Source organism: Centruroides sculpturatus, unplaced genomic scaffold, assembly GCF_000671375.1.
Source record: "Centruroides sculpturatus isolate CEXI.00-Female unplaced genomic scaffold, Cexi_2.0 scaffold2160, whole genome shotgun sequence".
Lineage (NCBI taxonomy): Eukaryota > Metazoa > Arthropoda > Arachnida > Scorpiones > Buthidae > Centruroides > Centruroides sculpturatus.
The window spans coordinates 1-68,592 of NW_019386466.1; the positions used below are offsets into that span (position 1 = coordinate 1).

Here is a 68,592-nt window from a genome sequence, read left to right on the forward strand (position 1 = left end):
CACCACATGGCAAGCGGAGGTTCTGGGTTCAAGCCCTGTCCCAGGCCAGTTCTTTTATTCCAGAAGGTTCTAAATTTATTTAATAATTTATTTATTTAATTATAATTATCAATTTACTTAAGAGATGGCGCCTAACGTCTACCTCTAGTTTCAAATTACTTTATACCAATCATTTAATTACCCTTATTATAGCTCAATATTTAGGCAATCATTTGGTGATTTATTGTATACTACTCGGGCTTTGAAATGTTTTTTCAATTTTGTTTCAACAATAATTAATTATGTTCCCTTTTCACTTGTTCAAGGCTAACATTTTTCAAATTAATAAAATTTGAAAAACAAAACTTAATAACAAAAATATGTAAACACATATTGTGACACACACACACACCCCTTGCTGACTTTTTCAGCAGACCATTGTACAAGTTACAAACATTTTTGACTTTTTTGTGAAGGTATGTATATCACAATAGCTACTTTGGTTCCAGTATCAATAACTCATTTAGTAAACAGAGTTGCTGTGATCCAAATGGCACAGATAGCAAAGACTAACTGAAATGAAAATTTATAGGAATTACAGTGCACTGTACTCATTCCCTAAGTAGACAATGAAAGTTTGATTTGAAGAGAAAATTTCAACAAAAATTTGAGTAGTTAAAGTGAGACCAGATAGGAGGGAGTGTACTATATATAAAATTGAATATTTTTAATAAAAATGTATTAATTATCTTACTGATAAATTTGTTACTTTTGTTGTTAAGTTTGTTTTTTATTTTCATACATATAAATACATGATTTCGTAAATTTATAGGTGGTAGCTTTAGAAGATAAATTAGAAAAACTGGATGATTCTGAAATAAAACCTTTAGTTGATGAAAGAGAGATAGATGTTTCACTAAAGAAAAATGATTCCATAGAAGAGAGAAAGGATATAGGTAAGAAATATTTTAATTTTATGAATTTAAATTATAGTTGTATTTACTTTTTTTGTTGTATTAATTAAGATGATGTACAATAATATGATATATACAACAAAACTTCAATATAGTGCAATCCTAAATAGTACCATTTTCTTAAAGTGTCAATGAATACTTTTGAATGGATCTTTCCCATAAATATTAAGTAGACAATGTTACATACTGTGAAATATTAAATGTACAGTTTTTGCAATTAGTATCACTGTTATCATCAAATCATGACTTACAAACTCTCAAACTCAAATTTGAATGTTAACTTTCTTATTATATTGTAGTAATAAGTGTAAAATGAGAGTTACAAAGATACATTATTAAATAATAATACAGTAGAGCATCGTTTATCCGAAAGCCAGTTATCCGAAACGTCGGTTATCCGAAAGCATTCCAGTCAGCAAATTTAAATTTTCGCTAGTGCTGTGGCGCTGCAATCTTTGGCTACGTCTTGGGCTAATCCAATATTATTTTTTGTTTGTGTACGTGTTTTAGCTGGCAGCACTATCACTTTTGTGTGGTGTTTTTCTGAGGACTGTGTGTCATGCTGAATCGAACGTTTTTAATACTATATTAACTTCTAAAGTATAATTTTTTTTGTTTTTATATTTTTTAATATATTTATTTTGTTTGTAAAAAATAAAAAAATAACTTTTAACGATACAATAGCCACGATTATTATTTTAAAAAGTTTATGTTAGGCTTAACATCGACGAAAATTTAACACGAAGCGACACGCAATGGAAAAATATTTCAACATGGGATAGGTTAATATATTTTTTCGTACATAATTGGTTATCCGAAAAATAAGTTATTCGAACAACCTCAGTCCCCAATTGATTCGGATAAACGACGCTCTACTGTATCTTTATTTCACATAAAGTATAACAGTTCTTTGGAATACCAGCTCTTCTCAGTCCCAGTATACAAGTTGAGAGAATGAGCAGTTATTAACACTACTCTCATGACACCAATAATTATCAAATGTTTCTACAACAAATATAAAACGAACTATAACTAAACGCTTACAGCTAACAACTAACTAAATCTAAGGAAGGACGAAATCAGTAGACGGAAAAGGACAATAGAAGTAAGGATTGGTGAAAGTAGGTATTCAATTGTTGATGGGTGATTTTAGGAGTGATAAAAATTCCAAATCATTTCCTTTCTTGGGGGTGATGGATAAATTCTGGTTTTCATCAAATTCACTTCGATGGTAGTTGGGAGTCTCTATAATTTCTCTTTACTGAATTTGCCTTGATTCTTGCTTAGGCCTCCTTCCATCTCTATTCACTGCCAAAAATGAACTAGAGAGCATTTTTTTTACGTCCAATCTGTTTGACATCCCAGCAAAGAATGAACATTGTTCCCTCAACTTAGCCCTCAGGGCTTCCTTCATCTCTTTTGTTCAAAAGATTAGTCACCACCATCCAAGAAGAAAGTGTTGAGAAAGAATTTTCTGGAAGGGACAAACAATAGAAGAAGGAAAATAGAGGGGAAACTATACAAAAATTAAAGTAAAACCTATATAAAATATGGCATACAGCCACAATATATAGTTCTTATTGTTTTAAACTATTTAGTTTAGTGCAACACTTGATTTAATGTTAGTTTTAGAAATGAAAAAATGGTAGAGCCAAATCAAAGTTTGAATGCATTATATGTGTGTAAGATAGTAAATTTTATTGTATAAAACTCATACTCAAATAAGTATATATTTTTTGTAAACTTGAAAACTAAATGCAATAGTGAGTTACAGACTCAGCATCAATAAAATCCAGCACAAATTTTAATAAATAACAAATGTTTTATACTACATTTAGCAGTCATCATCAGGTTCTTAAGCATTCAAATGGAACCACAATTCAAATGCAATAATTTTAAAAAATTAAAATAGAAATCTGGTTGTCTTTTCATCGTTGGTGCTTTTCATGAAGTAAAAATTATTTACAAGATTTCAAAGTTTGATTTCCATACTAACAGTAAAGTGTCATTGTCTTATGGAGGTGTTTTTTCTATTGGCCTTATAGATTTCTAGTTTTTGTAAAGTTTTGAGATGTGTTTTTTCTCTAATATGATGTATAATATGGGTTATCAAAATGCACCTGTACCAAGTTGTCCAAAGTGAAAGCAGATAAGGTTGTGTCAGTCTGCCTTTTGTATGGATAATTCTTTATGTAATTCAAAATGTATATTCAAAGACCAACTGGTTGCTTAATAAATAGCATTATATATAGTTATATACTGGATATGGTATGCTTGTTTTGCTGTGTTAGGAATAAGAAATATAGGGATACCAGCTATCAGAAGCATAATAAGAAAATTAAAACTTTGATTTTTTATTAAATTAATTTTCACAGCATGAAAATTAAAATATCATACTGCTTGTTTAATGAAAAAAGATAGGTGAAATTATATATAATATATGTAATATGCTATATACCTTGGACTTTAGAAGATATGAAGATGGTAGTGATATATTGTAGTCACAGAACTTTAAAAACACTGAAAATAAGCACACTTTGGATGCCACTAAGTTAATAAAAATTTTAATCACATTAAACGATTTATTCTTTATTATAAATATTAAATATAATGTTTTTTTTTACATAGCGTGTGATGGTAGTACCAAAAAAACAAGCTTTTTTGATGGGTAAGTTATTTTATTTTAACATTAATGAAGAATGTTGTTGATAACTTTAAATTTGCATTTCTTATTTTTTTCTTACCTTAGGATGCTTCGTTATTTTGATCCATTTAAACAATTTTTTAATAATCTGTTATTTCCTTCATGTCGAGTAACAGTTGATGTGTATGCTTATATGTTTTTTTGTGATTTCATAAACTTTTTTATCGTCGTTTTTGGATATTGGGCATTTGGAGTAAGTAGTTTGATCTTAAATATTAAATTAAAATATTAATTTTTATATTGTATTATTTACTTCAATTATTTTTATTTCAGGCTGGAATTAATAAAGGAGTAACTTCTTATTTTGAAGAAAATAATGTAAGATGATGATGATGAATTGAAGAATAAAATAATTGATGTAGTTCAAAAATATTAATTTTTTAACAAATTATTTTTTAACAGGTTCCAGTTTCATTTCTAATAATGCTGTTAGCACAATTTGGTTTAATTGTCGTAGACAGAGCATTATATCTTAGGAAGCATATTTTAGGAAAATTGATCTTCCAAATTTTTCTAGTTTTTCTTGTTCATTTCTGGATGTTCTTTATATTACCTGCTGTCACAGATAAGTAAGTAGGAACTTTTTAGTCTTTTCAATTTAATGAGTCATATTTTCATTTGGTATAAAACTAATATACATGTCTTCTATTTCACTTTTAATAATATACTTTACTTCATACAGCTTAAATTTAATAGCAAAATTTACTATAAGTATTTTGCCAAATATCAGCTGAATTGTTTTATTGTAGTTTCATTGAATTTTTCTTTTATTTCTAATATCTATTTAATAAATTTTTCTAAGAATTTAAAAATTCTTAGAAAAACTAATTTAAATGTTATAACATTAATGTTATAATTTAAATGTTATAACATTAAATTAATTAGAAAACTTTGAATCTGTGATAAAGATTTATTGTAGCTGGATGGATAAAATCCAGCTACAATAAATATACAATTTTTTATGCTTAAACAATACTTACTGTTATTGAATATAACAAGAATTGTTTAAGCATAAAAAATAGTTTGTGTAAAATATATTTAATTTACTTAAGTAATCACAACTAATGGTATACAAGATTAAAACAAATTTATTAAACATTTTTGGAAACTTTTACACATCCATATTGTCCATTTTGCAAGAACAACAAATGAAAAAATGTAAGAACAAGTTTTAAATATAGTAACTAACTGTTTGAGAAACTGAATTATTTACTTTAATCACAGATTTACTAGTAATAAAAATTGCAATAACTCTCTTACTCTGTACCAATCTATTATCTATTATTTATCTTTAATCTGTCTGTTATCAGGTAATTATGATTAATTTTACAAGTTTATAACACAAAATGTTAATTAAAAAATTGTTACAATGAATTTTCATATATAATATTAATTACAGTCGACCCCCCCCATAACAAGGTAGATACGTTCCGGTTTTTATGAATCCATTTTCTATGAGTCCAGCCAATTACAGTTTACGGACTATGGCTGTTTGAAAGGTTTCTTCCGTAAAATTGATCAATTCTAGACTAATTCGACTCAACATTTCCAAAATACGTATAATTTTTTGGGAATAATCCATATAACTATGCTATAAACAAAAATTGTAGGATTACTTACCGAGTGTGCACCATTCGACATCGCCATTGCTTAAGCTTGTTTTTATCGTGGAGCTTGTCATCGAATGACGCTTGTGTGCTTCCTGATAAATTATTTTTTTGCGAAAAATTTGCTGAACTTTGGAGACATCATTAATATAAATGTGGGTAGCCTGAGGTAGGACGAGGTCGTACCTCTTTTTGATAGGCAACAGTTCGGTGAGAACTGCCCACTGGTCAGTGGATGGCTAGTTTATGGGTTTTTTATCCCGTATAGTCAGGATTCTTATTGTCGGGTCGAGTGGAGGAAGTGAGAGGGATCGTCGGTAAAGTGTGAGCAATACTCGAAATAAAGACGACTTTTAAAAACAAAACAACATTTATTGAGATGATAACATAACTAACATAAATACATTGAGCTTATCTCGAGCGGACACGCGGGAGTAGAGGGAAACGCGCCGAGAGAGAGTTTACATTAATGGGTATCATACCTCTACGATTTGGGATCGGACGGTCGGACGTTTTCTAACCGGATCAGACAAGTTGTCTTGAGGAACGACGGCAGCAATGAGGATCGGCACGGGTTTCGGCGATCCTGAACAGTGATGACGGACCGTGTTCTCGGACGGCGACAACGGACCCTTTTTCTCGTCATCGCCTCTCTTTTATCCTCTTCGTCACGTTACTCAGTTTCGTCAATCGCCGATTTTTAGGATAAGTTCCCTGTGAATCATTTTTCGGTTTCCTGAGAGATAGGAAACGGCTCCGTGGGAAGGAAATGTATATATCCTTTATTCGTAAAATTTCAAAAAATGAAGTTTTTCTTTGTTTAACTTTAATAAAGATATTTAATTTAATTTGAGCTTCTTTATTTAATTTTATTTTATTCGGTTTGACCCTCACATAAATATAATTATTATGGACGTTAAATAATAAATGGTTCTTAGTAGGTTCGCTGCTTGTTTAAACTCAACGGTTTGTACAATATNTTGTCTGATGCAGAAGAATCAGTTCTACTTCATTTGGATGACATAGTAGAGCAGGGGTCGCCAAACTTTTTTAACCGTCGACCCCCAACCACTTTCTAAAACCTCACATTGACCCCCACCATAAAGTTTTATTACAAGTGTAAGTGTATAAGCAAAAAAAAAAAAAAAAGATGTTAACCCATTGCCACATTGACCCCCAGGGGTCAATATAGACCACTTTGGCGATTGCTGTAGTAGAGTCTCTCGAGTCTCTGAAGATATAACAAACATAGAAATAAATAACACAAAATAAATTGTAGCTATATGTTGATTTTGCGCGACATGTTTGAACATGTAAGCTGAACAATAGTGTGGGGGGAGTAAGTAATCAAGAGTTGCGTGGCGCTCAAACAAAAGACGAATTGACAAGATTTGAAAATTGCATAAGTCGGGGTATTACTGTATACAAGTTTTTTTTAGCATGTTTGTACAAATACTGTCACAATTTTTTTGCTGTGATATAGGAATCCGAACTATAGGAACCCATGTTATAGGGGAGTGACTGTAATTGATAATATATTTTATAGTTTTTATAGTCTATGAAATGTTTTAATGTGATATAATAAATCTTTATTAATTGCTTATAATTAATAAAATAATGCATTCCTAAAAATTTACTTTTTAGTCAGGAGAAAAAATTATTGAAATTTATTGTTAGTATAAAAATTTGTGGTTGACCAACAAGGACCCAAAGAAAATTTTTTTATGTAATAACAGTTATGGTTCCAAATTCATATTTAGCAATGTGTTAAGAAATATGTTTTTTTCATTAACTTTGATTTTTATTATTTATATTATTAATGATATACATTTGAATTTTGTTATTGTGTAATAATTAGTAATAATTATTGTTTAATGTTTACAGACCATTTACAAGTAAGAAATACTTGCCACCAAAATTATGGTATTTTGTAAAATGTGTTTATTTGCTTTTGTCTGCCTATCAAATACGTTCTGGATATCCGACGCGTATTTTAGGAAATTACTTTTGTAAAAAATACAACTATATTAACTTGTTTTTATTTAAAGGGTAAATTTGCTTATTTTCATTTATATATTATCTTTTCTAAATATATTTTCTATATTACATGTTTTTTGTTTAGATATATGGCAATTCCATTTTTGTATGAATTACGTTCTTTAATGGATTGGATCTGGACAGATACTAGCATGAATGTTGGAAATTGGTTAAAAATGGAAGATATATTTGCTCATGTTTTTGTCTTAAAATGCCAAAGACGTGCTGAAGATGAATATCCAACTCCAAGAGGGGCAAAACGATCGCCTGTGATAAAATATGGTGTTGGTGGATCTATTTTACTGATAATCATTTTAATTATTTGGTTTCCATTACTTCTATTTGCATTAGGAAATTCTGTAGGTCAGTCATTTAAACCTTATGATTGCACAATTGAACTAGCTATTAGTGGCTATGAACCTATATTCAAAGTCAGTGCTCAACAGAATGCATTACAGACTTTGACACCAGATCAATGGCAAAATATGGTATATCATTTTCAAGCTAATCCTTCTATAATGTCATTTTTAGCAAATTATGATATGAACGATGTTATAATGGTTGAGCTAAACAGTAATTCTACATCACTATGGGCAATCAGTCCACCTAGTCAGTCAGCATTGATAAAGGAGTTACAGAATGAAACAGATATTCTAAAAATGAAGATATCTTGGTCATTTTCACGTGCATTAAATGTATCCAGTGATATGGATAAAACGGTTGGAAATGAATATGAAATTCTTCTACAAGACAAAAAAACAAGATCAGCATTAGCCTCAATGTTGAATGGAACAGAACAGAGTGCTCCAATTATAATACACAGAATTTTTCCAAAATTTTTGAGAGTTTATGGAAAAGGAAAAGTTCTTCCAATCAGAGAGTTTGCTGATGCTGGTAAGTACTTTTATTCATAATTTTTATAAATAAATACATATGTTTCCAATATAAAATTGATAATTATTATCTTTTACAAAGATTTGTAAATTATTTGAATTTTCTTTCTTTGGTATTTTAAAAATTGAAATATTATTCATCTGTAAAAACTCTTTTACAAAATTAAAAGAAATATATTAGAAGGTACTTTTATCTATCATAAAAGAACTTTAATTTGTTCAAAACATTCAAATTCAAATTTTAAAGTTATACAGGAAATTCTCGTTAGTTCAAAATTTGTGAGACAAAATGATTTGCAACTTCAAATTATTCAGTTTCAAGTTATCCAAGATTTACTATAACTGTAAACTATGCCAAATGCCATATAACTGATATAATTTATTAAGCAAATGAATATTGATATGTACAAAGACTGTTATTTTTGTTAATTAATAATAATATAAATGTGAAAGTAAACAGGTAAACAGCACTTGTCTGGTGAGAACCTCACAGGTTGCCAGATAGGTTTTATAAAAAATTAAAGTAGATTTCTTAAAATGTAGCTTTCTCATTCTCTCATTTTTAAAGTTGTCAAAAAAGTAGTAAGTCATCCAAAAGTAATAGCCTAGAACCCTATAAATATCTCAATCTGTTACTCATAGCCCAATCTTGCAATCCTGAAACCCAGCCATATTTTGAGGTAAGAGGAAAAAAGGGTAGTCCATGGGTAAGGTACCTGACACCTGAAAATGTGTTACAGTAAAGCAAAAGTCATATTGATCATATTAGAGTTGTTCTTTGTCTATTGTTCTCTTATAGTATGGAGGCAGTTAGATATAAATAACTTTAACATAAATTAGAATATAACTTTAACGTAATTTAAGAGTTAACATACGCATAACACAGTTTGGACAGAATTTTCACTTCGAATTATGAAGTAGCCGTATTTCAAACTAACCAAATTTCTTATCATGTAAATCTATATATCCTTGGCTGGGACAAAAGTACAGTTACAAAAAAATGGGATTTCAAACTATCCAAGTTCAAATTAACAAGAATTTCCTGTATCATCAAAATAAGAAACAATATGTAACTGGACAAATAGACAATTCAATATAAAAACTTTGTATAGTAATATGTAGTAGTAAATAGTAAAAGCATGTAGTAATATAGAACAAAACTAAATATTCAACTAACAACATAACTAAAAACTAAATGATAAATAAATAAATACAAAACTTAAAATTCAGGAGTACGTGACTTAGTCACAGGGATGTGCATGTACTATTAATGTTTATTATTAAAACACACATACGTTCATTTATAAAATCTCCAGAGTTTTTTGCAGACTTGACCAAAACAAAATCTTTGATGTACAGTAAGACCCCACTTAATGCTGCCTCGATTAACGCTGATTCGATATAACACTGTCTGATCAAAGCCTAAAAAATGCTCTAAATTTATGTTGATTTAAATTAACGCAGCATTTTATTGATTAGTATATAATACAATTATTCCCAAACACAAACCAATCAGCAAAAGGTGGCAATTTTTCTGCAAAAGGTGGCAATTCCCAAACACAAAAATCAGCAACAGTCATAACGCTGTACTTTCCTTAAATCTGTTTGTTTTGTGCAATTTTGGAAAAAATATAACATTATGGGTACCATAGGAAATATCAACTTCGCTTGGCAAGAATTAACTGATAAATGCATGAACGAAGTGTGGAAGAAGTTATGACTAAAGGTATCCAAGAATTCTCAATGAGGAGAGCCTATTGCTGTATTGTTAGGTTGACCAAATTGTCAACCTAATTGATACAGCAGGACTTGGAGATGCAGACGAGCAGGATATTGAGGAATTACTGCAGGTTTCTGGTGAGAGCCTTACCAATAACAACCTTTAAGAACTGGCAGAACAAGGAATTCATGTAGATCTAGAAAACAGTGATTCTGAAAATGAAGAACCCAAAGAACTTGCTACAGATTTCCTTAGTAAAAGTTTGGTAACGATAACCGAAATCGTTGATCAAATTGTAGCGAATGATCCAGATCAAAATCTGGATCATTCGCTACAATTTGAAAGGAGTGGAAAAGTGAGACGAGGTGTTTTGGATGCAATCTCTTGCTACCGACATTTGCTTAAGGAAAGAAAAAATGCAACAAATTAAACTACCGACTTTATGGCAAAAAACAAGAATTTCAGAAGTCAGGACCTTCATCACAAAAAATGAAGTTTAGATTTCTGTGTGCCTATGTTTGTGTGTTATTTAACATATATTATTATGCAAATTAATATAAAAATAACTTAAAATTATAGTAAAATTTGTTTATTTTTGGTCGTGTGTTCCACTTTTCCTATTTTACTCTATGTGAGGCCGGGACATCCCCCAAACAGAAAACTGGCTGTTGAATTAAAGCCAATAAATCGGTGACTTATTTCGTAAACAAGACCAGGGCAGTAAAGAAACAGATTGTGGGATGATTTAATTGTCGCCTTCCTGGATCAAATTGACATGTCCCAAGATCATAGATCATGGAAGGTGGGAGAGTTTGTTTATTTGTTAAGTTATGGCAATGCAACGGTTGGGCAATCTGCTTACAGAGAATGCCTTTCCAGGAGGTCTTTCTACGGATAAATGGCCCTATTCAGGCATTACTGGCATGGAGAAAACCCAGAAAACTCCACATGGCCAGCCCATCCTGGTGAGGTGCAAACTCATGACTGAACTCCCAGTGTTCAGAGAACGGAACCATGGGCTGGAAGGTGAGAGAGAGATCAACAACTGCCAGGGAGAGTTTGATGGTCATCTTACATAGAGTTCAAAGTGGGAATTTGCAGACCCTTTCTCAGAGAGGAGGCGGTTGGGACTAATTGGATCCAGCTGCATCTTCTCCCAGTCAGAAAAATGCATTAGACCAAAATTTACTGGACCGTCACTCAGGGAAAGGTGCAACTTGACTTCAGAGAGAAGCGGCCCAGACGGGGTGTTCAGCAACCTCACAGCCCAAATCACATTCCTGGCAACAGACCAGGGACCACCATTCAGACCAACCAAAAAACGGGATTTCAGGTAAAATCATATAAAAGCCCAAGTTCACAAGGACACGGGGACGTTGTGGGAAGTTGAGAACGAGAATGCCAGTTCCATAGACCCAGACCAGGAGTAAACAAAAGGACTTTCATCTCCAAACCCTAGGACGGAAGGGATCGGAGACCTGACTTACCCATGATGACTCTCCATCCCTCTAACTTCCAAGACTACACTGAAGACGAACTTACTTTGGAATTGCCAGAATGAACTCTCTTTGGACCCTTTATACCAGATTGCTGGAGACAAACTTTTCATCGAACAGACTGTCTTTGAGCCTCCAGATATGGTTGTAGTACCTCTATTTATATGTAAGCATGATTTTCTATACAAATAAATGTGTTAAGTTTGGAAATTTGGTCTATGTGTGAGTCTCTTTGCATCCTGCAACCACTATCTCATACATCAAAAGACTTCTTGCATCATCCTGGCAGATCATGGGTAAAGCAAAGGTCAATAGACCTTTCACTTAAGGCAAGACTCTAAGCGTGTGGTGTCGGGGCTTAAAACCTTACATCTATGTTAAAATGACCTCATTTAACGCTGTTTCACTTAGCACTTTGTCATTTAGGAATGCATCCTTGCATTAAGTGGGGTCTTACTGTATTTATAATTTGTGCATCATTCCCACAAGAAAGTTTTTGAATTGAAGCAAACACTAATAACATATAAAACACTGAACACCTTATAACGCTGAGATATATTTATTAAAACACAAACGTTTTCANTTGTTTTGGTTGCTATGCCTTGACTCTGGTGCGGCATAGTACACAGCCACCGGTGTGTACCGAGTATAACCCACTAAACCCAACACATAATAATGGTCATCAGTTTTATCACATTTACAGTAAGTACGTAAGATAAACCTTATTTTCTGCCATTATTAAAAAGATCTTAGATATTGAATGAAAGGAATAAGGGAGTGAATAAACTGAAGGATTTTGTTTATATGACAACCAGATGTTGCCTTTAGAAATAAATATTTTATAAAACTGGACAATGTTTGTTGTTTAGAATCATTCTATCCTCTGCATAACCTTCAGTCTTAGAAGGTGTGTGCGCTTCTTACAGTTTGTGCGATTTAGGACAATTTTTTTTATAAATCAAATAACAGGTATTTAACTTTATGCTTTATGTTTATCATTTGATTTTTTGGTGTTAATTTTTATCATTATTTATATTAACAATTAAATATGTAATATTATTCTTTACTGATAAAATATAGTAATCTTATTTATATAAGAACGTGATTTCTGAAAATTACTTAACATACATAACTTACATTCCACAGTCCATTGCACTTTTATTTTGAATTCTTTCTATTTTAGAATCTGAAGATAGCTGAAAACATTTATTTAACTTTGCTTTTAAAAGTTTTTCAAAAAGTATGAGGTTAACATAGTTAGTATTACATATATTAATATTTTAAAAAGTAAACAAATAAAACAAAATTTTAAACATTAAAATATTTATTTTAATTCAATTTATCAATACAATAATCATATAATTGTTTTGAAAACTTTAGTTTTCAAATTTCTGATAATCTGGTTTTTTAGTACAAAAAATGCCACATTAAAATTATGTTAATGGTTTATAAATTTAGATTAAAGGTGGAGTAGTGTTTTATTACTTCATGTGAATACAGGTAGATATGTTTCTTTCAGAAACTAATAAATTTGAACTAACTAAATTTTGATATGAATGAATAAACATCTGTCTGAGAATGGATTTAAACCAGCAATTCTAAAAGACAATTATTTTTAGATTATAAGTAAGCATTCTAAGATATAATAATAATTTTTTACTAGAATGTAATCATAATGGTTGTTTACTCTACAGACTGAAAGTGTTCAGTCTTTTGTAAGGTGCAATATAAAACAGTAAAGAAGATGGCACAATATATCAAACTGATCACCATTTTTAACTTTAGATTATTAAGCAAATATTTTATGAATTTTCACAGTACATTAAAAAGTTATTTCTGATGTATTGTTTAGTTTTAATCATTTTCATTATTAAAAAAGTCAATAACAAAATGCAAATTAACAAATTAATCTTTATTGAACTCATATATACTTTATTATACATTTTCATGGAAAAATGAAAAAGCACAAATTTATATTACAGAAGATTTTTGTGTTTATTAACCATTCATTATGATTCATTACATTTATACCACATGTTGTACAAAGGACTCTTATACACATTGAATAAATTGACACACTCATTTTTTGCATTCACACTTTATTCATAGCTTTTTATTTAGTGATACATTGCACTGATTACCTCCTTTTCTTTCTTTTTACTTGTTTAGTGTTATCCATTTTTTTCACTTGTTCTTGGTTTGTATTGCTTGTAATATGATACTAATTTCTAAGTGATAAAATTGGTCTTATGGGGTTTTATTACTTTTCTGGCTGTTATGTATACATGACAAGGGAAAGTATNCAATAATCATATAATTGTTTTGAAAACTTTAGTTTTCAAATTTCTGATAATCTGGTTTTTTAGTACAAAAAATGCCACATTAAAATTATGTTAATGGTTTATAAATTTAGATTAAAGGTGGAGTAGTGTTTTATTACTTCATGTGAATACAGGTAGATATGTTTCTTTCAGAAACTAATAAATTTGAACTAACTAAATTTTGATATGAATGAATAAACATCTGTCTGAGAATGGATTTAAACCAGCAATTCTAAAAGACAATTATTTTTAGATTATAAGTAAGCATTCTAAGATATAATAATAATTTTTTACTAGAATGTAATCATAATGGTTGTTTACTCTACAGACTGAAAGTGTTCAGTCTTTTGTAAGGTGCAATATAAAACAGTAAAGAAGATGGCACAATATATCAAACTGATCACCATTTTTAACTTTAGATTATTAAGCAAATATTTTATGAATTTTCACAGTACATTAAAAAGTTATTTCTGATGTATTGTTTAGTTTTAATCATTTTCATTATTAAAAAAGTCAATAACAAAATGCAAATTAACAAATTAATCTTTATTGAACTCATATATACTTTATTATACATTTTCATGGAAAAATGAAAAAGCACAAATTTATATTACAGAAGATTTTTGTGTTTATTAACCATTCATTATGATTCATTACATTTATACCACATGTTGTACAAAGGACTCTTATACACATTGAATAAATTGACACACTCATTTTTTGCATTCACACTTTATTCATAGCTTTTTATTTAGTGATACATTGCACTGATTACCTCCTTTTCTTTCTTTTTACTTGTTTAGTGTTATCCATTTTTTTCACTTGTTCTTGGTTTGTATTGCTTGTAATATGATACTAATTTCTAAGTGATAAAATTGGTCTTATGGGGTTTTATTACTTTTCTGGCTGTTATGTATACATGACAAGGGAAAGTATTGGAATCAAGTCAGATTTGATCCTTGGAGTTCTTTGCAAATCTCCACATTTTTGCAAATCACAAAATAGACTCTGCATCTATTTTGTTTAATATCTCAGGCGGAGTAATGATGATGCAACAAAATTTGGCACAGTAGCTTGTGTATAAGGAGCATTGATGCTATTAAATTTTGTTTATGAAAGTTTGAGGGGTTGATGAGATGGAGGGCATATCTTGAGAGACATCAGACTTACTGATTTTATTTGTTATTAGCATTTGCAATTTTTTTATGAAACTCATCTCTACCCTCAAAATTAAGCCTTTTGTCATTTTATAATAATTAAAAATATAAAAAGTGTTTTTATAACAAAATCTAATAACATATAGCACCCCACACAAATTTATTTGTTTATTATGATTGTATTTAAAAAATAACCTTTATATTATTAATCTCATAACAAACAGAAAAGTTATGCAACTCATTGCTAGTATAATAATATAATAGTCTATCTTCATGTAAATTTTATTAATTTTTTAATGTTTGTATGTTATTACACAATAAATTATAATATTTTTATTATTAATATTGTTTTAATAATGGTGTATTTTATTGTTCAGATGTCACCACTCAACCAAATGACTCACTAGATGCAAGATTATATCCTAGAAACTTGTCAATATCTTTAAGATCTGGTGGTTTCAATAATCTGAGTTCACAAGCAGAATGGTGGGAAGTACAAGAAAACTGCGCAGAATCAAATTATCCTTACTCTTTCTTACGATTTGATAACTGTAATGTTTTGAGAATATTAGCTTTTAATGATAGAGTTTTACCATCAGAACTGTATGTGCTTTCAAAGTATGGGTAAGTATTATATAAGAGCTATTTATTAAAAATGAAAATATATAATGCATATTTTATATTCTTTTGTCATTACAACGTAATTGTAATCAATACTTTAACTCGTAACTGTTACCAACAAATCATTTTTGCACAACTGCTACCAATAGGTCACTGTGACCCTATAAAATGTTTATACAAATGAAGAAATATTTATAGATTTTTTTATTTACCAATGTACAGTGTTGATTATTATATTATAATAATAATCATCATAATAAAAAACAAAACATTATCCTCGATTTTTTCCAAAATTTTTCACCGTCTGCATCAGTAATATATTTGCTTGAAGAAACCAATTTATTTAAAAATTTTCAAATTATTTTGTTACATTAATTGTTTAACAATATAGTTGTTGCATGGGTCAATTATGCAATATTATAATATATAGTAATCTTATTTATATAAGAACGTGATCTGAAAAATTACTTAACTTACATAACTTCAACAGATTTTGATAGATGGGTCACACTGACCATAGATATAATTATCTCAATATCAATAACAAAACAACAACTCAATATACATCTCAAAAAGATGACTGATGCAATAGACCATATCAAAGAATACAACTTCCACACTACTCCATTACTCTTGGTATTATGAATTGTACCTGGTGCTGGGTCACAGAGACCCTGTTGGTAGTGTGAGAATCCAATTATAAGATTAATTTAATTTTCTAAAATCTAAAACTCAATGTAATATTTCAATGTTAAATTGTACGTTTTCCACTTTTTAACGATAAAAGTTGATGTGAACAAAGAAATTCAACTTCCTTTTTACCAATCTACATCCTAAAAGAGATGTCATCATTTCCCATGACAAATTTGTAGCAAAAACAACTCATTATCAGATGACCACAATCTGAACTCCTCATTGGAGAAAATTTTTGAATTTAAAGGTTTTGTGTGCCTGATTCAAGATGAATTCTGCCATTTTCGCCCATTCTCCCAAATTTTTATTTGTACCTAGTCTCCTTCGACTCCCGACTTCCACCTCTCATAAGAATCAAGAAAAAAAGATTGTCTCTTATATTCAGAGGTATTATATCAAACTTTGTGTAAACTCTCTCTCTCTCTCTCTCTCATGAAGGTTAGAATAACTAGAGAATAAACAATTCCTAAATTCTCTAAACTCTTGTATTTCATTTGATTCTTTGCAGACACACTAAGGTGACATATATCAACACTTGGCAACTTATTGACTATTTATTCAGTTGGGCTGAATAAATAGTCAATAAGTTGCCAAGTGTTGATATATGTCACCTTAGTGTGTCTGCAAAGAATCAGCTTAATAACAACAACACGGTTTCATCAGAATCAAAAAAAAAAAATCTTGTATTTCAATTTATTTTTATTAAATTTTGTTGTTTGTTTGTTAATTTGGTCTCAATGTCAGTTCTATTGAAAACAGATGCTTTATCAAAGATTCATGAATCCTCCTTTTTGGATTATTATAATACATATTAAATTGTGAGTTAGGACACGATTAGAACTATCCTAACTGGTGTCAGGAATCCTGATGGAAGACAACGTTTTTACAATCGTCTTGTCTCCAAATTCTTAAATGAGTAAATTAAGACTATTCAATGACAAAGTGAGCAGTTCCTACTGAACTGTAGCCGATTGTCAATAAAAAAAATTCCTATTGACCCCAGCTTCTCACAGTAGCAATTATATCTATCTATCTTCTCAGCAATATTATTATATTAATAAAAAAACACACCAGATTTGTAAATTGCCGAGTTAATTTTCTTTATTCTAACGTTTTCAGCCTATTTGTATAGGCCATCTTCGATTTTAGATTATATTTTGATATATTTATTTTAATTTACATTTTTCATGTTATTGTTAAGTTGCAACACGTTTTTAATATTATTGTTAACTATTTATTTATACACATAAGTTGTTAAAAGTTCAAATTCAAATGAATTTCAAACTATTGGTTCCATTGGAACAATGTTAAAGCCTGAAGATGGCCTATACAAATAGGCTGAAAACGTTAGAATAAAGAAAATTAACACGGCAAATACAAATCAGTTGTGTTTATTTATTAGTAGCAATTATAGTTAATAAATATATAAAACATGTATAATAATTTAAATTGTTCACGTTTTATTAACAAATATTTCATTCTAAAATTATCATAATGAACCTAATTAATTTTTGAATTAATATCATTATCAATAACTAGTCTGAGAAATAGTAAGTTAAACTGAATGTTGTAATATAAGAAGAATAGAATAAAAACATTTAAAAAGTCACAATGGAATTTGAGGCTCATGAGTACAAGAAAGATTAAAAGTTTGAAACAAAAGGCACAATAGAAGTCTCAAAACATTTTCAAACGACCCTCCTCAAAACATTTGAGGAGGGTGGTTTGGGTCCACAAAGGGTTGAAATTAGACTCTGACTTTTGTGGTCAACTTTGTGGAGCATCTACATTTTGTGATATCTTGTTGGTACTCTACTAAATGATTTATCAGCATTCTGACTGTAGCACTGATGTATTGTTTTCCCCATTGTCAGGTGCAAAAGGGGTACAGCATAAACCATTTCTTGAGAAGAGAGAGCCTGTCCATATCATTACAGATAAGCCTGCTTAAAGTTGGCTGTGGAGAGAGAGACAAGATGAAGCCATGTTTTTTGAAGATGTGGCAAATGTGTATGGAAAGGGGACCAATATATGAAATTGGCAACAACACCCAGCTCAACTGTTTTTACTTTCCTTGCTGTTATAACAGAGGGAAAGTATGGCAATCCAGCAAAAATAACCCCCCCAGATTTTTACGTTTTTGGACTTAGGACACCTTGAAATGTCAAGAAATGCAAAAAAATTTGTGGGTAATTTCTGTGTTTGTAGAGGCACAGTTTTGTTTACCCACTTTGAAGCTTAATGACTCCTGTGCTTTTTGTTGAAAATTTCTGAAATTTTGCAATGTGGTTTGTTTAGTAATGGATTGATGCTATTAATTTTGGTGGTTAAAGGTTGAGGGGTTGAGGAGATAATGGGGGCCATGTGTATCTCCAGTAGGGCCAGACTTAATGATGATTTTATCTGTTATTAGCATTTACATTTTTTTATAAAACCCATTCCTATCCTCAAAATTAAGCTTTTTGCCATTTTATAGAATGAAAAAATAGCAAATTTTTAACCTTTGTAAGAACATAGTAAAACATAGCAGATGAATTTATTTCATTTCTACAGTAATTTTTTTACTATGTTTTTTGCTATTTAAGTAGAAAATTCAATGCAGAGTTAAAATAGGTGAATTGATTATCATCAGAATTCTTTTTTATTTAAAATGATTAATAATTTCAAAAGAATGTATAAGATATAAAGATAATCATTGAAAGTAATATATAAGATGACATAAATATACATTGCTTTAAATCGCATAAATCAAGAAATATTTAAGCATTATTTCTGAGTTATCTTTGAACCTAGTTACTTACTTACCCATTACTTAGACCCATTACTTACTTACTTGCAAACTTCACTTACAAATTCATTACATAAATGTATTTTAAATAAATAAATAAATATATATATATATATATAGGTTTATGTATGTATATATCATTATATATAATTTGTTGCACATATAATATAAAAAAACAAATACATACATGCATTCTCTTAACTATTAATTTAAATGAACATAAATAATAATAAATATTTATTTTAACAAGTATTGCATATTCTATTTTTTTTTTCTATTATGTTATGGTATGTGATAAAGATTATATATGAATTGAAAACAGTTTTATATTTTATATAAAACTGTTTTCAATTCATATATAATCTTATAGAAAATTTTATAGACTTTTAAGATATGCACTATTTATTTGATGTATCTCATCTTATATAGAGCAAGTCTTTTGAAATAGTTGATTTCAAAGAATGCTCTACATAAAATTATAAACAGAAAATATCTTAATAATAATTTAATGAAATATTTCATTTTGTTATTTTAAATGTAGTTTGGATGATTTACATTTTATGTTGTCTTATTTTAATATACTATGACATAGGTTGGATGATATTATATAGGCATCAACTAAATGAATTAAATTCAAAATTTAAAAAATCGTTGAAGAGTAACATAATCTATAGTAACAATTTTTTCGTATACAGTATGTTTCATAATTTAATTATTATTATTTTTAGAAATTATATTGTTTTAGAACTTACTGTTGTAGATTTGTTTATTATATTAAATTATTTATTTATTGTTAATCACTGTTCAAATTTATATAAATGCAAAATTGTAATTTTAAAATGTTACTTAATTTTAGAATCGTTGGATTGTATACAACCTTTGTATTGTTGGTTTCTCGACTGATACGTAGTTTTGTGGCTGGATCTTCATTTACGATTATGTTCGATGACATGCCTTATGTTGACAGAGTATTGCAGCTTTGTTTGGACATTTATTTGGTTCGTGAAAGTGGAGAATTTTCTCTTGAAGAAGATCTATTTGCAAAATTATTGTTCCTGTATCGTTCACCAGAGACACTTATTAAATGGACTAGATTTCCTGAACGGCAACAATAGTATATATTTAATTTTGGGTAAGCATTAGCCAGAAAAAAAATCTATACTTTATCTTATTTGTAAAATTGATTTTTATTTATATATTTAAAGTGATATACTTCAAGAAATGTGCATCAGTTCTTGTAGTTTATTTAGGCCAGCTTTTGCACATATCTCCTCATGTATGATGTAATGAAAAAAACCTGTTAGTGGATGACCAACATATTTTGTAAAAAGCTTTACAAATCCTTCTTCATTACCAATTATGCTGGGTGCACCATCAGTTCTGATGGTTACACTTTTGAAATATCAATTTGTCAAATAGATAATTCATTCAAGTAATATGCTCAGGTAGTGTTATAAGATTAATAATCTCTTCATATAGTTCATCAAACCTACAAAATGGAGCAATGATTCCTAGCCTAGCTGATAATGTAATGTCTGTGCTCTCATCACTACATATAGAAAAGAACTTATATGAAACAAATCTTTTGTTAGTTGCTCTGCTGTATTCCTTTTCAATTTAAGTATATTATCCTGAACTGTTTTTTATTCTCAGACAAATATTTAATCTACTAAATTATTTTTTCCTTATCTGAAAGATTGTCTAAAAGGAAAATTCTTTTTAATACACTCCCTATCAATGAATGGTTTTCTATGTTATGCAATAACTTTCAAAACCTCAAAACAACAGCAATTATGTTGGAACTAACTGAAATCAATTTCATCAAAGTATTGGGCTGCTTTTTAGTACTGTTCAGTTCATGAGAAATTAATTCTCTTTATTATTGCTTAAGTTCTTATGAACAGTTTCAAAATGTCTCTTTACATAAAAGGCTGTGGAAATCACAATAACCCATAGTGAGACTATTGCGCGGATGTGTAGGTCTGATTACCAAAGATAAGAGAGACAATGAATAAAGTCACTTAAAATTAAGTTTATATACAAATTATATACAAAAATTTACAAATTGTACACTAAGCCACATATAGAGACACCTATGTACCAAACAAATTTGTCTGTATGCTATCGTCTATACATTTGCCTAGTTTTTTTATTTTATTTAATAGCATACAATAAATCTGTTAGTTATGGTATCATGATATTAAGAATTTTTTATTTATTTTTTAAACATAGACCTAGATACCTTAATAAAGTAACACTAATAGCTTTAGAATTGAAAGGCATTTTGCCTTTGATATCATCTTATTCCTTTTCAGTGTTTTCTTCACACAAACAAATGGTAATCCTGAATTAGTGACAGCAGAATAACTAAGATAGTAAAGACTCTGGGGAGATCTGAAAATATAGGTCAAATCCTCACAAATTTTCATGGGTGATTTCATCTGGATATGTAAATTCCTGTCTGTTACTATTTGGTCATACACAAATGCAAAACGAAGTAGTAAAATGCTCTTTGTACCTGTAAGATAGAGAGAATGAATTGTTTTCCAGTATCAATTTATGATTGGAGAAATATTTTTATTCTCTTAATAATAATTGCTTTTTAATTGCAGGATTTTAATATCAAAATTTAATGGCTTCAACTGAAAATTGTTTTTCACCAAAGTCAAGAGGGTTTACAGAAGATATTTTTACATCTGAAGTTTCAAGTGTATATTTTTGAAGTAATGATGTTCTTTGAAGAAAGTGAATAGTGTGGTTTGCTAGTATTAATATATTGACATAATTATATATAAAGACTGGGATATTTTATCTTTTGAACTCTATATTCCCTATTGTACAGTCTCAATTTTATAATTTATCAAGGGTCAAAGCAGTTTGCAGGTATTGATAAAACAACAATAATAATTTCCTGCCAATTTACAGCTTCTATGCAATCATCCAGCAGGATATTTATATAAAGCTGAGTTTTTCTTTGAAAAATTTTGTAATTATGTAAACTGATTTTTATTTGTAGCATATTTTTATATAGTCGGATATTTGAAACAATTCTTTTAATTTAATAAGTCTTTTTGAAATCAGTTATTATAATAGAGAAACATCGTTTTTGGAAGAAGGAACACAAATCATGCCACAAACAAATAATGAATTCAAAGTGTATAGAGTCATCTCTATAACAACTTATGTATACAACAAAGAAAAGAAAATGAAAATAAAATTACCTTGTAAATTTGTAATTGTTATTTTAACATTCCTTTATTTATTAAATAATAAAACAAAAACTGAATTTAATATACATATTTAAATAAAAAAATTTTGTAATGAATGTTGCTGCATCAGAAGAGTATTGGAATTAGCCGTATTTCAATCAAAACTTTAAAGTGAGATTAGCCATTATGCAGTTTATGCATTGGTATTTTTCATTATGTTTATAACTTTATAAATAGTCTAATGTTGAACATCATAGATAGTGTTTACACAATGTTATATTTTGAAAATGAGATTGTTAATAATGATCAGTAATTCTAGGCCACTCACCTTGCCTTGATCATACCAGTATATCATAAATTTCCTTATTGGATCCAGCATGTGTTTCTTTGATAATCTTAAAGTACTGTATAAAATTAGAATCTGAAAATACAAATACATATCAGCTTCTATTAATTTAATTATGATATTTAATTTAATTTAGTTTGTGTTTTTACTTTAGTATATCTTGAAATAACACAGATTGCCCGTGTCATGTTAATTCATTTTCATTATTTGAAGAACTCTTGCAAACATGAGTGTATGGGGACACTTTGGTTAAGGAGGCAAAGGAACTTTACATTAAAATAAAGTACTAAGTTTTAATTTACCAGCATTGATAATGTGTTAATGTTTTTACTTTCTCTGATTTATTTTGTTCTTGTTTTGCCTGAATTTGGGAGACAGCTGCCTTTCTTGCTCACCATTTCATAAGACCATGCTCACAAACATTGGAACACAAATTGTTAAAATTGTTTAATACGGTGCTCTGCAACCTTTTCTCACACATGACACACTTAGATACTTACCAGAATTCCATGACATACTACAAGTAAAAATTACAAAAAATGTGGGAGTTACAAAGTACAGTAAATACCAAAAAAGTACTGATTTATTTATTTTTTATTTGTAATAATATAAAAATATTTCAAACAAACAATTGATTTTCTTATTTTGATTTTATTTATTAATAATTTATTTAATGTAAAATATATGTGCTTCACATCAAATTAGTATTGTCTTGCCCCTGTATATCATACTTTTTCTGTTAGCAATGGAGTTGTGCCAATCATCTAACAGTTTTCAGGAGAAATTTTTTGAATTGAAATAACATAACTTTTGGTATATACTGGAAGTTCATATACAGTTAATCGGGTCCTCCTGCTCGTAAGCTTTCCATATCTGATCTTGATTATTTAATCTTAGGTGCAAAAAGCAATTTCTGATTAATTATGATGTCTGTGCCAATCCTTGGATAACATTAACTATTAAAGTGATATCTTTTTAAAATTAAAAGACATCTATTGCAGGTTATAGAATTAAAATAAGCCAACAGTTTTAAAATATAATTTAAATATTATTTTATTCTGTAATATTTTAAGAAATATTTTGAAAATAGCAGGACAACAAACTCCTCTTTTCTTCAAATAAATGCTTTTGAATAATAATCTAGTGAAATTGGGATTATGAAAAACAACTGTTTAGGATTTAAATAAATCACTTAATTAAATTTTTTGATGAGTTAAAATGTAGAGTACATTCACTTAAAAAGTAAATACTTGGCTCTACTAGCTAAGTTCTTCAAAATGATTTATTATAATCAAGAAAAAATTTACTTTTTGTGATATTATTTTAATGTATATAAACGTGTTTAATGTATTTTTCTTTAAATTACATTCTTTCAATGCAAATTTGTAATGAAAATTAAAAATTTACTTCCATAATGCTCTCATAATTAAAATATATAAATTAATTTAATTGTTGATTTGATTTAATTCTTTGTTTTCATTTTTCGCTTATCCTGCATTAATACAATTTATTCAACAAGAAGTTTTCTAATATTTATTTATATATTTGGAATACAGTTAAGATTTGGAATATGATTATATTCAGGAAGAAGTAATGAAAAACTAAAAATTTTTCATAACTACATTCAGTTTTACAAGATTAAAAAAATTACATAGAAAATTAAAAGAATAACATTACATACAGATTACAAAAAGATCTTACTTAGTCGTAGGTCTTATTTTCATTTCGGTAAAGGATAATGAATAAGTATATCCTTTCCAGGTATACCAGTTAATGCCTTTGCCATACATAGTATATGGACCATTCAGATTAAGACCATTCAAATTAGAATAATGGCAGGCATAATACCACCACGCGCCTGTATAATAATTGGCACAATTGTATCCTGAATAATCATTATCTCTATCTTTAGTGGTGAATTTCAATCCATTATGACCCGATAATGAATCACCTAAAATAAGAAGGTTGATTATGTTTTAAATATTAGAAGTATAGTCTATATAATAAAATAATTAAAATGAAAATTACCACTATTTCCACTATAATTGCTGACATATAATTTGTACTGTTCACTTTCACTTCCAATTGAAAATTTATGATATTGAGCAAACTTCCTTTCTCCTTCCATGTCTTTCATATCGATTCTGAGAGAATAACTGTCTTGGTTAGTTAAATCGTGCAGTAAATTGTTGCCTGTTAAAAATTTAAAATGTATTTAACATATTTGAAAATAGTTTAATTAAAACGTTACAAATTTCCATAATAATTTTACCTATCCAGAATTCTCCATTTAAGCTACCAAATCCTTTAGCATAACTGTCCCAATCTCTAAAGAAATAATCGTTTGGATTTCCATACTTGCCCCTTCTCTGAATTACCTGTAAAATTTTTAAAATATTATATGTTACAATTATAAACTATGATAATTCACGGACCAATTTGCAAAATCCTTTAGAAATTATCCTGAAGGATTTGGCAGATTAAGATGAGAATTTTAAAATCATTGGCATAAACTTGGGCATAAAAATCTAAAGAGTTTCATAAAAAAAAAAGTTCAAATTAAACTTACTATCCAACCACCTCCATCTGTTTCCATATCGCAATAAACTTGCTGTGGCTTATTGAACTTCATGCTATTTCTTAGATAAATTTCATAAACACCAGATTTAGTAACACCATTTTTCTTCAGTTCTGCACAATCTTTCGCTTGTTGTTGGCGATATTCAAAGCATTGTGATTTCGAAAACAGTTCCATAACTATTGATTAAATTGATTAATTTTAAACTGATTAATCTGCCATGGAAAAATATTTATATACTCACGTTCGTGGATATATTTGTCAAGTTGTAAGAGTCTGCTCCGAACAACCGAAGCATCTTGTTCAGGAGGTGACTGTCCACCTCCTGTCCACTGTCCAGCAAGGCCTTTCGTATTAAAAAGTAGAAAACAACATGCGTACAAGTAAACAAATGCTTTCATCTTTGATCAAGTTTTGATAGCGAGTGCTCAGTGAAGAAAAGAGAGTGCTCTTAAATAGGAAAATGAAAGGAAATGAAAATAGTCCGCTAGAAAAAGATAAGTCTAGTAAATTAACCAATTACTTAACATAATTTTTAATGTTTTTTTTAATTGTTTCGTCGATAAATCGTATATTTAAATCATATCTTTTAGCATTAAAGAAATGTATTTAATTTTTTTTAAATTATAAGTAAAATAAAATAAAATATTTTTTAACTTGTATTGTCTCAAGTTTTATTATAATGCAAGAATTTCTGATGAAAAATTTAAAGATTATAGAAATATATAAAATGCTAAAAATATAATATATTTAAGTCAGAGTTTTGCTATTTATTATTCAAATATATACAAATTCTTTTATTATTTCTCCTCTCTCTATACAGTATATATATATATATATATTTCATTTCATTATTATCCAATTTAATCGATAAGTTTTAAATATGAATAAAATATAAATTTTAAAAATGAAAAATATAATTAAATAAAATTTTGCAATCCATTTATAATATCTTTAATTATTACAATTAAAAGAAACTGTTTGATACAATAGTAATTTTGTGTATTAATTTAAGTTTTAGGATATACGTTGACTTTATATTATACTGTAATTTTCCAAAAGTATACTTAAATTAATTTTTATTTTATTTTATTTAAGATACATTAAAATTGATTAAGATACTGTTTTATTATATTAATTATATATAAATATCTTGGTAGTTCGAATTTCAGACTCACTTTTTATGTTTTCGAAGTTTGACATTTTTGTCACTTTTCAAAAATTTATGTAAGGATTAGGGATCGCCCATAAATTTTTTAATATTTTTATAAATAATATTTTTATACTTTTCAATTATTATTCCATCTCCTTAATGCCCCGTAACATCGTCGCACATACCCACCCTCGAAATTACGTAACGCATAAATCTTTGATCTCCCTCTTACCTGTATTAAGTAATACTGTAATACAAAGCACGCGGTATCGAACGTTACATTATTTTATTAATTATATGTATAACGTATAAAGAAGTGACATAAACAGTAAGGTTTATAATGCAGCATTTCAGAATGAAAAATGAATCGTCGTGTCACCCGAGGGTCCAGACCCTAACACTACGTGACGTTTTGATAAACACCCCACTCCCTTGTAACGCATTGTAACGATTACCTGCATACACACTTATTCATATCTGCGTTACGTAATTTATGGATATTTCCTTCATCTTTAAAGTAACTCGTTTTTTATTCATCATAATTACAAATTATAATGATAAACGTGTTCCCTAGGAGACCTTTAATTATTGATATTTGAAAAGCAGTATCTATTACACAAGAGCCCATACAGTATTTTGATCCGGCATTGTCTGTATATAACTAGAATTTTACTATATTTCTAGGACATTTTGCAAGTAAAAAAAAAATACTGATTTGAATCACAAAGATTGGGAAATACATTATTTATCGGAATTGGGAAACGTATATTTTGTATACTGAATTTCTATCCGGCATTGTCTGTATATAACTAGAATTTTACTATATTTCTAGGACATTTTGCAAGTAAAAAAAAAGCTGGGCCACATTAATTTGATGTCCTAACTCATTTAAAAATATAATAAAAGTTTTAATAAACATAATTTGATTTTTAAAAATGAGATACTTTTCTTAATGCCATAAATGAAATGAATAATTTGTATCAAATGTTTTAGAAGCACTAAGCCAAGTAGTATTGCTTCCCTATGTTAGGGCCTAAGTATTTTATATTTAAATTTTAATTAAAATTTAATAGACTTATTCTCAATATAAGTTAGTTAATTTAATAGTTTAAAAGCATTTTTTGGGTATTTAATAATTCAGAATCTCAAAGTTTACAGTTTATTGCACTCGAAAGTCCAATAACCTCTTATATTCCGGAAAATAAAATATAAAATTCGTGACACCGGACATAAGAATTAAATTAACCGGATAAAAGTTAAACTTTCCCTAATCTATGGTATCATTTTTAAAAAACTTTTTATTCGGTTTGATCATTAATTAAAATATTGAATAAATTAATACAATTATTCTTTTCGTAATACTCATTATCATAAAAATAAAATAATTTGGTTTCATATTAAATTGTACTAAAATAATTTACCGAAGCTCTAATTAATTAATTGATATTCAGTAAATTCAAAAGGAAGTAAAATACCAGATAAAAATTATCTTTCCTTCCACTTTTTTTTTTTTTTGGTATCTTTTTCGTTATTTAAATACTATAAATTTATTAATAATATAATTATAGAACTTTTTCAAATGATATTAGTAGTCGAACCTGCAATAACGGCCACCTCCGAACGACGGACATTTTTATGTTCCCGTCAGTGGCCGTTGTTTAGAGGTTTGACTGTATAGCTGTATATACTATATGTAGACCATATAAATTCGTCATGTAGGAAAAATTCTGCGGTTACTTATATGAACATAGGAACTTTATCGTCAAAATATAGGCCTAAATGCTGTATATATTAATTATGTATATAGATAATATATGTATATATCTTTTATAAAACGTTTCTTGTAATTAAGGAAAAAATAGTTAAGTAATAATAATTAAATTAAATCAGTTGTATTCCATCGAATATTTTTCATGAAAATTATAACATTTTGTGAATATAAATTTTATGGAGTTTTATGAAAAATAAATAGTCATGTTTTTAAAATAAATTCTATAAACTGTGTAATACATTAAAAAACGTTTTTATTGGTTGTTTTACACGCAGACAAGATTAAATTCTATTTTACGTTTGGTTTTGTTTATCGGATCTCTGCATGGAGAGGATGATGATGATAGGATCGCCCATAAAAACATCATTAAAAATTCAGTATTTTTTCCTAAAAACGTTTGTATTAATAAAATATAAGAATATGTGACCATTGTAATTTAAATTTATTTGTCGGATTTCAAAGTGTCAGCTTTCTGTCTTAATTAGAATGGATGAAATGTGAGTTGTGAGATTTAAGGACATGATAAAAAGCAAATTAAATAAAAGCCTTTTAAAAAATCAAAAATTCTCATGTTATAAAATTCATGAATAAATTTTAAATCGAATTTTGACTCCAGGTTATTACAGCAAATTGCTTTTTAATTTTTAAATATAAGGTAGCCTTTTTCTTTTATAATTAGTATAAATTTTATACTAATTATAAAAGGGCTTAGAAGTGCTTAGTATGAAATGCATTATTCGTTTGGCTATGTAGTATCTTACCATTTGAGTGCTTTATTTTTTTTTTTTTCTTTCTTTGTATGTGCGGTATGGTAGAGTTAAATTATTTCCAAACAGGTAGGAATGTAATCAAAGTTTATGACAGAACTTACGGGAAATATGACGGCGCACTTTACGATGGTTTGTTTAATTAATGGCGGTTTTCTATTAACTAAGTACTCGTAGATAGTACGATAAAGGCAGGGAGTTTGCTACTATATTTTATTATATGTTACTATATTCAGTATCCAGAATTTTGAGAATATGGGCGCTGTTCAAGGCGGATGGACCAAGGCATGTTTTCCCTGTTGTCTTTCGGAGAATATTAATTTATTCACCTACTCTTACCCAATTGAAATCGTGAGATACATGTTATTGGGCTGCAATTTGAAAACATTGTAGACCCATAAATTACCACTGTCGTCCGGCCGTCTGTCTTTCTTAATCTCGAGAGCGGAGTTAAATATATGAGAGACGAAACCATATATGGAAACTATGGGGACAGGAGGCCCCGATTAACTATTTAAAAACTTCCGATTTATATCGGAAGTTCTTATATAGTTACGTTATTTAAATTCAAAAATTTTTCCCTGAAAGGTGTTAGATGCTGGCACGATGCCATTGCTAACGGAAAAGTATGTTGTGCACTACGATACTAATTTGAGGTGGAGGGCATATATTTTAAATTAAATAAATTAAAAATTGCAGCCCGGCATTGTGACGATGTCACAATAATTACACACACATCACAATAAATAATTATATTTATTTTCATTTTAAAGTAACAAAACCGATTGCTTTGGTATCAAAGGGGTGCTTTATGATGCACTTTCTTAATACAGTGGGTGATCGGTTAACGAACATAATCCGTTCCAAGACTTTGTTCGCTATCCGAATTGTTCGTTAACCGATTATCGATTTACCATAGGTTTCTATGGGAATTTGATTAATTCGTTCTGGAGACCCCCAAAAATAAAAAAAGTATATACTTTTTTACTACGTTTATTCATATGTAATAATAAAAATACATATATACACGGTCTTGCATTTTTATTAGTCATGTTTTTTCTGTTTGTGGGGGTTAAAGAATCTGTCCAACGTCGATCGCTTTTCTGTCTTATTCATGATTTTTCAGAAATAACTAATAGCATTGTAATTGTAGAGATCCCTAGGCCTATTAACCTCAACTTGGTTTGGATGCCATTTTAAGACCGTTGTTTTGACATCTTCCTACTTCTTCAAAAGATCTTTAATAGCAGATATCGGCATAAATCCGCATTTTCAGAAGAAAACGTAAAAGAATTGTTTCTGTCAGAAATACAAAAGGCTGGAATTACAAGGGAGAGTTTCAAAGTTCGGGGGAATACTATCCGATCAGTATATACTGGGTAGAACGTCGATGTCGACGTCTCCTGCGCTCCGAAAAGTTTCGAATTGTTGCCTGAAGACAAAGGAAGACCAATCGGTATTCGTTATTTTACGTCGCTTCTTGTGTTTGTTCAGTGAAGTGTTCGTTATCCGATCATAAAAATCTTTCGCGAAAGTGTTTGTTGTCCGATTTGTTCGTTAACCGATCACCCACTGTACGTCCTTGACTACATCCTAATAAGTTTATATCACCAGAAGACGGGAAATGTAGAAAATTAAGAGAAGTCATCTCAATGATATTAACTACTGTATTGAAAATGCATTGTTAATTTATTGTGTATAAAGTAAGGAATTGATCATAAAGAACTTTCGGTTATCGGTATATAAAATATATTATTTATTAAAATCTTATTTAATCTAGTTAATCTTACTTAATCTAGTTTAAAGTGCACATATATATTCAAAATAATTTAGAAAATATATACAAATTTAAACTGTTTGAAGGGTTATATAGGTTGTCTTTTTCTTTACACGTTTCAGACGACCAGGAGTTGTCTTATGGAATTTTCTCAATGATAGGCAAGTGTTGTTTATTTTTAATTTGCTGAAGATGCAACAACCATTACGACAGCATACACACACAATGATACAAACTGCAATAAGTATTACTATTACACCGACGATAATACCAATTACAGTATAAATTCTTGATTTGACGATATAAAAAAGTCGTGAAATCACTAAAAAAACATATTTATTGAATTTTTTTCTGGAATATGCATTTTTTTTAAATAACCATAACATAACCAACTTACGAAAAATATTTTTGGTGGAACTTGAACTTAATAGAGGTATGCCTGTTTTAGTTGGTATCAAGTCATCCATACTCATAGTAAGCACTAAAAAAAAATAGTAATTAAAGTGATTAAATTTAATCTTAAAATAAAAATACGTATAAAGAAACTTACCTTTATTTATAAAAATACAAAATATTGCTAGAAAGCTCCAAAAATATCCACACATTTCTCAGAATGAATGTCTTAGTAATTGAGAACTAAATTGAATTTCACTCTCGTTTCAGATTGCTTTAACTTATTTGAAATGCTTAGTTGTAAGTTGTGACGCATTTTATGTACAAACTTAATAATACAAGTTAATAGTTCAAAATGGAATCGATTGGTGTAGAGTGATCTTTATTTCATTAATCACAAACTCGTGAATTCGATTTGGAATATTGTACTTCACACTATTTGTTTATTATACAGTAATACTCCGACTTACGCGAACCCGGAGTTACGCGATTTTCAAATCTCATCAATTCGTCTTTTGTTTGAGCGCCACGCAACTCTGATTACTCACTCCTTCCACACTATTGTTCAGCTTACATGTTCGGACGTGTCGCGCGGAATCGACACATAGCTACAATTTATTTTGTGTTATTTATTTCTGTGATTGTTATATCTACGGAGACTCGAGAGACTCTATATGGTGATTTCTTGTAACCGTGAACGAATCAAAAAACGAGATAAGATTAACGAGAACATTTATTAGCTTACATACATCCGACTTGGATTTTACACAAATTGCGAAATTATACCCCGACTTACGCGGTTATCGCTCGGTCCCACCTATCGCATAAGTTCGGAGTATTACTGTATTTGTAAATGTAGTCTAAAAGGTGTCATATATGGATATAGTTGGGTATTCGCGTTTTTCATGAACTATAGAGGGCGCTGTATTTTTACAAAATGGCTACTCTATCTGGGTCGTTTGTTAGTCGTCAATGTAAAATGAATTATATATTACTATCTGATATAATGAAATATGCTACTTGTAGCAGTTCATCGAGAAATTTTATAGAAAGAGAACAAGTATTACTAGCAGGACACGTCATTTTATGTGGTATTACCGAGAAAAACGAGCAAGATCGTTCTGTACATTTTTGTGCTCTGTCTGCAAACATCAGCATTGACTTTTATCCAACACAAAATTACTGGAATTTTAAAGTTTATCGACATATCATATAAAATTGAATAGAATTACATTTTATTGAAGATAATCCTATAGTATAGATTAAAAACGAATACAAATACTAAATTACTTTATACTTAGACTCTATGCAATCTTTTTCAGTTTGATTTTTTAATACTATCGAATTACAATAATCTAAACATATTTATAAAAACATGATAGCATACATGACAAAATATAATCTTCAGGAGTAAAATGTTTCAAACATACTACCATATACTTCGTAACTTTTTTGCCAATTCTTAGCAGTCGAATCCACTCTTTCCGTCGGTTAATTTCTGAGATTCTCCGAATTCTGATTTACGAAAAATCATCTGTTTTTCATGTGGGAATACATGAAAACTTATATCGGAATCGCGTATGGCTTTGGAATTACAATTTGGAACACAACAGAAAGCTTTACTTTTACTATTCATCTCTACTGTATACAATACTGTTGACAATACACGAAGAACATTCAAACGACCCAGATAGAGTAGTTCAGTTTTTAAACACCAGAGGGCGAGCATCCGGTGAAAAACGCGAATACCCTTAACAGCATAACTAATGATGTAGCCAAGAAGAGCTAAAAGTAACAGTTTAAATTAAATATTCTTTATTAATCTTGATTTTAGTGTAATGCAGGCATTTTGTATTGTTTTAAAGTATTTTTTTCCTAAAAACGTTTGTATTAATAAATTATAAGAATATATGATCATTGTAATCAGGGGCGCTGCTATCTGTTTGAACGCCCGTGTGCAATACCGATTATGCCGCCTCCAGTTTAACTACGACTACCTACGCTGAGCTGCCTTTGTTTGCGAAATCTGCTATCAATTAACTTGTATCCAAGCTGTCTAAGATTTCATGTTCAATTGAAACTATAGCTAAATTACTTAGCCTTTGCTGATCTTAGTTTGTTTTTTTTTTTTAATAATTTTTAACTTTGAAAAGGACCTTTCACCAAATGCAACTGAAACCAACAATGTAAGTAATATTCTTAATGCTATTGCTGTGTTCAGAAATGTTAAAATTAAGTCATTAGTAAAAAGATATTGTAATAGGGATCATTACACTGGTTTTCTGGAAAATGCAACTTTAAAGTATTGATTTCATTAAACAAATCAATACCGTCAATGTCTGTTTCACTACTTGAATCGTCTTTAAGCTTCAGATTTAAATCCTAACCAAGTTAAAATACTGTATCATTAATTATACTTAGACCCATGTCAGAAGAATTATTAACAAAATAATTGCTATTTGATATGCGATAGAATTGTTTGAATGTGTAAAAGTACAAATTGAGAAGGAAGGTCTGTGGGGATTCCCTATTTTCGCCAGTCCTGTCAACTTCTGTCATAGAGCACGACTAGGGGTACTTGGCTTTCGGGCACCGCCGTATGGGTCAACCTGCCTACAGACGTTTCGCATTGCATCTTAATTCTGATAAATACCAATAGAGGCGCTTTTAACGCTATAATATGAATAAGTATACAGTATTTATCAACTTCCATCAGACTTAATTCCTGGTTACGCCGTTGAACAGAAATTATTAATCTATAATATATATATATATGTAAATGGACGTGTGTGTCCCTATATTTCACTTTTCAGCCAAAAACTACACATCGCACATGAGTGGTGTTTGTATATGGTAGTAGCCCCAAGTCTCCATTCGTGCACTATGGTGGTTGCGTCTCGATAGCTATAAGAGTGCGGAGACATGGGGTTGAAAGTGGTTTTCTATTTCGAATTTTATGTTCGAATTTATTCGAATTTAATTCGAACATAAAATTCGAATATTGGTTCGATTATAGAACGATTGTAAAGGTTCCGGAAACGTTGAAAATAGTTCGTTTGACTGGACGTGAACAGGAGACGTTCAGAAATCGAATCGGGACCAGGTCTCTAATTAGATTGGAAACGGGGGACCTAATTCTTGCATTCTGTGAAAACGGATAAGATTGGATATAATGTAATTATCTTAATCTTCACTATCGTTACTTTTTGCCCAGCGAAGCGGGTCCTTGCAGCTAGATTCTGGATAACTTAGAAAAACAGTCTTTTATATATATAAAAAAACTATATTACATAGAAATGTACGAACAAATAAAAACCCAGCGAAGCGGGTCCTTGCAGCTAGTGGATGATAATAATTGTGTAATATTTAAACGAAATCATCAAAAATTAAGGTAGAATTTTTTAATTATTATTTTCAATATTTTAGGTTTATTTTATAAAACGGAATTATGGTAAATTATCGAAGTAATACTAAGGATACATTTCTTTCATGGGCATTTATCAAAACTAAAAATTTGTAATGTTTCATCTTTAAACTGATTAAAAATAAGACATAAAAATTACATTTAATTATGGAAGGCTAAAAGCTAGAGTCTATGAAAATCTCGTGACTCTCTACTGCATCGTAGTCACGACTCGATAATTAGTGACAATATTTCGATATTGCGAGGGCAAGCCAAAACAAACTGAAACTGAATTTTTTCCTATCGAAAATATAGCAATAGCAATAAATTCTCGGTTATCAATCCATGTATCCAACGCGCTACAATATACTACATAGACTGGCTGTAACCACGGTTAAAGCGCTCTTGGTGGCAACGATGGGTACTATCACTTTTACACAACGAGTTAGAATATTACAGCTCTTTGACTTTACACAACACAAATGCCACGCCCCTTGACTAAAAGGAAACTGGCGGACATGTATTAAGTTTTCCTCAAACATGGAGTTGCTTCAACCACTCTATGTAGTATACTCTAGCTCGTTACATATACCCAAGAAACTGCACGGAATAATGACTCTTCGTTCGGCCGATAGAGCATTCACAGCACAATCCTTTGCTATTTGCTTATAGCAAAGCGGTGATTTGGTCGTAACGAGCCTGAAATTTTTCTCCGCTTACGAAAAATAACTACTAATGTTTTTGTAATGTTAGAACAGGCGAATAGTGAAGAAGGATGATTTCAAACCACTTTCTGAAAGCCGGTAATCAACATGAAAGCAGTCGTGTTTACAATTTGCAAGTATTGACTGAAGAATTCATTAGTACTACTGGTGCCATCATCTGAGAAGACAGCCAAGTTATCAGCAATGAATCTGCAAATAGGTTAAACATCTCTCGTGGCAATGTCCATACAATTTTACGTAACCGTTTGCACATGAAACGCGTTTGTTATCGTTGGGTTTCCGTATTTCTGAACCTGAGCAGAAGAAAATTCGGATAAAAGTCTGAGAACAATTGCAACGTCTGGTGACTGAGTTTAATAACGCATCACTGGTGATGAAACCTGACAATATCACTTCGAATCCGAGATCAAACAGTGTGAAAATCATTATTATCTCCCCACTCTAAAAACAGGCAAAAGCATTAGTGGATCCAGAAATCTTTAAAGGGGATGCAGATAGGAACAACGTTTTATATTACCTGAAGTAATCGGCTTTACTAGCGAAAAACCTCCAGAAGGAAGTGCAGTTGCAGCTTACCACACTCCGTAAATCTACAGAGTTAGTTACTCAGCTGAAAAAAAAAAGATCACCTTTAAATGATCTCCCCGCCGCGTCCACCTTTAACCACCAAAATTTAATAGCATCAATCCCTCTAATAAACAAATTTCCTTGTTAACCCTTTTAAGCCGTTAAAAAAAACTATTGGAGGTCGTTTTTGACATCAGAAACTAGCTTTAAATAACTTTACCGAAGTAAAATCCGTGCACTACAACTTTAGAACGATGAATGAAATTTGATATCAAACTCCCATTAAAAAACAATTAATCGTTAATCGTGCGTCATTAAATGTAGATTAAAATCGCGATAAAATTTTTTCGCGCAGGAAAAAATTTTTGAAAAAATTTGGAGACTTAAAAAACATCCAAAAATCCCCCAAAAAATAAAATTTTTTCGGAGGGCCCAAACGACCGAGTTTTATGTAACTTGCCCGAGTTACCTCGGGTTAATTTTTTAATTAATATATTTTATTATATATACGTTTAATTAAGTCGGGGGGTCAGAAATAGCAATAAAAATTTTAATTTTTTAAAAATATTTAAAAATATACGGCCAGCTAGTATTCACCCTACTATAAACTCATCGCCTCCCGAGACTTCTATGAGAATGCCCCAGGAAATCCAACACCAGCTGTTCTCAAGGTCATCCAGCTGTAAACACAATGACTCATCGGTGTCAGATTTCACAGAAAGGCGAGACAATGGAAAATAAAGTTTGAATCTTTTTCTTCAAAATTAACGCATTTCTTTCGTTTTTTTTTTTTCAGTTTTAACTATTTTTTTATGTTTAATTACATTAACATTAAAAATTACTGTGTACGCGAAGGCATATTCTCACGCCGGCCATCAAGAAAGTACGACGAATTGACATCTTTTGCTGATTGGTTCGTGTTTGTAAATAATCGTATTATATAGAAATCAATGAAATGCCGCGATAATTTGAATCGGCGTAAATTTTGAGGCTTTTTAGGTTTCGAGCAGACCGCGTTAAATCGAATTAGCGTTAATCGAGGCAGCGTTAAGCGTGGTCTTACTGTACTGTATTTTTTAGTTTAAGCAAGTTATATTTTTTATATAAAGACAAATAATATTTAAAATTGATTTTTTGTAGCAAATATTACTCTTTACTTCAACTAAAACATAAAAGAATGAACACTCGAATAGAAAAACTTTACGTTCATACTATTATCTGTGTATTCACAGTCACAAGATGTTTAGAACCATGACCGAATTATGAGACATCCCAAAAAATCACAGTAATGATCACAAGTTTTGAAAAGATAACTGCAAACTTAAAAGGTCAAACAAATTACTGTACAAATGTCTTAATTTGTAAGAGACGTTTCCATTATTTCTTACTTGTACTTCAGAACAGATATAATTAATAACGGATCCGTTAAGGTAAGAAAATATTTATCTCTCATGTAAATTCTAATTATTATTATTTTTTTTATGATCAATTTCTTGAATAATGATTGTATATATTTTATTTCTTTACAATATATAGACTATCGCTTAAGATAAATAGGCTTATAAGATAACGAGATGTTAATTTTTCCATTTCAAAGTAAGTTTATTTAACTTACACTTGTATTATTAGAATAACTTATAAAAATAAATAGAGTACTTAGTATTATTGTTTCAAAAATAATAATTTTTATTATTTAGATTTTATTTTAATTTTACAATATGTTGATATTATGATGTATTTTCAACATTATTTATTATTGTGTTGAGTTTAGTGGGTAATACTCGGTTTAAACCGGTGGCCTTATTTATTATTATTATTATTATTAAGAATATTTTAACACTATTTTCACTAAGTAGTGTGCCTGCTTAGTGAAAATATTGAAATAGGAGTGATAACTGTAGCAGATATTATAGACCAGTTGAATTTTTTGTAGTAAATACAGTAGAGTCTCTGTAATACATGTCGGATTACTGCATTTTGTATATATGTACTGATACGTACTGAACGGTAAAAAACGTAGCCTACTTGGTTCACAATTGTGATTTTTTTCCGACCACACATGCAACAAACAATTAGTGACTGACAGTAGGATATAAGTACACCAGTCTTGTTGCATACACCAAGTAGTAATACGAAAATTTAATTTGCGCCACCGTGAGGCGTAATGTCGGATTATCGGACGTTTCGGATTGGCGAGTGACGGACTACAGAGATTCTATAGTAGTTCAGAACAATTCTAGGATATACATTTTAAGGATAGTATAGTAATAGTATCCTAAAAATAATAATAAAGACTCAATAATTCAAATATTGAGCTCAATTTTGGCCGAGAATAAGTTAATCTCTTATGAAGGAACATGCATCTCGTGACATTATTATTATTTATATTAATTTTTCAAATTAATGAAGTAACAGAATACATAATATTAATATGTATGTATCAACTTATATATTAAAATTTATTATCAGAATGCTTAATTTTTCTACAATTCACTAATAACAAAAAAAGTAGATTCGTTACTTTTTAAATCTTTAATAAATAATATTTAATGTAAAGTATATTTTAATATTAAAAAATCGCTTAAATTAAAATTAAAATGATTATAAATTGTTATTAATTTTGTCTAGTTTTTCTTTTACTTATCTCTTTTGTTGAATAAATTATTTGAGCTACATTTCAGTTCCCTCATGTAAAATCATAACTGAACCCATCTAATAAATTATTTTCACTTAAATTTCTTTACATTTACATTTACATTTTTACTTTAATTCGGCTGCAATTTGAAAAAATAGTAGACCTATAAATTCCTATTTGTCATCCGTCTGCCAGTCCTTAATCTCGAGAAAGGAGTTATATATATAAAAGACAAGACTAGGTATGGAAACCTTAGGAGCAGGAGGCCTCAATTAATTATATAGAACTTCTGATGCTAACCGGAACTTACGTTACTTCAATTCAAAAATTATCCCCTGAAAGATGTTAGATAGATAACCGGCACGACTACATTGCTAGCAGGAAAAGTATGATGTACTAGGGCAAGCCACTACTAATTTGAAGTGGAGATCATATACAGTGGAACCCCGGTTAACGAACTTAATCCGTTCCGCGACTCCGTTCGTTAACCGAATTGTTCGTTAACCGAAGCAATTTTTCCTACAGAAATTAATGTAAATGCAATTAATCCGTTCTAGTCTCCGAAATTTTTGTGATTTTATTTGTAATATACAGTAATTTTCTTTGATGAAAATGTAAGAAAACGTAGTATATATCATTACAGCAACAAATATGTAAACTTTGTTTAATAAACTAGCACTGTACATACCTTCGTTTGTTGTAGTTGGTGGCAGAAAAGTGGAGATATACGAACCTTAATGCTTAGAAGCCCCTCCAAAAAATAACGGGTAGCACTTCATTGGAAGATTCTTCGAGTCGAAGTCTCTTTCGGTAAAAAAACCCACCAGTGGCTAAGTGGTCTTCGTACCTTGAACACGGGGAGTTCGTTCGTGGGTTCGCACCTCGCTCAGACGGGCTGGCCACGTGGAGTTTTCCGGGTTTTCTCCACGTCTGTAACGCCTAAATAGGGGCCAGTTTCCCTTAAAAACACCTCCCAGAAGGCATTCCCCTAGGCAGATCGCCCAAGTGTTGCGTTGCCATAACTTAACAAACAAACAAACTCTTTCCGTAAGGAACAAGAAATTGATCTAAAGTTGATTGTCTTACTATTTTAATCAAAATTTTTCTCAAATGCGATAGCACATTGTCGTTTATATTGCGTTGTCGTTTTCTATTGCCACTATGACATTTTTCTTTTTTGGATGCCATATTGATTAAATATATAAATCACAAAACTGAAAAGAAAAGTATAGCACAAACACTCGGAAAAGCAATGCTTAACTCGCGCATGCCTAACACCAACTAAAATTTGACACAAAATATCGTTACGTTCGTTATCCGAGACAAAATTTTTGCAAAATAAAAGTTCGTTAACCGATTTGGTCGTTAACCAGGACGTTCGTTAACCGGGGTTCCACTGTATTTTGAATTAAATAAATTAAAAATATAATTAAAAATTTCAGCCCGGCATTGTGATGAAGTCACAATAAATAACTGATTTGTTTATTGTTTATGATATTGTTTATTATATTAGTCTTTATATCAATATAATAGCAGTTGTTTACTTTCAGTGATAGATCATCTTTTATTTAATTAATTTCTCATTTACAACAAAATGTTTTTATCTTTAGAAGAACTATAACAACTGTTTTAAAGACCATGTTCTGTTTTATTTATTTCATTTAAATAGTTTTTGAAGTTAACAATTAATTATTATATAATTAAAATGAACTATAATTAACGATCTTAATTTAAAAAATAATGGTTATAGAATATTATTTTGGTTTATCAAACTTTGAAAAATAAATAAGGAAAAGCTTATTTCATTGTTTCTGAACACAAGCTATTGTTTAATATGACATTTGTACGTACTGATTATTGTTATAATGTGCTCATCAGTAGTGTAACTAGAACCGATATTAGGGGAGGCCGTGTTAGAATGTGCAAACCTACATTCACCTTTGAACCAGTGTGAAACTAGACTCTAGTAACTAGAGCTATGGTGAAGAATACTCTTAGATATTGTATGTGTGTTTGTCACATTCAAATCTTTTCTCTACCTATTTGATTTATTTTTTTCATTTATTTATTACAAAGGTAAGGGAAGCCTGGGATTCCTGGTCCCTCCCTAGTTACACTAGGCTACTGATAGGCATTACAATATGCTGTATATTGTGATATTGTAAACAAAGAGATTTATATAACCTAACTTTACACAAGCGCTTGTGCGTAGATTGAATTACTGGTGCATATTCTAATTAAAGGATAAATATATAAACGGCTACATTTGTAATTAAAGGATAATAAAATTATATTATTTATAGTGTATTCTTTTCATAAAATATNAATTTTAGAAAATTTAATATGAAGTTTAAAATTCGTCTAATTGGCAAACGTTAAATAAACGAACCAATGGCATTGTTCTTTTCAGACAATTTAAATTTCAGTGAAACGTGTCAAAATCTGATTCGTTTAAAATAGAAACTAATTCGGATATTTTTTTCTTTTTTCCTGGAATAGTATCACGTTAGTATTTAAACTTTAGAATAGAATTAGAACTAAATTTCAATGTTTTAAAACTTTACAACTTTTAATGATGAAATATAGAAATTGTAAGGTAAGCAATATCAGGATAATTTGATATAAAACTAGAATAAAAATAGTAGTAATGATAAAAATTTAGAGACCATCCAATAATTACGTGTTAATTTAAACCACTTTTTACCCCCTTCCCCATCTTGTGCACAATGATGTATTTTTTGTGACCGCTTTCCCCTTAAACTGTTCCCTATACATAAATAATGGATGGTCTCTAGTCTACGAAAACATAAAATTATTACTTATTTAATGATATAATTAATCAATATTTAGAAAATACTAAATGTACTGTACAGTACGTTTAATTAGAAAATTATTTCTGTAGGCTAAATGAAGCTAAAAATTCTAAAAGTTGTTTTCATTGTTTTCGTTAGGGGAAATAGTTAAAAAAAAAATTCATTCATTCTGTTTGTACAAAAGTTATATATCATTGTGAATACTCAAAAACAGTAAAACCATTCAGTAAAACAGTCTGTACGGGCCCCCTGGGATCAATGGAATTTTGAAAAATTTTAATACTGTAGAATATTTTCTGTATGGGAGTTAATGCAACGAAAAGGTTGGAAATCTCTGCATTAAAATTGAATACTTATTTTAATTTCTGAGCAGCATCAAACCCTCTTCAAGAAACTCAAAAAATTTATTTACACTGAACATTTTTGGGAAGTATCAGCGGTGTAAATTTGCATTTGTTCCGTGTTCGAAAGAATATAAACTGTTATTATACTTCGTAGAAACGTTCAAAAATTGCATGTTCAACGGTTATACTATGTATTCGGTAAAAGTAATATTGGACTGCAATTTGAAAAAATTATTAGACTTATAAATTCCCACTGTCGTCCGTCCGTCTGTCTTTCCTTAATCTCAAGAAAGGAATTAGATAGATAAAATCCAAGAACAGATCTATAAACCTTAGGGGCAGAAGGCCACGATTAACTATATACAAACCTCCGAAGAAAACCGAAAGTTACGTTATTTCAATTAAAAATCTGTCACTTAAAACCGTTAATAAATGGCCAGCACGACTCCATTGCTAACGGAAAAGTATGTTGTACAGGGCAAGGCACTACAGTACTAATTTGAGGTGGAGAGCATATATTTTAAATTAAATAAATTTAAAATATAATTAAAAATTGCAGCCATATTTATTTTTATTTTAAAATAACTCCAAATAGCTGACAAAGTCACTACTTAAAGAAACTTTAAAAAAAAATGTATTTGTGTAAAATCCAAAGAAAATGTAATGTAGTAAACAGTCTACCACCTAAAAAAATGTATTTTTTCGTAATTAAGAGAAATACAGTAGTATAAAAGGGCATGAGAATGGGAAAAATAGGGGAAAAGCCAGCCTTCTCGACTAGCCTTTTGTATGAACAGGGATTGTCAAGCGGAAGTTTTTTTCCCGGGTCCGGAGAAACCGGGTCCATAGTGGTACCTGCTTGTGTAAATTAATGTTATTTTTACTAAAAAAATAAATAAAACCTTTAAGATTACGTTTTATTAATAAAGAAACATTTTACATATCTTATTTGTTCAAAGAAAAAATTTCAAAAGGAACTCGCTCTACACCAGGCCATATAAGGGCGTTCCTACCCTGATAGGGTGTTTTCACCTGAAAAGGGATTTAGGGATTTCTTAGAAAAAAAAAGAAGAAAAGGAAAACTTAAGGATTTTTAAAATGCTCTTTTTTTATTGCCAAAGAAGGAAATGCAATTCTGCAGAACTTGATTTGGGCTAAATTAATAATGCTAATGGTATGAGTACATAACTTTGTTCAACATTGCAACGAATGCGACACGTTATTAAAATTTTAAAAAATTCTTGAGGACGTGCATCTTCCAACGAGGAACACAAAAATCGGCAATGATGCTGTTAGTTCGAATTAGGGTTTCTCAAACGAGATTCCGGGATCCCGGTTGTTTTTTTAACTCGGGAAATATCCCGGGAAATCCCGCAAATTTCTTAAAAATTCACTTTTTTTCTTATTTTGTGTTAAGGTTGAGGAATTTTGCAAATAGAAAGCATAATTAACTCATTCACTGTCAGAATACATTTGTATTTATTAATTTTAAACCTACCTATTAGTTTTTTTTAAATTTTTGCTCGTTATAGCATGTCACAAATGGTCAATAATCAATATATAGCTTATTTGTGGCAGGACTATAAAAATTCTTTACTTGTCGGAACCTGTAATATCTGGAATAATTGTGCTTACGCTGTCTTGAGTTTTAACCATGCCCAGTAGCTTCAATAAATGCCTGACGCCAGATTGTGCAAATTGGGCAAGGATACAAACGAGTACAAAGTCTGCAAGTATGAAGTTTTTCTTCATAAACCTGATTATTAAAGCCAAATGAATTGCCGAATTATCGAGCTCTAAGCTTGATGCCGCTATTAAAGCAGCCAAGGTAGACAAATCAAGAATACTAGAGAGCGAAAGAAGTACTACAATCTCGAAAACGAACTCGAAAGCTTCCAGGCTACAGGTGAAAAAACACATAATATCTGTCTTCTCTTAAATGCATTAAACACTATTCCAATCACATCAATTGAATCGGAAAGGGCATTCTCGGTGGCAAGACTTTTCATTACTAAAATAAGAATTAGAGTGAGTTATCGGAGTATTGACCATCTTTGCTTTTTAAAATCTTATAAAAGTTTGCAATATTTTGTATTATATTTTATTTAAAAAACGAAAATTACCTTCTAAATTAGAAGTTCATTTTTTTAATTTTTAACTCAATTCAAAACATTTTTTTTGTTGTTGTTGTATGCAGTTTCCAGCAAACTTTAATTAATTTTTTTCTATTTGTGAAAATTTCTACGTTATTTAAAGGTAATTTTTATTATAGGCCTATAGACCTTACACAGCATTATTAATATGATTTTGGAGGTTACAGAACTTTAAAATTACTTTAAAAAATGGAAAATAATTATATCATTTGATTTCAAGATATTTTGTATACCTTAAAAATAATTAATTCTATCCCGGGACAAGCAAAAGACCGGGAAATGAGAAACCCTAGTTCGAATGTTGAAAGAGTTATTTGTTGAATCATTTTTAACAGACATCACTTGTAAAGTGTTTGCTTCTGTTAACGGTTATGATAATACGCTTCAGAGCTTTTATTACTTTGTTAATAAATTTCATGTCACACGATTTTCTAGATAAGGGCTTGATATTTCGCAAATTTTCATTACAACATTCAAAACATTAATTAATTTTCCTTCCTGGCTTTTGAATTTGTATTGAGAGGTATTTTTTAGTGTATCAGCGGTGGATTTCCCATTAGGCTCTACCTAGAGGCGCAAGAGTTTGGGATGAAAAAATTCAAAATAATAATAACGATAAAATAGTGAAAAAATAATTCACAAATGAACTAATACAAATTGAAAGCTTAATAGAAACAAAATAATACATCGATTGAGTAGTGTTAATATATGTAGGAATTAGTGATGTAACGAATATTCGGTTACTATTCGGCCTATTCGGCCTATTTTTCACTATTCGGCCAAATACCGAATATTTAATCACTATTCGGCCGAATACCGAATACCTAAAAGAAGGAGTAATAAATAACAAAAACACAGTAAATTAATCATTTTGGTATTTAGATTTAATGTTATCGAGTTAGTGTTGTTTGTTTATATTTACAGTATTTATAACTTGTAACATGCGCAAAATAAAAATGAAAATAATATTAGTCACATGTATTCGCAATTTATAATTACAAAGATCAGCACACGTATACACGTCTATCGTTAGAGAATCCTCGCACATCTGAGGATCTGACCCTGCCTATCCTTCTTTTTAAGCGCTCGTCTTTGTTCTTTCTTTTCTCTTTCCTCTATCGCTCTAATCCACGTATGCCTGTGCATACATCATAATACACGCTCACGATACTTTCGATTCGTCACTTTTCCGTCGTAGAGTTTCCATTTTACAATTACGTGACAGCCTGATGATAACAAAGAAAAGAGACAGATAGGACGTCGATATAAGTCATAGTTTTGATTTCACAGATTCTAAACAGCTTGATAGCCCGAACGGCCCCAGGTTTTCGCCCGTGCACGCTAAGTGACTTTCATTACAAGCATTTAGCTTTCCGAAGTCTACGACAACAATTGTTTGGCATTGACGGCTGCGAATTTCGTGCCAATAAGCTGCCTCGACTTGTTCGATTATGTTATCAACTCAATTTCTTATTTATTTCCACATTTTCACTTCGCGGTCCTTCTCTGTTCTTTTTCCGTTATTTACACGCGTAGATCATTTCATTGTTATCCACATTTGATATCATCATTTATCACATACAGTAGAACCTCCATTATCCGGACCTCTATTATCCGGATTTTCGATTATCCGGATTGTTCAAAATAAACAAAAATTTTACGAATTTGCTGATTTGCACTTGGCGAATTACGACACTGTTTATGTACGTGATGGAATGCATAACTTTTTTTGTTTCAACAACGTCTCACCCAGCACAGTGGTCGTAAACTCTTAAATATATTTTACGTAGTAATAAAAATATAACTTGACATACGTATTTATAAATAATTTATATTCAAATTACATCATTTCTATGACCAAGGGCGGCGTAAGGCATGGACGACGTGGGCCACCGCCTATGCCTCGCGGTCCGAAGGGCCTCGCGCCTCGAAGGTTTATGCATTACTTAAAAGCCGCGAACGCGACGAAAAAATTTTACTCGTCATAAAACGATAAATAGTTTGTCAAATTTTTATTCATAAAAATGCAGTTTCAACTGCTTTTTATTTTATAAAATCCGTCTTCTTGCGCCACCAGAGGGCCTTTTAAACAATAGGTAGTCTGTTAGCGTTGGTCAGTAGTAGTCCAAATTCAATACGAACGTTTGTTTCTTGAAAATTTGACCACGATTTAAATACAGTATTTACTTTTAATATCACCGATATGTCATCGAAAAGAAAACGTGTTGTATTATCATTAAAAGACAAATTGAAGTATTTGTTTCGATTATCCGGACTACCTTCATCCCCAATTAGTCCGGATAATCGAGGTTCTACTGTACTTCCATGACACTCTTGTCTGTCCGCTACAACTGCCAAGAATTAACACGATTGGCGAAGCGTAGTGACAGCGGGCCAATGGAGAGCAGGATTCTTGCCATAATGCGGTTTGCACGCCAATTTTCGTATGTACGTTAATCAAGCCGAATAGTTTGGCCGAATATTCGGCTATTCGGCCGAATATTCGGTATTCGGCCTGAGGCCGAATATACTATTCGTTACAACACTAGTAGGAATATATTTTGCGTGACGGATTGTAGTAAGTTACTAATGACAGGTTTTCAACGGAGTGCCCTTTGCCCTTTTGATATTTAAAAATCTGTAAACGTATAATTCTTGTAGAATTAAAATTATAATATAGAATCATTCAGTGAAAAAGAGGCACTATTGCTTTAGGGATGCTTGCATGTTATGGGTCGAGAGGCACCTTATTCTCAATGCGCCACTAAAGTGTATGAATGATTTTTGAAAGGGATTTTTGTTTCCTTCAGTCTGACAATTCTGATTGGCTATCGGTGTCAGCCATATTCCATTGGTACGAGTCGCAAAATCAGCCTTCACTCCCTTGTAACACTTTACCGACGTGAAGAATCCATTTTCAGAACATGATTTATAATGAGTTGCTACGGCTTGGAGCGTCATATCTATGCTGGGAGATTCTATTATGTATCAGTGGGTCGTGCGACTAGCCTAATCCATTTGGCATAATGGATGTCTAGTCGTATGATTCACATCGCGCTAATCATGTTGACAGCCAATATAATACTTCACATTGTACTGGTTGTCAAAATGATTAATCAACCATTGACATGTATGGGCGCGTTTGTTTGTCAAGCAGCAAAGTAAGCAAACTAAGTATCGGGGTTAGTAGTCGCTTATCTCCGAAGAACCGGTTGAAGCTTTTTTGCTTGACCATATGAAATTACTCGCAAAGAGCCGGGGGAAATGACTTTCGGAAGGTCTTATAAGGGTAATATGGCTCCTATTTAGACGTTAAAATCGTGGAGAAAACCCGGAAAACTCCACGTGGCCAGCCCGTCCTGACGAGGCGCGTGGACATTCTTGTGACATTCGGTTGAACCTACGTATGACCAGTGTTTAGGGAACGGAACCGCTTGGCCACTGGTGGACCCATTGTCTACTCAGTGACGGATTTAAGATGTGGCGCCCTCGTGATATGAAACCAGAGACCGGCAGTGGGCGAGCAAAGCGGTATAAAAGGAGACGACGCTCGCCCATCATAAACGCATACAACTACTATTAATGGCAGTTACGTCACACTTTACCAGGGGGCGATATAGTCTAGAAGCTCGTGCCCAATAGCTGTTGCAAGACGAGACGATGATCTCGCCGACACTTATTCCTTACCCTTGATAATAAGACATTCAAAACCGAATATGTGCCTTGTGAAGATAACGCAATCCGTTTCCATCTTCAAACCGAAAATCCTGAAGGAAGCGAAATTTAACATTTTCGCTATGTAAACAGGTCAGTAACAGTCCTCGAGCTGTATTAACACTAAAAATCGCCGTTATTTGACATGGAGCCTATTGAAGTTCCCCGAGTCTTCCGTGTGGCCGTTAATTAAACCACCTCCATTTTGGAAAAAGAACACAGATCTGCGGTTTGTGCAATGTGAGGCTATATTCACCATTGCTAACATCTCCGCTGACGTAACAAGTATTACTATGTCATCTCAACGAGTGAATCGGACATTTTAAAATTCAAACTCCAAAACCTTTAAACATCCAGTAGTAATCAATTTACTAATAAACAAACGTTTTCGACCGTAATCTCTGTCTTCGTCAGGTTTAAAATCAGTTAGATTCGAACCTGTGCAAGCGTAGAACAATGATTATGAAATTAAATTTGAAAAATGGAACAGCACAAACGGATTTTTAACAGTATTTGTTTATTAGTAAATTGATTACTACTGGATGTTTAAAGGTTTTGGAGTTTTAATTTTATATGGTTCCAGTATTCAAGTGAGAAGATTATAATTTTAAAATTCATACACAGCAGTGACAAAACTGCCTGAGTACAATAAATATGATACAATCAAAAGGAGACTAATCGGTATTTATGTGGAAAGCCAAACATCTATTACAAGGGCTGGAGATAAGCGACCAATGGCCATCACAACTGCTCACAAAAATATGTGATCTTGTCAGCATACACTTTAGTAAAGATTTGCTAAAGTTGTGGCTCCAGCAACTTCTGGGGAATGCTCAAGCTGTTTTGGCCTTGCCACAATTTGTTGACATGGCTGATAAAATACGCAAGCTGATCATGTTGCATGCTTTGATTGATTGACAGGAGTAGTTCTTGAGCATGACTTCAATTGAAAAACAGAGGACCTAACAATACAAGAGAACAAACTCTCCATCCTGGTATTTGCAACACCCGAGAAGGTGCAGATCATTCAGAATTTTCCACAGCCACAAACAATCTCTGTACTATGTTTTGTGACAATGTTAAACTTCTACTGCTGCTTCCTTCCAAATGCTGCAGCCATTCAAGCACCTCTACACATTTTGTGAAAGGCATTGAAAAGAATGATAAACAATGTTCCATGGGCTACAGAAGCAATATCTGCCTGCATTCAATCAATGCAAAGCAGACCTAGGAAAGGCTGCCAAACTGGCATTCCAGCCAAGTAACAGCAAGTTATCCTTAATGGTCAATGCTTCATATCTTGCAATTGGATCTGTTCTCCAATGTCATACCAACCAAGGTCCACGTCCTCTTATCTTTTTCTCTCGTAAACTGACAGATGCAGAACAGAAGTATAACACCTACGACAGAGAACTTCTTAGTATATATGCATCAATCAAACATTTTTGACACCAACTGGAAGAAAGATACTTTATCTTAGCAACCACTGACTACTAATTTTTGCCTTTGACAAAAAGTTTACATTCTGTTTTCCCCACCAACTCCGTCAACTCAACTTTATTGTTTAATTTAGCAGAGATATCAGACACACATGGCTCTGAGAACACTGTAGCTGACACACACACTCTTGGATCAACAGCATCCAACTACTCCCGTCTGGACTTTGCCGCAATAGCCCATGGGCAAAGTAAGAATGAAGTTTCAAAAACTAATATCAACTAACAACCCTCTGAATCCTGCCACTCCAACCCAAGAACCAACCACCACAATTTGGTCTGGATGATGCATTCAGTTTAACTGTAGATACCTTTGAGCTGTGCATCATTGGCACTGGGGTGTACTTGTGACATGAGACCAGAGGCCAACAGGGCACGCAAGGTGGTATAAAAGGAGATGACAATCTCTTCCCTGACACTTTTTCCTTACTCTTATACTTGGCAATGAGACAACCAAAAAGGTATTGGAGGCACTTCACACTTCCCAATAGTGGGATTCATTTGTTAAAAGAAAATAAACTGTTGCCATTCTGAAAACAGAATTGGTTTTTTCACTAACATCAATTTTCTAATATAGAATAAAATAAATATAGAAGTAAAACAAACCCGATTTAAACTTTTTAATTATCAAGTCCTAAGACTTCTTAAAATTATAAGAAAAAAATGTTTTGGGGCTCCAGAATCATGGATCATTTGTAAGTTTTCGAGCATTGACTAGTAAAGTTGCTTTAATTTGGCTGAATAAGCAAATGACAGCCTGTGTCGTTTGAAACTGGCTATGTCATTGGTTCGACTATTAGGCTATTATTATAGTGCAACCATTGAATGTTGTTTTATTATGCAAGGCACCTAATTGGCGTCGACAACAGATCATCTATGATAGACAATTGATGATACTGAAAATCAAAATGACATTTTAATTTTCAATATCATCAATTGAGAATGCGTTCCTAAAAATGCAGTTCTAATAAAGTATATAAGGTGTGTTTTCATGTAGCTAACCAAAAACTGGTTGTTCAGCTATATTTTACATCATCACTTCTTGTTTGTTGAGGAATGTATTGTTTACCTGTTAGCAAAAGGCATTATCCACAACCTATTAGTATATTAGTTTCCTTAACCAAAATGCTGAACAACTTGACTTATTGCTTCTGTTGATGACAGAATTGACAAGAGGACATAAAAACACTGTTAAATAGACAATAAAGAGGGTTATAATCCTAGCTTGTACTATATTAAGTATTATCTGATATGAACTTTTAGCTGTATAAACTTACATAAAATAGCCATATCAGTACTTATCTAGCATAAAACCAAAATTACCACTGGTCTTACATCATGCATGAGTAGATTAAAATGATGATGCAATTATTTATTGTGACATCACAATGTCAGGCTGCAATTTTTAATTTATTTCATTTAAAATATATGCTCCACCTCAAATTAGTAGTGGTTTGCCCCTGTACATCATACTTTTCCATTAGCAATGGAGTCATGCTTGTTATCTATCTAATTAACACATTTCAAGGCAAAATTTTTGAATTGAAATAACATGACTTCTGGTTAGCATCGGAAACTCGTATATAGTTAATCAGGGCCTCCTGCCCCTAAGATTTCCATATCTAGTCTTGTCTTTCATCTATCTAACTCCATTCTCGAGATTAAGGAAAGAGTGGGAATTTATAGGTCTATAATTTTTTTCAAATTGCATCCCAATAATGAAAATTCTGATTGAGAGAACTTTATTTTAGGTAAAAGTTTTTAAATGACTCAAAACTTTCAACTCTAAAAATTTTTGGGTCATTTCTGTGATACCTGAACTGTAGATGCTTCTAATAATAATGTGTGTCACTGTCTCTGATAATTCCATCTGGAGAACAGCATAGACATGGCATTTCTGGGCAATGCATTCTTCATTGAACAGATATCTGAAGAGTTTTCTATCAGTATACTCTATTTGTATCAGCTGGAGATATGTATTTGTTTGTTTTTCTATATCTTTTTCTTGTTTCAAAAACGTTGCTTGTTTATATTCTAATTTTAAATATTTTGGATTGCTGCTTTTTTCACATGAGAATGTGATTTAATGTTTGTTGTTAAAAATTTTTTAAAGCTTTGGTTAATATTGTATTGGTTTAAAAGTAAGAAAATGTAAATATATTGATATCATTCAACCAAGGGCATATCCAATGAGAGTTCTTATAGTGATACCAAATCATTCAGTCTTGATACCAAAGCATTCAGTCTTGTTACTTAAAAATTCAATAATGCATATTGTATGACTTCAATTAGGCAAGATTTGGCAACTAAAATAATGTTAAGGTAATTGAGTAACAAACACTAAAAAAATTTTTTGGCTTGGTCTTCCCAAATCTGCCTTGAACAGCACCTGTATTCTCAAAATCCTGGATATATCACTGCAGTTAACATGTGCATGATATAATACTTTAAGAAAATTGAACAATCATTTCATTTTAAAACAGTGTTTATAATCAATCTAATTTTTGAGATACAATATATATATATATATATTTTTTTAACTTTAAATTTATTGCTACATATACTATATTTGATTGATTATCCCCTCATAAATATTTTCAGTTGTTCAAAAATATTTAATTGTAATTAAGTGATAATTAGATTTAAAATATTAATTATAATTTGTGTTATAAAATTCAGTTATAAATAAATAAATTTTAATTATTATTACAGGAATTTTGAATGTGAATCTCAAATATGTTAGTAAGAGAAGCACTGTGTGTTTGCTTATTCCATGTTGTATTACCATTAATTCTCTTAGTAGGTAAGTTTTTACTGTAAAAAAATATGCATCCTGTTCAAGTTTTAATGGAACAATTTTATTATATAATTCTGTGAAATGAATTATTTATCTCAATTTAAAAGATATTTTTAAACATGAAATAAAGTAAAAAGCTTCATATTCCAAACTAGGAAAGTCTATAGAAATTAGATAAAATCTTGCAGATTGAAAACTTAAAATTATTCAAAATAAAAATATTTTTAATAGCAAATTTTGAAAGTTATTGGATGCCAGTTATAGCTAGACTTGCCAGTTCTCAAAATTGGTAAAATGAGACAGGGTTTTTTATGTTAATAATAATGAATATAAAAATGGTTTATCCATTGAATTGTTTGTTGCTAGAAATATAAAAACCGGAAAAAAATGCTATCCAACACTGCTTGCTATTCTGAACAGGAAATTATGAGTTGTTATTTTATTATTGCACACTAGATGATAATAATTTGTATAGTTATGAAAACAAAAAATATTTCAAATTGAAAAAATGGTTTAAACTAGACACATTCAGATTTTTACTATAAGAGCTAGTCAAATTAAATATTTTCTGGAAACATGAGTGTCCATAGAGGAGGGACAAATGGTGCATTTCTCCTTCCCTGGGAACAAGTAAAAAAGAGCTTGGAAACCAATAATTACATCAATAAATTTTTATTTAATTATTTAATTTTTTGTTTTTTACAAGTAAATTATAGATTGCATCAATACAAAAAGATAGATAAAGCAGTCCATAGTTAATTAAGAGTGTAAGGTTACATATCAATCACTTTTACAATTAAAATTTGTGGAATTTTTACTTGTTCCCAGAGAAGGAGAAATGCACCATTTGTCCCTCCTCTATGGACACTCATGTTTCCAGATAAGATTTTAACTATTATGAGAAAAAAGCTATGTGGTAATATAGTTTTTCATGAAGATGTCCAAGATAAGACAGCAGATGCCATAATTATCTCAGATAAATTAAGATGATTGGTCATCCTAATTGCAATGTACATTGAAATACATAAAATTACTAAAATTGATATATTAAATAAGATAGCAAAAAAAGAAATGCCTTTAAAATGTAATGATATAAAATAATATAGGTTATAATAATAATCTTAAATTTTTTTCTTATGAACTACTAACTTATTGGTCTTTTTACCTGTGGGCACTTAGAAAACCCATAAAGGGGTGGCTAGGTGTTGAGGGACAGACTATCCCTGAATAATTTTGGGCTCTTTTTACTACCTGGATTTGATCCCAGGTTCTGCAAAGTGGTAAGCTCAGGGTTGGAATTAAATGGAGTTTAAGGTGATTTTAAACTCTCCTTGACTTGTTCAACATTTATAGAGTGAGTTTTCTCAATATCCCTTGTATCCATATATATTGAGATATACAAAAAATTAAAATTATTAAAATTTTTTGATAATCTTAGAAAAGCAAATATAGGAAACAAATCAAAATGAGAATAATTGGAATGCTTAAGCTGAAAAGGGATTCTTTGAAAATGATTGGAATCTATAACCTGAACAGAATTTCTTTCTAAGAAATAACTTCAGCTTGAGTTATTTCATTTTTGACAATACAACCCATTGTGAATATTAAAAAAAGATCTAATCAATGACAAACCTAAGGGCATATCCACATATTTGGTATTTGCCAAAATATTTGCTTTTTACCAAAGTATTTTCCAGTGTTTATCACTTCATGAGCATACATGTACTGTACACACACATGATTACTTACCAAGCATTCCTTATGAGAATAATGAATATTCATCTGAGATGTAGAAAATGGACAAATCTCAAACAATAATTTGCACTGCTGCTTTTATACATATGAATAGTTCCTATCTGTTAATGAAAAAATAAGATGGTGGATAGTATCACTTCACCAAAGCAGATAAATGTGAATGTGAAAAAGAAAATAATTTAAAAAAAAAAACAACACAATAAAAATGTAATAAACAAAATAAACTAAATATTTAAACTATAAACCAAATTGAAAAAAAATTATAGGACTAAAATGGCAACATGATGAGAAAAACCAAAAAAATACACAAATGTATGGATGGACAATATATGTGGAGGTAAATAATTGTCTCCTTTGATTCAATACAATTTACCTATGGATGGACAATATGTGTGGAGGTAAATCATCATCTTTGATTCAGCACAATTTACCAACAGGAATTGGGAAAAGGCAAATATTGAATATTTGACATGAGTAAATCATGCACACTACTCGGTATTCACCAAATGTTTGTTTGGCACTTGGCAAATAGTGAATATGTGGATGCACCCTAATACAGGTATCTTTTGCTTTACCAAAGTTTGCTTTATGTTACTTTGCTTTTATGAAAAACATCAGTACCTGTTTTAGCTCACTGAAAGAAATCCAAAGAATTTTGCTGTTAGGAAAAAAGTGTAAAGCAAGAATAGCATAATTAACAGTAACAAATTCATGTTTGTTTATAATTATTCAATTTTTTTTTTAATTTGTATTTTTTATATATTTTCTTTTTTCTTTTAATCTTTATTTAAGATGTTGATGGAAACTCACATCTGCATCAGTTTGTTTATGAATTTTATGTTTTATATTATATTGGGTTGTTTGGAAAGTAATTTTGTTTTTTTACCGTGGAAAAAAAAACAATATTTTTATAATAAATAAACATTTTATTGAATTATATATTGACCATTTTGGTCAAATATCTGTTGTCATCGTTTCTGGTAGTAGCATGATTTCACATTTATAAAAGTTTTGATTGTTGCTTACAAAAAACTGATCCAAGTGATTTTTGACATTGTCATTTCAAGTAAATGTCTTACAGTTAAAAAAAATTTATATAGACCAGAAAAGTAATAATCTGAGTGTACTGGATCTGGCGAATATGGTTGGTATGATAGCAAGTCCCATCTAAGTTATAACAGTTTCTGACGAGTTACCTAACTTGTGTGAAATTTGACATTGTCATGGTAAAACACTACACCTGTTTTGTTGATCAATTCTGGCTGCCTTTTCTGTTTGATGATATTACTCGATTTATTTACTCAATGGCAGTACACTTTCAAATCAATTGTTAAATTGTCTGGTAAAAGCTCCAAAAAAAATTTTCTTAAAATCCCACCAAAGAGAACATCTCTGTTTAAGAACATGTTGAACCCATATATCAAGCTTTGAAACGAAACCAATTTGTTTTAAGTAATCATAAACAGTTCAATTTGACAAATTTAATCTCTTAGTGATTTCACATGTTGTTATTCGGCAGTTTGCTTCAATCAGTACCTTTATTTTGTTTTCATTGGCTTCAACTGGCCATCCAGAACATGGTGCATCTTCAATATTGAAATTGCCAGAACGAAATTTTGTAAACCAGTTTTGGTACTGTCGTTCTGTCAATACATCTTCTCCATACACATCACACAATTTTTTTTCTTTCTTGAACAGCATTGGTAATAAAAGAGCAAAATATGCCAAAAATGCTGCTTTCAATCTTCCATATTTGATGGGACACAAAATTAAACAATTGCACAAAATCAAACAAAATTTTTTACAAGTAAGCTTTAAAATGCCAGCTGTCAAAATATATATTGATAATACGGTTTAGAATAAAAATGGCACAAAAAATATGACTAATCCGTCTAGTGGTAAAAAAAATGAAATTACTTTCTGAACAACCCAATATTAACCAGGTCTATCCAGAAGGGTGTTTATGGTGCTGCAGTACTCCCTTGATATCAATGCTCCAGTTTTGTTACACTAAAATAAAAATAGATATAATAATGCATATTACATGTATAATGACTAAAAATAGATAAGATTAGATAACTAATGTAATTTTAAGGTATTTGAGTAATATTCTCCAAAAAAACAACACAGAACACATACCTTGCTTTCCCTGAATATGCCTTGAGCAGTATCCATATTCTCAAAATCCTGGATATACCAGATATAGACTTGTATATTAATAAGTATACATTTGAAAGGCAGATAGTTTTTTTAATCTGTTTAAGCCACACAAAAATTCACAATATAAGAAAAATTAAAATAATAATAAAATACAAGTTATAAAATTTTAAAATCTATAAAAATATCAACTTAGAAAATTGTAATAGTAAAATTCTTATCAGAAATATTATAGCATTAAATACAGATAGAAATACAGAAAGATACAATAAAGAGTATTAAATAAACTTTAACTAAATATAAATATACAGTAAACTTTAATTAAATATATATTAAAAATGAATTGTGTTTAAGTATAAACAAACTAAACTGAAGAGTAATATAGGCTACATATTTACTTATGTACTGTATAAATTAATGTATTATAAAAATAAACAATCACTTAATAAACTGATACTTATTTTGTATCAGACTTACACATTGGTATAATAATATAAGTAAAACATAATATTAAAATACTTAGTGACAATTATTATTTATTTTTTATTAGCTGGAATATTGCGATACAATGCATTCTCAATTATCTACATAATTTTATTATTGTTGGCACCTTTAATACCTAGTTCATTGGCTTTTACTAAAGGTTTGTAAGATTTCAAATTTTATATTATTAATTAATGTTAATAAATGTTATCAATTTAATATTAAATTTGTGTAGAAATAATGTTATATTAAAGTTCACTTACTGTTATGTTTCTTCAATGTATGTGTTTATTACAAAGTGTAAAATTTGATATATTTATAAAGGTAATGAAAGAGACTTAGGAATAATTTTATGTAATTAGTTAAAGAATCACAACAAAATAAAAATCTAGCAACACTTTCCAAAAACTTTGCCTGTGGTGCAATTGTTATATTTTATTAAAAAAAACTTATATAATTAATTATTTTCAAATGGCAAAAAGCTTAATTTTGAAGATAGGGATAAGTTTTATAAAAAACTGTAAATGTCATTAATGAGTAAAATCTTCATCAAGTCTAATTCTTCTCAAAATACAACACACTACCCTTCTATATCTCCCCACTCCTTTGACCTTTAACCACCAAAATTTAATAGCATCAATTCCCCTAATATATAAATTTCTCTGCAAATTTTTAGAAATTTTTTGACATTAAGCATGGGAGTTATTAACTTTCAAGGTGAGAAAAATTGTGCCCCCTTTCAGACATCCTTATGTATAAAAAAATACTCTGAAGTCTTTTTCATTTCTCAACGTTTTAAGGTCCCAAGTCCAAAAGTGTGAAAATCTTGGGAGGTCATGTTTTGACTAATTGCCAACTTTTCCTTTGTTACATATAACAGAACCAGGAAAGTAAAAGATTATTTATTAGACTGGGATAGATATTTTTGTGAATAAATGAATAGTTTTTAGAGGAAAATTTCAAAATTTTATTCTCTATTATAGTGGTTCTCAAACAGTACTGCAAGAGATGGCTAAATGACCACAAATACAGTATTATGAAAATATATATTAAAAATTTTGTACGAAGATTTACTATATTCATGATAGAGTAATAGCTAAATTGGTTATAGTCCTATAGTATAGTAGCTATTTATAATTTAAAATATCAATACATTAATATATTGATTTGCACCAGAAAAATTTTTCACAGTATTATTCACTAACAATTTTTCACTGAGTAAAAAATTTGAGTAATACTACTTTATTATATATTATTCCAATGTAGTTTATTCCTTTTAATTTTTAATATTAGTATAATTTTTACAACATTGTGATTACTATCTGTGTTGTGCTGAAAAATTAATATTCAGGCTTTGAAAGCTAATTAAAATTTTTGTTAAGTTTTCATGTGATCCACATTTTATATATAACTATAACACACATAAGATTTGCTTTCATAACTAATTTGTATTTGTTAATGAAATTTGTTAATTTTTGTCATTTATATTATATAGAAAGGTTCTAATTTTGCATTTTTTACATTTCTTTGCAATCAAAAGATAAACAATATACAAGTTAAAGCATTATTTATAATCATGTGATGAATTTCAAATTTTTTTTCTTCTTTTATATAAATCATTTTTTCATTATCTCCTTTATAAATATGTCAAATTTGAAAATGTACCAATAAATGACTTTTGCTGCAGATATATAAAAGCAGAACTTTTCTGTATATGATTAGATCATACAATATGTTTATTATACACACACAGACACAATAGATAGGATAATATAGATATACTATAATATAATAAAATATTTCTATATATTAATTTTATATGTGATTAAGAAATAATGAAATATGTTGAAATTTTTTTAGGTTATACTGGATGTTATCTAAAATGTGTTATAGGAATAAGTGCTTTGTTTTGCATTTTCCAAGTTATTTTTCAAGTTGTTTTAATCAGCTTAGGATCTTATGGATCATTTATCAATTATTGTATGTATTTAAGTTTATTTGTTTTTTTATTTATTTAGCTTATGTTTTATGAAATTAATGCACTTTTAGGGAATAGTGGTGTATTCTTTCCCTTTAATATGATGAATATCTGGGGGGAACTGAGAGATAAAGTCTAACTTAGCTACCAGGAAGAACACTTGTCATGCTTATCTGCAAATGTATAAATAAGCAATTTATTATCTATGAAAATTGAACAAATGCAGTCTTTCATCATGGGCCTGAAATACCTAATTAACAGTACAAACCCAAGAGTTCTGTTATAGGCACTCTACCTGTGTTTGGCTGTAGTGAGTTTACAAGAAAAAAGGCAAATGATCTCCATTCACTTTGCTGACATTTGTTCTATTTTCAGGCAACAACTACAAAATCTTTTCCAACTCTCTGATATTAAAAAGCTTATCCTCATCTCCCACCCTAATGGGTGTATACCATCCCTGGTATAAATCCATTATTTTGTAAAGTTGTCGACGGGTGGAAAAGTCAAGAGGTTTGAGGGATCGCAAAGGGTCATATGTGGGCAAATGGCACTCCTGAGACAGACTACAATTACAAGAAACTGTTTATTTGATATGAAAGGAGCTTACAAGATTTTCGTGATCTTGGAAGTTCTAAGTCAGCAGCGGCCTTTAGGTCTTCCTCTCCTTTCCAAGATAGTCCCAAAAGGAGGAGTGTCCCTGGTTCATGAATGACAATTTCCTTGACATCTCAACTACTCTGCGATGATGTGGTTGACTTCTGGTGATGGAAAGATGTCCATCTGAGGACCAGAGACAAAGATGGGCACGAGACACACACACAACAATTGGTCTGACACTTTGAACTTTCGGGAGAAAAAGCTGTCATGTCCTTGAATTTTTGGGTTTTTATTCATTTCTATCCTCAATTACCCATTCTGATTGGTTGCTTTTTCTTATTCTCACTTTCTAAGAGGTTGATAACTCATTACTAACTGTAATGAAATATCAGCTTAGATCACAGGAGAGATCAAAATTGATGTTTAATTTGATCCCCAACCAGAGATGGTTGATCTTGTTGCTTAGCCAAGACTTAATAACATACCGTCCACTAGAAGAAAACATACATCTATTATCTGTAATAAACCAACTTTGGATGACGATTGTGTTTTTACTGCAAAATCACATATGCAAAATGAAAAAGTACACAATAGCCAACTGTTCTATTTTTATTATTTAAAAAATTTCATATCAGAATATAGTCAAACCTCAGTTTTCAAACAAACTGGTTTATGAACAGAATTTTGAACTCATAATTGCACCAATTGCCAAACGATAATTTGGTTGCCAAACGAGCTACTCGGCAAGAGCCAGCCAGCCATAGGTTAGAGAAACAGATGATCAATTCCCTATACTTCCTATGTTAAAGTCGATGGCCTGACCAATCAGTGACAGGACTACTAATTCAGAAGTTAGTTTTGCTGAGATTGCCTTGCATCATTAGACATCACAACATGAATCATCAATAATGTTGCTATCTATTTAAATTAGATTTTAATGCACATGTATGGAAGATACTAATTATGTTCTTCAGTGCATGCCATAATTGAATTTAAATCAAATTAATTTATAAAAACTATGTTAATTGACATTCATGTAATACAGTGGCATGCAGTGACATTTTATGATAGGGAAGCTATATTTCTGTAAGAAGCAGACTTCCAGGGGTAATCAGTTAATTGCGCATCAGTGATGGTCTAGGATCCATTCGTATTTGTTTGTTCGATAAACCAGTAAAAACCGTAGACTTCTCTAAATGTATTTTTAATATCACAATTACATTCTGAATCACTAGCCATGATATAAGGGCTACAATTAAAAATAAAATAATAAAAACTTACTCGGTGAAATAAAATATATGGTGGATGTACTGNAATGATAATTAAATATAACTTTGTAAAGAAATGTACATAAAAATAACATAAAATATTCTTTACTTTTTAAATCTTAAAACAATCCACTTAGTCAAATAACTCCCTATGAGCAGCTAATGGATGGAATCAGAGTAGGTTGCAGTGTGTGCATACATGCAGACTGCGAAATCCCGAGGGTGCTCATACTGGTAATGTCTTTTGTCACATCACTATTATACCTCAAAGGACACAACACGGTTGTTGTAAATTTTAAATGTTTTTTGCCATAGCTGTTAAAATCTAATTATGTTAAACTTAATAGATTGTTCATTGTTTGTTTTCTAATGCGTTTTAGGACCAGGTGTCCACAGAAATTTCCAAAATTTACAACTTTTCATTCACTCTCATTAAACTGGAAAGATTTCTGTCTTTATTACATCAACAAAATCAGTCTCCATTGTACTTGGCTAGAGATTGGTTCGGTTAAGCTTTTGTTTAAGTAAACTTCCAGCTCTTTCAGCAGGGTTTTATTTATGTCCCTAATTCCATAATCTCTTAATTATTTAACTACTCAAGTAAAAATAAGTTGAAACCGGTTACTTTGTACTTGAATATTTGCAGTCTTGGGAAAGAAGTGGAAAGACAAATTTTTATGACAACAGATAGATAAATCATAAATTTAAGGAAAATAAATTCTATAGCTTTTTCTGTACCTTGTGCATCTCATTCATTAAANAAGAAATGTACATAAAAATAACATAAAATATTCTTTACTTTTTAAATCTTAAAACATTCCACTTAGTCAAATAGCTCCCTATGAGCAGCTAATGGATGGAATCAGAGTAGGTTGCAGTGCGTGCATACATGCAGACTGCCAAATCCCGAGGGTGCTCATACTGGTCAATGTCAAATGCCTCTTTTGTCGCATCACTATTATACCTCAAAGGACACAACACGGTTGTTGTAAATTTTAAATGCTTTTTGCCATAGCTGTTAGTTAATTAAAATCTCAATATGTTAAACTTAATAGATTGTTCATTGTTTGTTTTCTAATACGTTTTAGGACCAGATGTCCACGGAAATTTCCAAAATTTACAACTTTTCAGTCACTCTCATTAAACTGGAAAGATTTCTGTCTTTATTACATCTAATATTATAACAAAATCAGTCCCCATTGTCTTGGCTAGAGATTGGTTCGGTTAAGCTTTTGTTTAAGTGAACTTCCAACTCTTTCAGCAGGGTTTTATTTATGTTCCTAATTCCATAATCTCTTAATTATTTAACTACTCAAGTAAAAATAAGTTGAAACCGGTTACTTGTACTTGAATATTTGCAGTCTTGGGAAAGAAGTGGAAAGACAAATTTTTATGACAACAGATAGATAAATCATAAATTTAAGGAAAATAAATTCTATAGCTTTTTCTGTACCTTGTGCATCTCATTTATTAAATTTAGTTGTAAATGATGCTGCCAAAGTAACATTTAGTTTTTTAACATTGTACAAGAATTGTGCAATGTTTTTTTCTGCATCCCCTTATAGCTGGGAGATACTAAATCGTAATATCACTAGTGTAAGTAATACAAAATGGGAGAGCATAATAAAAGCAGAATAAATATTAGTATAATAAATATAAATACAACTTTTTTACAAAGAAAAATTCTTTGTTTCAGTCATTTTTTTGTTGTTGCACCATCAGCAGTTCATAAAAAACACAAATACTCACGGAGACGACCTTCCTTTTTAGGCTACTACCTCCGTAGTTAAAATGCAATGGTTCTGCTGATGGTGCAAACAACGAAAAAATGACTGAAACAAAGAATTTTTCTTTGTAAAAAAGTTGTATTTATATTTATTATACTAATATTAAGTAATCGTTGGCCATGTAAACTTATTATTTTTATTCAGAATAAATATATCAAATATTTTAATGGATTTTTTAAAACTCCTGTCAACTATACAGAACTATCATAAAAACATACGAATAAATTACTATTGGTTCGATTAAGTTATAAATCTACTAGCGATTCACATAATGGGGCGAGGGCAGCCAAATATCTAGCAGGCAGGCGGCTAACAGCCCAGAACTGATCCTGGAGAGAATTATTGGAAGTGTTATACAATATTTTGGTGTGTAGCTTTGCATGAGGTTGGTGCACTGTAAAGTGCATGCGCAAATGTGTATAATCTGGCTTCTTGGAAGCTGTCCCGTATTCAACAATACAGTGCTTCATTCCACCACCGATATTCAAATATACAATAGCAATTCGTATCGTTTTTTTCACATGTAGTATAGAAATTTGTAATAAGATACATAATGTGGTTATAATAAAATATTAATTTTAATTAATTCAAAGTGCATTAAAATATGAAAATACAGGTAATTGCACAATATGTCGTCATATTTTAGAAAATACAAGGAAAGCGGCACTTCCACTGCTTTCAAGGACGGCATGCCACTGATGTAATATAAATGGCATCCAAGAATTTTTGTTTAATGATACATAATCAAATTAAATGACAAAAACTTTATTATTAAATATAATTTTATTATTTCTCATTAGTACACAATTGGCATTCAGCATTATATTTAACAGTATTAATTAAATGCAAGAACTTTTAATGAACACCTTTTTAGAAAGGTAATGAATACAATTAAAAAAGTTTCAAAAAATGTGGTCTGAAGACCACAGAAATACCCATTCCTTTTTTACACTGTGGCTCATCCAAGGGGCTGGTTACACAACAGACACATGTGGTCTTCAGACCACAAGGCTTTATTTTGGGGTCAGGAATGGATTAAACCATTTTATATTGCTTCTTATGGTAAAATTTGTTTTGGTTTTAGAACAACTTTCAGGAATGAATTGTTTGAAAACTGAGGTTTGACTACTACATTTTTCAAATTAACAAGTTTATCACTGACTTTTTTTAACTTCAATGTAATTCTTTGCTCTACAAGTTAAGCTTGTCTTTGCTTTAATATAAAACTTACATATAATTTTTGCTTTTTACTCCCTGCAATATGGACAGGTACTGTACTTATTATTTTAGTAAAATTTTGATTGACTGATTAAAATAAAAGTGCTATCAGTTTTCATTAGATACAGATTTCTAAAAAATTTAATATTTAAATGAAAAATCTTCTAATGTTTTTGTTCCATTTGTTTAGATCTAATTCTTAAATTTTTAAACTGTTTAAATATGTTTATTAGTTTATTAATAAATAATAATTTTATAAATTATATGACTTAAAAAATAATAACAACAACTTTTGCAGGTAAATGGGATGGCTATTTATTTGGATTAATAGGATTAAATAGACTTGATCAGCTTGACTTGTTACATGCCATTCGTTTGATTGGACTAGATCTTTTAGTACTTTTACTCTCAATTTTCATCTTAATAATTTGTAAATGTCTTGAAAGAGGTAAATACCAAAACACCTTAAAAATCAGACAAACTTCAGGATTATCTTTTATTTTAAATGAAATATTAACTCTTGTATTTATGATAACTACTGCAAGTTTACAACCATCTGTTATTTCTTTTGTATATTTTTTATCATTCTTTGCAATATGTACTTTGTTAGCTTGGAATTTAAATCTATTATTTCAGTATAAATATACTATATTTAAAGTCCCATTATTTATATATTGTGGCATTCATTTCATCATTTTATATATATATCAATTCAATATACTACAACAATTCATTCACCATCAAAGTTTTTATGCAAGGTAAGAAAATATTTAATATCCTTTTCTTATCTTTATTTAATTTATAACATTTTCATTTTTTTGTAATTTAAATAATAAAACGAAAAAATATATATATTTGAACTGTTTTCATTTTTACATTTTAAACATTGTTGGCATGTTTCAACTGAATATCAATTTTTATCTTAATATATGTATTTATAAATTGTTTTATAAATTAATAATTCTATTTCATTTCACTTTTAGATTATTTGGCCTTATTAGGTACATTGATTTAAATTGTAATAATGTTCGAATTTTACAATATTTAAATCTAAATTGGAGTACTCTTATACATCCTTTGGCACTAATATGTTTATATTTTACACTTGTAACAACGTTTCGCATAAGGATACTTAATCCAATGGTAATTACTTTTAGAATTATATTATACCATATAAATATATAGATTTAAATAGTTATAAAGTTATAAAATACAAATAGAATTGAACATTTTTGAATTTTTTGGTCAGAATCAACTTTTTGTTTTATTGATTTTCATAACAAATAAATATATCTTATGAATGATTCATTGAAATTTAGGGGAGAAAAGTTTATTTTAGTGTTAATTTAGTTTTCAGAACATTTATAAAACAAAATACCTTATACAGTGGTACCTTATACTTTGAACAACTCTAACTTTAAATGCTTCAGAATTCAAACACCAAATTCAACAAAAATTTGCTTTAGAGTTGAAACAATGCTTCACAGTTTGAACTGTGCACTGAATGAATAATACACTGGAAATGTAAAATTAGCTTCTGAACAAAGAATATAATCTCCAATTAGCAATAATGTGTTAAAATTCACAACTGTTATAATTAAATTACACATCTATGTTAAGTAACCCCAACTGTAAAAAAATACCTGTTTAACAAATATAACTTTTACTTATTAATTATGCTATCTGAGAAATGTATGGAAGAAACAAAGTGTAACTAGTAAGAGGAAGGCTTGAAAAAGACTAAGATGAAAAAGGAACTTGTAAGCATGAAAGCAATGTACTGTATATGTGGCAAATCTGGTGGCCATGTTTAAGATGCCAAAGTTGATGGTATGCAACCAGTAAATACAATTTTCACTTTATTATATATTATTTATGTATTTTATTTATTGTTTTTGTGTTTTAATTTATTATTGGGACATTTAATTGTGATATTTTTACCTTAAATTATGTGTATTTGCTGTTTTAAGTTTATTGAAAAGGGTATTGTTTAGGGTCTGGAAATGTATTAATTTGCTTCCATTATTTCTAATGGGGGAAAAACTTCTTTAGAGTTCAAACAGTCTTCTGGAATGAATTAAATTTGAAGTAGGAGGCACTGCTGTAATAATTTTAAAAGCAGATGACTAATCAGCTTCTGTTATATTATTGCATTGAATTTTTTGTGAAGAAAAACATTTTATTATTTTTTTAAAGTTATTGACAAATATTTCAAAAATAATAAAATTTTAAAAAATAACTAAAAATATTTTTTGAGACACTTAATTTAATACTTAATAAATTTTTTTAATTTTTATAAATATATCTAATACAGCGCTGTCCAACTTATCATAGCCCGCGGGCCATATTTTTTTCACCGAACATTTCGGGGGCCGAGAAGGTTTGTGATGGCTAATTGGTCGGCCGGGAATCACGTCACATCACATTTGCATAGTGCTACGGTTCAGTAAGCACTAATTGGTCATCGAGTCCGATGTTGACGCTATAAAAAGGCGACAGTTCGACACACCGGATATACGTCACTCTCGTCTAAGTTCGACTTGGGAANCCTTAAATTATGTGTATTTGCTGTTTTAAGTTTATTGAAAAGGGTATTGTTTAGGGTCTGGAAATGTATTAATTTGCTTCCATTATTTCTAATGGGGGAAAAACTTCTTTAGAGTTCAAACAGTCTTCTGGAATGAATTAAATTTGAAGTAGGAGGCACTGCTGTAATAATTTTAAAAGCAGATGACTAATCAGCTTCTGTTATATTATTGCATTGAATTTTTTGTGAAGAAAAACATTTTATTATTTTTTTAAAGTTATTGACAAATATTTCAAAAATAATAAAATTTTAAAAAATAACTAAAAATATTTTTTGAGACACTTAATTTAATACTTAATAAATTTTTTTAATTTTTATAAATATATCTAATACGTTACATTCCTTAATATAAAATTATAATTATTATATTAAGTCTTTTTTTTTTTATTTAAGTTTTTAAGAAATGAATGCATTGAAAATTCACGTAATTCAAAACAAGTATCAGATCAGCATAAGTCATTTGATAATACGAGAGAGGACATTTCTATAGTAAACCTTGAAGTGCATAGTAATAATGAAACTAATGAAAATACTCAAACTATAAAAACTGAAAAACGAGTACATGAAAAAACAGTTTTGTTTGCTAACTTTTTTTGTAAATTTATATTTAAAAGAAGTTATGTGGCAACTATAATTATTATGATGGTAAGTTAATTTTTTAAACTGTTTAAATATGTTTATTAGTTTATTAATAAATAATAATTTTATAAATTATATGACTTAAAAAATAATAACAACAACTTTTGCAGGTAAATGGGATGGCTATTTATTTGGATTAATAGGATTAAATAGACTTGATCAGCTTGACTTGTTACATGCCATTCGTTTGATTGGACTAGATCTTTTAGTACTTTTACTCTCAATTTTCATCTTAATAATTTGTAAATGTCTTGAAAGAGGTAAATACCAAAACACCTTAAAAATCAGACAAACTTCAGGATTATCTTTTATTTTAAATGAAATATTAACTCTTGTATTTATGATAACTACTGCAAGTTTACAACCATCTGTTATTTCTTTTGTATATTTTTTATCATTCTTTGCAATATGTACTTTGTTAGCTTGGAATTTAAATCTATTATTTCAGTATAAATATACTATATTTAAAGTCCCATTATTTATATATTGTGGCATTCATTTCATCATTTTATATATATATCAATTCAATATACTACAACAATTCATTCACCATCAAAGTTTTTATGCAAGGTAAGAAAATATTTAATATCCTTTTCTTATCTTTATTTAATTTATAACATTTTCATTTTTTTGTAATTTAAATAATAAAACGAAAAAATATATATATTTGAACTGTTTTCATTTTTACATTTTAAACATTGTTGGCATGTTTCAACTGAATATCAATTTTTATCTTAATATATGTATTTATAAATTGTTTTATAAATTAATAATTCTATTTCATTTCACNAACTGAACTATCAGGCTATTTAGTTTGGTTAAAATTTATATGCAAATTACAATACAAGAGCACTTTTTAGTTCATGAAAAAATTTAAATAAAATAAATATGATTATTGTTTAGGGCAATTATCTCTATAAAGATAGTATGCAAGTTTTATTTGATTCTAAATAAAATATAGTTTAAATCTCTATAATGAATTTCTCTCAGACTTTAACAATTTCTTCCTTTCTCTCTCTTTAATTGTAGGATGCTGCTCCAAATTACACTTCTTTCTGTTATAGAGACTTTACATTATTTGATGCACAGTAATTTAAGACTAAAGTCTTAAATTTAAGTAAAGTACAGTAATTTAAACTAAAGTCTTAAATTACTGTACTTTTGAAAATACATTTCTCTCTTTCTAAAATTTAATTTCTAATGATCTAGTCTGTAAACTTTATCTGTTTCTGAAAAAGTTTTTTTATTTTATCTCCACTCCTGCTAGATTGTTTTTGATTTCAGCTGATAAATATTAAAATAAAATTTATTGTTATAAAAATAAATATCACAAAAGTTTTTTTTATAATTTTATTAATTAAGAACAAATATCTTTACTGACTAAACTTTAGAAGCAAACATCTTTTGACATTTTAAAATTTTACCAAAATACATTGTCAACTGATAGAACTATTTAAATCAGTTATTAATACATAATAAGAATGCTTTAAAAAATTTTCATAAACATTAATTTCAGAATTACATGACAAACAGCTGTTAATAGTTTTGCTGCATNAGGTACACTCCTACCTTACAGAAAAGTCATGCTCTTGAAAGATTTCAGAATTACATGACAAACAGCTGTTAATAGTTTTGCTGCATGATTAAAAAATTTTTCATAAGATTATCTTTTAATAGTGTTTTGATTCTCTATACTCTTATATATTTATATTTACTTTGCTGTTTTCCTTAATGTGATTATATGGAAATGTTGCAGACGTTTATCTATTAGCTATAACTTTTGTGCTTCAGATATATACTGTATGTAATTCATGTTAGCATATTAACCATAGATTTTTGTATAGTCATTGGAACATTCTATTGCCTTTTGAATTTTTATTCTTTAACTCTCTAAACACGAAGTCAGCCTAAATCGGCCGACTTCATGTTCAAAGAGGAATTCATTAAAGTGTAATTCATTTTTTTGAGGAGTTTTCTTAACTCTTCAGAAAAATGAATTTGATGGTTAATATCAGTTTTTGATGATTTAAGCTTTTCAAAATAAATCTAACTGGTTTAGTTTGAAATAAAATTAATGCGTATAAGCTGCATTTTTTAATTGTATTTTGCTATTTATTATATTAATAAAAAGAAAAAAATGAAATGATTGATTTATAATCATAAATTTAATGAAGAATGAATATTTCCAATTTTTTTGCTGAATCAATTTTGGTAATAAAGATATTAGTATAAGATGTTGATAGCCAGATGGCTGAGATGATTAAGGTGTCAGCTTATTGCTCTGGGTCCCAGGATCAAATTTGGATAAGCAACTGCCCAGGAATTTTTTATGGACAGTCAGTCTTGGATATGTTGGGTTTCATATCTCATCACCTGTCTGTTCATATTGTTGTCCTGGCCAAACCCATGATGGATATGGAAAGAAAGGTCTTCTTAGTGCACAGGGCAGAAAGTGTTTAAAAAATGGGGAAAAAATGCTATATGATAAAGAT

At 29.8% G+C, this 68,592-nt stretch overlaps 3 protein-coding genes across 3 annotated transcripts; 2 read left to right on the forward strand and 1 right to left on the reverse strand.

The window, feature by feature from the left end:
• The first annotated feature begins 813 nt into the window (after positions 1-813).
• LOC111615066 (piezo-type mechanosensitive ion channel component 2-like) lies at positions 814-22,226 on the forward strand. Its single transcript, XM_023356442.1, has 10 exons — positions 814-935; positions 3,582-3,621; positions 3,703-3,850; positions 3,931-3,975; positions 4,060-4,226; positions 7,149-7,313; positions 7,387-8,195; positions 15,266-15,512; positions 19,847-20,122; positions 21,603-22,226. The coding sequence occupies exons 3-9, from the start codon at positions 3,704-3,706 to the stop codon at positions 20,103-20,105; spliced, it is 1,839 nt and encodes a 612-aa protein (XP_023212210.1). The 5' UTR covers positions 814-935; positions 3,582-3,621; position 3,703; the 3' UTR covers positions 20,106-20,122; positions 21,603-22,226.
• Positions 22,227-22,338: 112 nt separating this feature from the next.
• On the reverse strand, positions 22,339-25,640 carry LOC111615067 (techylectin-5B-like). Its single transcript, XM_023356443.1, has 6 exons — positions 25,368-25,640; positions 25,115-25,302; positions 24,818-24,923; positions 24,574-24,738; positions 24,247-24,496; positions 22,339-22,620 (listed from the first exon to the last, which is right to left on the reverse strand). The coding sequence occupies exons 1-6, from the start codon at positions 25,522-25,524 to the stop codon at positions 22,614-22,616; spliced, it is 873 nt and encodes a 290-aa protein (XP_023212211.1). The 5' UTR covers positions 25,525-25,640; the 3' UTR covers positions 22,339-22,613.
• Positions 25,641-49,038: 23,398 nt separating this feature from the next.
• Positions 49,039-66,106, forward strand: LOC111615068 (piezo-type mechanosensitive ion channel component 2-like; the record flags this gene model as incomplete). The annotated part of the gene is made up of 7 exons (XM_023356444.1): positions 49,039-49,295; positions 51,547-51,637; positions 56,094-56,186; positions 57,887-58,006; positions 63,173-63,632; positions 63,858-64,017; positions 65,855-66,106. Coding segments are annotated over exons 2-7 (1,152 nt in total), but the record flags the coding sequence as incomplete, so codon positions are not given.
• Positions 66,107-68,592: the final 2,486 nt, after the last annotated feature.

What these genes read in the sequence shown, in the direction of transcription:
- LOC111615066 (XM_023356442.1), top strand. Translation starts at nt 3,704, where the DNA reads ATGCTTCGTTATTTTGATCCATTTAAACAATTTTTTAATAATCTGTTA. An exon ending in AACTTGTTTTTATTTAAAGG is followed by an intron (nt 7,314 to 7,386) that starts GTAAATTTGCTT and finishes TTTTTTGTTTAG; the next exon opens with ATATATGGCAATTCCATTTT. An exon ending in TATGTGCTTTCAAAGTATGG is followed by an intron (nt 15,513 to 19,846) that starts GTAAGTATTATA and finishes ACTTAATTTTAG; the next exon opens with AATCGTTGGATTGTATACAA.
- LOC111615067 (XM_023356443.1), bottom strand. Translation starts at nt 25,524, where the DNA reads ATGAAAGCATTTGTTTACTTGTACGCATGTTGTTTTCTACTTTTTAAT. An exon ending in CAGATGGAGGTGGTTGGATA is followed by an intron (nt 24,924 to 25,114) that starts GTAAGTTTAATT and finishes AAAATTTTACAG; the next exon opens with GTAATTCAGAGAAGGGGCAA. An exon ending in AAATGGAGAATTCTGGATAG is followed by an intron (nt 24,739 to 24,817) that starts GTAAAATTATTA and finishes AATTTTTAACAG; the next exon opens with GCAACAATTTACTGCACGAT.